The sequence below is a fragment of the Lutra lutra genome, chromosome 8 (genome assembly GCF_902655055.1).
Source record: "Lutra lutra chromosome 8, mLutLut1.2, whole genome shotgun sequence".
Taxonomy (NCBI): domain Eukaryota; kingdom Metazoa; phylum Chordata; class Mammalia; order Carnivora; family Mustelidae; genus Lutra; species Lutra lutra.
In genome coordinates, this window is record NC_062285.1 from 61337606 (window position 1) to 61409694 (window position 72089).

Below are 72089 nucleotides of genomic sequence, written 5' to 3' on the forward strand. Positions count from 1 at the left end.
AAACAAAAAACAAACAAACAAACAAAAAACAAAAAAAACCTCAACTGTTAGAAAATCAGGAGAGAACAAAGGAAGGTCCAGAAATATGGGTACACACAATAGACTACCTTTTTCTTCCTGAGCTTCATAAATAACATTTTCTGATTGAAACAGAAATTATCATCACCTAATATTCAAGGCAATGATTTTTTTTTTAAGTGAAGAAGGTAAAAGGGACTTCTAGAACTGAGGTTTTCCCAGTTTGCTCTGGGTGGTAAAATGTTGATACCCGTAGACTATGTAAGTCATATTTGTATCTTACAGTACCCAGAGCAACTGCTACAAAAACTATACAAAGAGACACACTGAGAAACACCATAACTAAAGGTGAATTTCTCAAAAACATTTAAACCACTGGAAGTCGAGAGAAACAGAGGAATGAGAACAAGAAAAAACAAAGAAGCAATCATAAAATGGCAGACTTAAGCAATAACATCAATAATTACATCAAATGTAAATGGTATATCAATAAAAAAGTTAAAGGAATAAATAAAAATCATGACCTAACTGTATACTGAATAAGAAACTCACTTCAAATTCATTGACACAGGTATAGGTTGGAAGTAAAAGGGTGTAAAAGATATACATGCAAAAAAAAAAAAAATTGAAAAGTGGGCCTAGCTATATTCGCATTAGATAAAGTAGACTTCAGAGAAAAGAAAATATTGGAGACATAAAGGTGTTCTTTGATCCTTTTATTATGTACCTGACAGGGGTGATCCAGCAGGAAAACATACTAATTCTAAATTTGCACACACACCAAATAGCAGAGCCTCAAAAGACATTACCTTCTCCATGCCTTTTATCTTTTGAAGCAAAAACCAAGCGGAGAAAGATGAATCCATAATTATAGTTGCAGACTTCTGCACCCATCTCCCAGAAGCTGATAGAACTGTTAGAAAATCAGCAAAGATAGAGAACATCTGAGCAATACACTCAACCAAAAGGTTCTAACTGAAATATATAGAATGCTCCACCTGGAAGAACACAGTACAGTTTTTGTTTTGTTTTGTTTTTCAGGCATGCAGGGAACACTTACCAAGATAGATCATGTCTTGGGTGGCATGATCCTCAGGTAGAGAAAACTGAAATCATAGGGAGGATGTTTGTTGACCATAATGGAATCAACTAGAAACCAATAGCAGAAAGGTATGGAAATTGAAGAATACACTTCTACACAATCTGTGGGTCAAAGCAAAAGTATTAAAGGAAAATTGAGTGTGTAGAACTGAATAAAAATGAAAAAATAACATCAGAATATAATATGTGTCTAAAGTGGTCCTGAGAGAAATTTGTAGCCCTCAAAAATTACATTAGAAATGAAGAAAGGTCTCAAATCAATAATTTAAGTTCCTACAGTAAAAAAGTAGAAAAAGAGGGGCACCTGGGTGGCTCAGTGGGTTAAGCCGCTGCCTTCGGCTCGGGTCATGATCTCAGGGTCCTGGGATCGGGCCCCGCATGGGGCTCTCTGCTCAGTGGGGAGACTGCTTCTTCCTCTCTCTCTCTGCCTGCCTCTCTGCCTACTTGTGATCTCTTTCTGTCAAATAAATAAATAAAATCTTTAAAAAAAAAAGTAGAAAAAGAGCAAAATAAAGCAAAAGGGAGCAGAAAGAAGTTAGTAAAAGGTAAGAGCATGTGTGAGTGAAGCCGAAAACAGGAAAACAATAGAGAAAAATCAGGGAAACAAAAAGCTAGTTCCTTGGAAAACTCCAAATTGAGAAACTTTTGGCAAGACTGATGAAAATTTTAAAAAGCATTGGGTCTCAATTGGCAGTTTTCTTCTTCTAGTCATACGTGATACAATGGTGCATCTTAAAAATGTAGGCACTCTTAAATTTAATAAAATATTTTTATAAAAAACCAACAAAACAACCTTATTCACATACTTTGGTGTATAGGATATGGGCTCCTTTTTTTTTTTTTTAAGAGTTTCTGTTCATAATAGTACAAAATGTTATGGTTTCCCTCACTGTGTGCCACTTGAACTCTAGAATAGTTTTGTGTGTGCATATGCATGCATGCATGTGGTTTGGATGGGCCAGGCCAGACCAAAGGCGGGGTTACAAAAGATGACCAAAGAAAACATGAACTCACTGCAAACTGAATTATTCCAAATCAGTGTAATTTTGGTCAAACTGCTTAGCTTCAAGACTCATAAGAAAATGTATCTATCTGTTTTGCCAAAGGGAAATTGAGGCTCCAGGAATGACAGGTTGATAGTAAAATGGCCTCCACATTGCACTTGGCCTTCCTGGTCTCTAAGTCCCCAGCCTGACTCAGGCAATGTGTAGCTCCAGCAATAAGGCTCCTACACAGCAATCTTTACACTTAGTTTGACATTCAGTTTAAGAGTTCCGAAGCTGAAGATTTTCCACCAGCCCTGGGAGGTTCCGGGAACAGGACAGAAACCCAATTCTTCCCTGTTCATGGCTCAGGCTCTGTTGACACTGGGTCACAGAGCATTTTATCAGAGTCATTTGTAAACAAGCTACTCAAGAATGATTTCTTTAGGGTCCAGTCCTTGGTATTCTCTTCTGAAAGGAAAACTTGTCTGTTCTCCAGAAAGTGATGGACATATTTGTTTTATCACTGCCAGCTTTGGCACTTAAAATTTTGGAAAACCACCAAGTTTTACTAGGTAAGACATTGTCCAAACCTGGTCTGATCTGCAGCCCAAACTTCTGGTCCCAGATGGGTAATCAGCATTTCTTTTAACTTACGCAAAAGCGGCAATTTAAGGAGGACCAAAAACCAGTTGCCATTTTTACATTTAGCTCTCTCCCTAAAGGTGTACATCTTGGCCAGCCACTGAGGGCCAGCCATTACTAAAAGGGTCTTGCTACTGCTAAGAGGGCAATGATCTTGCTGTTCAGGAAACTGAAAAGAAAATGGACTGTTTCATCAAGTAATTTACCTGTGAAGTATGTTCATCACATGGTTCCTTTTCTATTTAAATCCTGTTATGAAATAAAGTACTGTTTAGTAGAGCTTTATGACAGTATTTTGGTGACTTGCTTGGAGCCAGTGGTGTGCCATGGTTGGCCTGTGCTGGCTTGCACAGGATGCATCTCTTTATAACTCCATTTGGTGAGATCATTTCAGTAGCATGAAATTAATGGGGAATCTACACCAGGAAAATTGTCAAATACTGCAAATCAGGGGGTTTCCTTATAGTTTAGTTTTGTTTCATTGGTAAACCTAGTTGTTGAAAACGTAGCAGCACCCCACTTTTTAGTTCCTTCTGCAGTCTTCCTGTAGCACCTTCCCTCTATCATACTTATCACATACTATACTTGCTGGTTCTTTGTCTATACAACCCACCAGACTAGAGGCTCTGTAGGGCATTCTCAGCCCATCTTGCTCACTACTGGTACATCCATGCCCTGCATCATATCCAGCTACAATGTCCTCACCAGGTATTTTTGAGTGGATAGCTTCTTCTTGTCCCCCTCCTTCCATTTGATATCTGACATGGCCAATAACTAACTGTGGCCCAGAAAAAATATGGTTAAAGACACCTCTGTTCCAGGCAGTGAACACCTCTTCAGAGGCTCCAAGCCAAGCTCTGGGCAGCATCTGTGAATGGAGAGCTCAGTCCCTCCAGGGTGACATTACCCTTTTATCCCCAGCCAGCTTTTAGAAGGGTGGAAGAGGTAAAGCACTTAGAAAACTATGAAGTGTGACTCAAAAGCAAGGCTCTGAAAAACACTTCTCCCACTTATTAATGCCTGAACTTGCCCTAAGAGATAAATTATTTCTTGCCACGATCAGAGAGAGATGTAAAATATAAATGTCCTGTTAGAATGGTGTATCTGTTTTAAATTCTCAATTAAAGTAAAAGAATTCTATAAAATCTTCCCTTAAAAGCAAGCTTTGATATAGGAGCGGGTGAAGGAGCCAAAAGCTAGAGGATGTTGATTGCCTGAAATAAGGGAAGGAAAATGGCATTCGGTTTACAAAGATGGTGGCCATAAATCCCACAACCACCAGCTCTGCCCATACACTTGCCACTTGTCCCATTAAGAGATGAAACGCCCTTGAATCTGGGCTGGTCTTCAGACTTGCTCTAATCAAGAGCATGTAGTTGAAAGGATCCTATGCCAGTTCTTCAAGAGGCCTGGAAGCTTCTACTTTCACACTTGCAGGGGGAGTTGGTATTAAGAGTTTGCTGGTAGACTTTGTCATAGATAAAAATATGAAATTGTTTTGTATCATTTTTAAACATAAGTTTATATGCTATCTTTATTTCTATAACTTTTTACCAGCATATTTTTTTGAAATTTTTATTGATTCATGTAGATTGAGTTTATCACCTTCACTATGACAACTCCATTGTTTAATAGAGCACATTTTAACTGTTTCTCAAGTCACTGTCATTTGTTGCTTGTAATTTTTTCATTTTTACAAAAATCCCGCAGAACATAATTCATATCTACCTATATACATAAGCAGGTGTTTTTCTAGGTGGGCCAAATAGCACATACAACTTTTATAGAAACGGCCGAATTATTCTCCAAAACAGTATCAATTTATTCTCCCACTAGTAGAATAGACAGTACTCATCTCCTTATAATTTGATAACTCCTTAATATTGTCATTTTGATAAATGTTTTCATGATGGAGAAAATATAGTATTTCATTTTAATTAACATAAATTTTATACATATTTAGAAATATTTTTATAACCACTGTTCCATCACTGGAAATTTGCTTGTTTATATCCTTTACCCATTTTTTCCTATTATAATTGTTTTTCTATTAATCTGTATTAACAGTTTCTTATACACATTGTGCTAATGTGAGTTTAAAATGATTTGAACCTAACCTACCAAAACTGAGACAGGAATAGAAAATTTGAACAGATTAATTATCAGCAATGAAATTAAATCAGTGATAAAAAAATAATAATAATAAAAAATAAACCTCCCAGAAACCAAAAGTTCAGGACCAGATGGCTTCACAGGAGATTCTGCCAAACACTTAAAGAGTTAATACTTATTCTTCTCAAACTATTCCAAAAAATACAAGAGGAAGGAAAACTTCCAAATTCAGTCTATGAAGCCAGTATCACCTTGATACCAAAACCAGATAAAGACATCACAATAAAGGAGAACTACAGGCCAATCCCTCTGAAAAACATAGATGCAAAACTCTTCAACAAAATATTGACAAACCAAATCCAACAATTCATTATGAATCGGACATATGATCAAGTAGGATTTATTCCCAGGATGCAAGGATGGTTCAATATTTGCAAAAACATCAACATAATAAACCACATCACCATGAGAAAGGACAAAAATCATATTATCATTTCAATAGATGCAGAAAAAGCATTTGACAAAAGTACAACATCCATTCATGATGAAAATCCTCTGCAAAGTAGGTCTAGAGTGAACATACCTCAGCATGTAAGGCCTTTACATGAAAAACCCACAGCCAACATCCTCCTCAATGGAGAAAAACTTAAGAGCCTTTCCCCTAAGGTCAGGAACAAGAAAAGATTGTCCACTCTCACCACTTTTATTCAACATCATACTGGAAGTCCTAGGTAGAGCAAATCGACAAAAATAAAGAAATAAAAGGCAACCATATTGACAAGGAAGTAGTAAAACTCTCTGTATTTTCAGATGACATGATATTATGTAGAGAAAACCCAAGAAGACCACCAAAAAACTACTAGAACTGATCAATGAATTCAGTAAGGTCACACGATACAAAATGAAGCTACAGAAATCTGTTGCACTTCTATACACTAATAATGAAGCAGAAGAAAGTGAAGTTAAGAAAATTATCCCATTTACAAATGCACCCAAAACAATAAAATATCTAGGAATACATTTAACCAAAAAAGTGAAAGACCTGATTTTGAAAACTACATTTATGAAAAAAATTAAAGACAACAGAAAGAAATGGAAAGACATTCCATGCTCATGAAGAAAAAATATTGTTAAAATATCCATATTACCGGGGTGCCTGGGTGGCTCAGTGGGTTAAAGCCTCTGCCTTCGGCTCGGGTCATGATCTCAGGGTCCTGGGATCAAGCCCCGCATCGGGCTCTCTGCTCAGCAGGGAGCCTGCTCCCTCCGCTCTTTCTCTGCCTGCCTCTCTGCCTACTTGTGATCTCTCTCTCTGTCAAATAAATAAATAAAATCTTAAAAAAAAATCCATATTACCCAAAGCAATCTATAGATTTAGTGCAATCCCTATCAAGATACCAATACAGAACTAGAACAGACAATCCTAAAATTTGTAGGTAACCACAAAAGACCTTAAATAGCCAAAGCAAACTTGAAAGAGAAAAAAAAAACTGGATGTGTCACAATCCCAGACTTCAAGTTTATTACAAAGTGGTAGTAATTAAAACAGTGTGGGACTGGCATAAAAATAAAACCACATAGATCAATGGACTAGAACAGAAAATGCGGAAATAAACCCACAATTATGTGGTCAATTAATCCTTGACAAAGGAGGAATGAATATACAATGGAACAAAGACAGTCTCTTCAATAAATGGTGTTGGGAAAACCGGACAGCCACATGTAAAAGAATGAAACTGGACACTTTCCTACACTATACACAAAAATAAGCTCAAAATGAATTAAAGACCTAAATGTGAGATCTGAAACCATAAAAATCCTTGAAGAGAGCACAGGCAATAATCTGTCTGACATCCGCTATAGCGACATTTTTCTAGATATGTCTGAGGCAAAACAAAAGCAAAAATAAACTATTGGGACTACATCAAAATAGAAAGCTTCTGCACAGCAAAGGAAACAACAAAACTAAAAGGCAACCTATTGAATGGGAAAAGATATATTTGCAAATGATATATCTGATAGAGTTGGTATCCAAAATATATAATGAACTGAATCATTTCAATACCCCAAAAAATAATAATCCAAGTAAAAAAATTGGCAGAAGATATATTAGCCATGTCCCCAGAGAAGGGGACAGCAGATGGGCAGCAGACATATCAAAAGATGTTCAACATCATCCATCAGAGAAATGCAAATCAAAACCACAATGAGATATCATTTCATACCTGTCAGAATGGCTAAGATAAAAAACACAAGAAACAACAAGTGTTGATGAGGATGTAGAGAAAAGGAACCCTCTTGTACTGTTGGTGGGGAAGAAAACTGGGGCAGCCACTCTGGAAAACAGTATGGAGTTTCCTCAAAAAAGCAAAAATAGAACTACTCTACAGTTCAGGATTCACACTACTGGGTATTTACCCAAAGAATACAAAAACACTAGTTCAAAAAGGCCACATGCACTCCTATGTTTATGGCAGCATTATCTACAATTGCCAAACTATGGAAACACCCCAAATGTCCATCAACTGATGAATGGATAAAGAAGAGGTGGTGTTTATATACAATGGAATGTTATTCTGCCATAAAAAAGAATGAAATCTTGCCATTTACAGTAACATGGGTATAGCTAGAGAGTATTATGCTAAGTGAAATAAATGGGAGAAAGACAAATACCATAGGATTTTACTCATATGTGCGATTTGAGAAACAAACAAGCAAAGGGTAAGAGACAAACCAAGAAACAGACTCTTAAATATAGAGAACAAACCGATGGCTACAGAGGGGACATGAGTAGGGGGATGGGTGAAATGGAGGATGGGGAAAAAAAAAGTCCCGCATACAAACATTTCTTAAAGCTCAGAGCAATGAATCTGTATTATGATGTACATTCTAGGATTTTGTTGATTTAAAAATGCTTCAATTCTATCTGTATTTTCTTTGTTGTAACTAAAATAAGTGTTTTGACAATTAAAAGAAATGACCTTTGAACCAAGTCTTCTTATCTCAGATATCTTAGTACAGGTAGTATTTATTCATCTGATTTGATTACAGGGGATAATATATTTATAAAGAAAATATTAATAATGAGAAGATAAGAGGACAGAAAACCATGTAAGCAACACCCTTCTGAAATAAAAGGTTATTTTCTAAATAGTTTGTCTAGAGGTTTTAATAACCATCATGTAAGGAAAATCTCCCACTCCAAATAAAGTTACAATTTAGAAATGTGTGTTTGAACCTGGCACCAGACTTCTCCCTAGCAAGTGGAGAAGCTAGGACGTCAAAAAGGAATAGCCAAAATATTCCGAGGAAAAAAGATCTGGAAACTTTTTCCAACCAAATTAGCATTCAAGTATGAGGGCAAAATGAAGATAATTTTGAACATGCAAACAATCTGGAAATTTTGCTGCCCACATAATTTCTCAAAAATAAATATGAAAATATTACTCAAAAATAAAAATGTAATCCAAGAAAGGGAAAGAGATAGGACACAAGAAATAAAACAATAGAAGAAATGAACAAGTAACCAGGAGAGCATATCATTAAGACAAATAATTTCCTATAGGACAACTAATATGTATTGAAATTGTTGAGTGAAGAGTCCCAAACGTAATTTAAAAGCAATCTGGAACAATCGTTGCAGCAGCTAGGAGATGGAGAGGAAGTGGGAAGGCTGGAGAGGAGCTAATGGATGCCAAGACACTTGTATGGTTTTAAGGGAAGGCCAGAGGGAGAGCACAGCAGCCAGAAGGATATGGATCTGTGGGAAGGAGGAGCCCCCACTTTCACTGAAGTTTCCATTAAGGTCCCAATTCAACTAGCACGAATCCCAATAATTCATCAGGACTCCAGAAACTCTAGAGGGCAAGAGGAGATGCTGTATTATCCTGTCTCTTTTTCCTGACCTCTTTTTTAAAAGTAAGTTGTCCATAAAGTTTATCACCCTGATAATTGATATACCTGAAAGTAGATCAATCTAGATATGATTGAAATTAAATGGGATGATTCGCTGGATGAATGCAGGACAATCAATATGAGTGAACAAGGACTGTCTGGAGAATGGAGCTATACAGTCCTTCTACCTATAAGGTAGTCATTAGTCACACTGCCTACACTGGCTACTGTGCACTGGAGTTGGAGAAAACAGCTGGATCCTTGCTTGGCTGCAAATCACTTAGGGGTTTCATCAGCATTGTTGAAGAACTTTCATTCCAACGTATGTACTTACATGGAAGGGATGATTGGCAAACACCAGGCTCTGTTCTTGAATCAAGCTGTGCTAATGGCTATTCTGGTTGAGAGCCTCCCATTCTGCCATCTTGTTTACTCCTGAGGTAAATCTAACAACGAAGGTGCCCAATTTGAGGTCTATTGCAACCCTTGTTTAAAATGATCTTTTCCTCACATTCAAAACCTGAGAGGCCAAGACCATAAAATGCTCCTCTGAAGGGATTTAAGAGATAATATTACTATCTCAGAGGTGGAGAGCTCTGCAAGCTATCTCCATATCCGTTAGTCACAGCTAAGGAAAACATAAGGAAGCATGTATAGACAAAAAAGACCATCAACCAGTCTTATTAAACCCAACTGGGCTTAAAGCACAGGAAAACAAAGCTGCTAAGAGCTCTAAGGGCCCAGGTGAGCCAGAGTCAGGTTTTCCCACTGACAACCCCTGTCTGCCTCCTGTGAATCTTAAATGACATCCTCACCAGCAAGGTTTTCCTGGATATGGGCTTTCCAGGATGCAGGCTCTGAATGTAGGTTCTGGTACATTCTCTCAGACTTGAAAGTGTTCATTCTGTGTCAGTGTATCCCTCTTTTCTTACGGACTTCAAGGCCTTTAAAAAAAGTTCAGGATAGGGACACCTGGGTGGCTCAGTGGGTTAAAGCCTCTCCTTCAGCTCAGGTCATGATCCAGGGTCTTGGGATTGAGCCCTGCATAGGTAGCCTGCTTCCCTTCCTCTCTCTCTGCCTGCCTCTCTGCCTACTTGTGATCTCTCTCTCTGTCAAATAAATAAAAGCTTTAAAAAAAAGTTCAAGATATAATTAAAATTATCTCAAACATAAACGTGTGTGTGATGAATAGGTGTGCAATTCCCTTTCAATTATTCCTGGGTTCTTCTGGAAAACCTGTATCTGGTCTTGTTGGGCAGGAGTATAAGTACGCATGAACAGGTGTTGAAGATCTGTGAAACTGAGCATCTTCAACAACTGGGATGTTTTTATTTATCATATTTAAGGTTAGCCTCATGCAGTTAGACCTGACGTTCAGCACCAGCTTGTTTTCAACAGTATTTATGGAGGGGTAGGATCTTTGCTGTACTAACACTGAATCATCTCCCAGTGTTCTTCTCTCAGGAGCAAAATTTGGTTTCAATTGTTCCATCTTGAATCACAGCCAAAGCAGTTTAGTTCCTGAAGTTTTGAAAGAACACCACTATAAGGCATGGTGGGCCCTGGAGTATGCCTAAGGCAGGTCATTTCTTAATTAGTGAATTAAGTTAGTCAATAAATTCAAGTGAATATTTCAAGCAACGCTTACTATGTGTTTTTAAATGCTTTAAATGCATTTAAATGCATTTTTTAAAATGCTTTACAAATATTAACTCAACAGTAGTAAAGTCAAAGGCTCTAAAAAAAGAATACAAAGTGTTTCTAATAATGTAAAATCCTTATTTTTAAGGCAGAAATGGAGACAGAGGGAGGGGAGCAAGAGAGGAAACCAGAGGGAATCGAGAAACAAAGACAAGGACTAAAAGTGAAATTGTTTCCAGTGGGAAACTGAGGTAATTGCTGAAGGGAGTTAATGATGAGAGAGACAGTGTGACAAGCTGCTCATTGAAAACGAATCCCCTTCCAGTACTGGTATTTTGGAAAAGCCTTTCATAAGAGCACAACACTGGTGGCAAAAAGAAAATTTAAAAAGGCATGTTTCTACTCTGGCCTGATTCTTCAGATTGTCCCTGCTCTGGAGTCTGCCTTTTCCCTCTTGTTGAGCAATGCCAGGCCAACAACAACAAAGGGGGCGCCTGGGTGGCTCAGTCAGTTAAGCATCTGCCTTTGGCTCAGGTCGTGATCTCAGGGTCTTGGGGTCCAGCCCTGTCTTGGGCTGCCTGCCCAGCGGGGAGTGTGCTTCTCCCTCTCTTTCTCCCCTCCCTTGCTCATGCTCTCAAATAAATAAAATCTTAAAAACAAAACAAAAAAACAGCATGAATTAAGCATTACCCATGTTACTGGCACTCATCCAAAGTATATCATGTATATTTTAGTCCTTGTGTCATAGGCCACAGATAAGCCCACTCATGGCTATCCCTTTCCAGAGGATGAGGAGGTCATCAGGCAACAGATATACTCTGCATAATCAGGAGACAGAGGATGAAAAGTATAAAAATGGTTACTTCTCAGATACCTTTATAGTTCAGCCAGTCACATAGCTTAGGCTAAGAAGTTACACCTGCATGAAATTTGGAAGATTCACATTCTAGGGGATCTAGAAAAATAGAGCACAACTCTATTCCTCTGGGAAACAATGTCTTAAGGGTATCTCTGTGTCAGACATAAAAGAAGTTGGCTCCCTAGACCATCCCTAGCTTTGGTGAGAGGTAAGGAGCAGAAGATCCATTTACTGTCCATATCGTGATGGAGGTCAGGGGTGAGAGGGTCTCTAGAACCAGCAGTTGTGGAGGCAGCTTCCGATTTCCCCAGGTTCTTAGTCACGACAGAGGCACAAGCTCCCTCACTTGGTAGACAAGTTTTTTGGTAACATTTTGGGAGTCCTTCCTAGAAGCTCAGCCTAGAGACTGGTTCTTCACCTTTCAAAGTTTTATAAGCACCTAATTCCCTAACTAAATCTCTCCTAATTCCCCTAACTCCCTAACTAGCTTGAATGGGTTCTGTTATCTACCACTGAACTTTCACTGAGGTACAGGGACTGAAGGGGACTGGTTATCTGGCTTGGTTGGGTGGCAAAGGAGTGAGGATCCGTTTGCCATTTAAGAATGGAATACGGGGTGGAGGCCAACTGGGTGGCTCAGTGGGTTGGGGCCTCTGCCTTCAGCTCAGGTCATGATCTCAGGGTCCTGGGATCGAGCCCTGCATCAGGCTTTCTGCTCAGCAGGGGGCCTGCTTCCCCCTCTCTCTCTGCCTGCCTCTCTGCCTACTTGTGATCTCTCTTTCTGTCAAATGAATAGATAAAATCTTAAAAAAAAGATTCTCTCTCTCCCTTAAAAAAAAAGAATGGAATACTTAGAATTCACAACTAGCAGTGGCAAAAGAGCTACAGAAACTATCATTTACAGCCAGACACGGAAAGTGCCTGTTGAAGAAATTATTTAGGCATGTGGGGGTCTCTTCCATAGCACAGTATGAAATGTGAGTGCTGAGTGTTAAAGTCTTTTAACTACACTTCAGAACTTAAAAAGAAAATTGCAGGCTTAGTGTTGTAAATGTTTAGACAAAGACAGAGAACCAAGGAGTTTCTCAGGTTACTCTAAAAAGAAAAAACAAAAAACCACTTAAGAATGACACAGCTAGCTAGGGAGATAAAACAGATGGATAAAAACAGATATAAATAAAATGGATATATAGATAAAACAGATAAAATAGATAAAAGTCAGATGCAGAGTTTCATCATGTTGGTTGGGGCATTGAGACTTACAATGTATTTTATGTGAAATAGCACCGACGAAGAAGAGTGGAACCATGAGAATTAGGTAACATCTGGGAGGAATAGGAGGATTCTGAATTCCCCAAACTCAACTAATCATCCTTTGAGAGTCACATCAGCCTGCCCGACACTATTCTTGCTTGAAGTGTCCTCAGGTTCCACACATACCATCTTTCATTGCCCTCAGACTTTTGATTATATCCCAGCATTCCCCAGGAGACCAATTAGAAAGTCAAATCCAGGAGGAGAATGTTCATATGCCAAAAAAATTACAAAACTTTGCTAATTAATTTTCCTTATTGCTAATAACATTCCAACCCAAAACTTAGCAGCTTAAAGCAACAACAGTTTTATCTAGCTCGTGAGTCTGGTTGTCAATTTGGGCTGAGAAGGCCTGGGTGGTCCTTGTGGTCTGGGTCGGGATCAATTATTCACATCTGAGTTCACTCACACGTCTGGGATCTTAAGTGGATAGCCGAGAAATGTTCACAGGATCTCGAATTCGCCAACGGGCTAGCTTGGGTTTGTTCACAAGGTAGTAGAATGGTTTCCACTGTGAGAGAAGCTACAAAACCTCTTGAAGCCTAAATTCAGAACCTGAGAAACATCACTTTCTCTACATTCTGTTGGTTAAAGCTAATCAGAAGCCTGCTCATTTTTAAGAAGTGGAAAAGTAGATTCCACTTTTTGGCAGAAGTGGGGCAAATAATTTGTAGCCCTTTTTTCAACCTACCACATTATTTGTAATGACAACAATAAAACTAAGTAGGCCAAATAAATAAATAAATAAATAAGGAAATGGATTCTAATGGTACTTGAGTAAACCAAGTTGGGTGGGGCTGGGGTTATCGTTGTTATATCAGCTGAAAATAAGGATATGGGTGCACTTAGAGATCTGAGGTTTGTTATACTAGTTAGAGCTAGAAGGGATTTTAATTTTTTGCTTGGTTGATTATCTTAAATGTGAATTACTGGCTATACTTTGAGATGTGAAAATGAATAAGTATAACACAGAAGGATAAAATAATTGAAAAGGGATGAAAACCAGCTCAAGAATCACAACCCAGGATCCAGGAATAGCAGTTGCAATTAAAGTGACCATTTGATTAAGCTTCTGATACCCTACTATCATTCTCCAACATCTAGGTCTTCGCAGTCACACAGGTCAGTTAAATGGCATGCAGTATGGCCTCATTTTTACTATTTGTTATGGACAAAGCACTCCAGGAGATTTTACTTGACCCTCCCTACCACAAAGCTAGGTCTGGTAATTATAGGAGAGGCTATGACTTTCTACTGAAGTGATTCAAATTAGGCCTCTGCATTCGAGGTTTAAAATTCTTTGTTATACAGCGGTGTTATTTCCAACTGAGGACAGTTTGGGGAAGGAAAATGGGCACTAGAAATAAATGCATATATAAACATTATCAATAAGTCGGCTTGTTATTTTGGTATCCATGTATAAGACTTCTATTCAAAAACTCTTTAAAAAGAAAATTCTCCCTTAAAAATATACCTTTGTACATTAGAACAAAATTTGAAAGAAACTTATCTTGATTACCTAAACATTAAAAATTAATGCAAGAATTTTGTTGGAAACCAATCATCTCTCCAAGAAAAGCAAGGAAGTTAGAACTGAAAGCTTTTTTAAGATTTCTTTTGAAACACTACAGAACTATCTAGGAGTCTGAGGCTTGAAGACCATGACGTCAGAGAAGTCATCATTGATGTGAACCCAGTAGGTCTACACTTTTTCATTTGCAGCATTTGTTTCAAATTAGCAGCCTGAACTGAGCAGAAAGCATCAGATAAGAGCCTGAGAAAATAAACAGAGCTTTCAGAAGTCTTACTTGCTGGAAAACAAACAAACAAACAAAATAGAAGTCAGGACCCAGAAAAGTAAGAGGAGCCTATTACAAACTTTATGTTTCGAGGTAGGACTCCTACACACCTAAACACAGGAGCAAGGGGAGCCAGAAATAAACAGGTTTCTGCAAATGCTTGTATTCACCTTCAAGTCAGATCTATGCTTAACTGCATTGAGGTAATCTACCCCATTCTGTCTGCCAGAAAAAAATTAAATTCTCCTGGGAGGGAAAAAAAGACCTCACCCCAAATCTTCATGGTTTTTCATATTGTTTAACATTCAATTTAAAAAAAATCAGCAAGCATGTTAGCAAAAAGGAACAACAAAAGGAAAACCCCACAGATGATTTAGATATTATGGTTATCTCATTAGATTTTAGCAAGACGAAGAGTTTCTTCAAATAAGTGAAATCTATTTAAAAAAAAAAAAACCTTAAGGGAACTAGAACTATAAATTAGATAACTAAACTTAAAAACGCAAGAATTGGTTAGTCACAGCCATAGACAAGATTAGTGAACTACAAGATAGATTAATAGAAAAACTACAAAGTGAAGGATAGTGTTGCAGGACAGATTCCACAGGAAGCAGACTCTTAAGATAGAGATGAGAATTCAGGAACTTTGGGCAGGAGAGCTCTTGGGTTAAATGTCTGGAGGAAAGTGAAGGAAGTAGAATTGGGCAGAGGGAAAAATCAGATCCTATTTGGTCAGCCAACCCAACGGGAAGTGCTCAAGCTGGGAGAGCCCTTCAGAATTTCACTAAGGGAGGGTCAACAGGGCCCAGTTTTATGCCTCTGCATTGATCAGTGATTTGATGCAGGCTATTCCCAGGAAGAGGGCATGAACCTCGGGAAGGTGGCTAGCTTCAGCTGAATTGGAAAGGACCAACACTTGAGAGTTGTCAGCACCAACACACCCAGCAGCTGGGAAAATAAGCCTCTCAGTCCTAAGTGGGGAATGTGAGTGATGTAGTACAGCATCTAAAACATAAAGAGAGAAAAAAAATTTTTTTAATTTAAACAAACAGAAATATATATATATATATATAAAATATGTAATATATATGTATTATATAATGGAATATGATGGAAGGACCTACTATACATCATAATTGGAACTCAGGAAAAGAATGGGGCAGAAGCAATATTTGAGAATTTTCTAAAATTGACCAATATATCAAATCACCTAATTTAAAGTCCTCTGAACCCAGGATAAATACAAAGAAAACCACACCTAGGCCCAGCATAATCAAATCACTGAAAACAAAACAAAACAAAACAAAATAAATTTAAAGCAACCAGGGCGCCTGGGTGGCTCAGTGGGTTAAGCCGCTGCCTTCGGCTCAGGTCATGATCTCAGGGTCCTGGGATCGAGTCCCACATCGGGCTCTCTGCTCAGCAAGAAGCCTGCTTCCCTCTCTCTCTCTGCCTTCCTCTCCGTCTACTTGTGATCTCTCTCTGTCAAATAAATAAAATCTTTAAAAAAAAAAAAAATTTTAAAGCAACCAGGTTAAGAGGCATTACCTTTAAGGGAACAACAATAATTCTGAGAGTTGACTTACCAATAAAAATAACAGAATCCAGAAGACAAAGATAAACATTTTTAAAGTATTGATCATAAGTAACTGCCACACAACCTGAAGATAATATTTTTTTTAAAAATTAAAGTAAAATAAAGTTATTTTTAAGAGAAAAACTGAACCCTTTACTAAAAAAACACTAAGAGACTTTTTAAGCAGTAGAAAAATGATCCAAGATGGAAGCATAGAAATGAAGAATGAAGAGTGGGAGGAGTTAATCTAAGTAAACGCTATTTCTACAAAACACTGACAATAATGTCTTAAGGAGTTTAGCATATGTGTAGAATCAGAATACAAGAATAACATAAGGATAGGAAGGGTGAATAAAGTGTTCTCTGGTTCTTGCATTATCCAAAAAGTAGTAACAGTGACAATTCATATTAGTCTGCAATCCATCAAGAATGCATGGTGTAACATCTAGGGCAAGCTGTGTAAGAATAGTATTAGAGTATGTAATTAACAAACTAATCAAACAGAAGAGTAGAATAATAAAATATTTCATTAATCCAAAGATGTTGAAGGTGGAGAAAAACAGAACAGGTGGGTCAAAGAGAACACAAGTAGTAAGATGGTGAGTATAAACTTAAATATATTAGTAGTTATAGTAAACAGAAATAGAACAAATACTTTAAATAAAAAGACAAAAACTGTCAGACCCAATTTTAAAAACCCACAAATACATGCTGGTTATAACAGATATATAAAAACAAAGAATAAGAGTAAAAAGGATGGAAAATTATATCCCATAAAAACACTAACCAAAATATAACCAGTAAGTCTTTTTTTTTTTTAAAGATTTTTTTTATTTGAGAGAGAGTAAAAGAGAGAGAGGGAGAGGGAGAAGCAAACTCCCCACTGAGCAGGGAGTCCAAAGCGGGGCTTAATCCCAGGACCTTGGGATTTCTGGTATCATGATCTGAGCTGAAGGCAGATGCTTAGCTGACTGACCCAGCCAGGGGCCCCCAAATTGGTAACTTTTAACTAGTATCAGGATAGTACTTAAGGCAGGAAGCATTACAAAAGATAAAAAAGGTCATTTATTAATGGGAAAGGGGTTAGTAGACTATAACACATTAAATACTAAATCTGCAGTCATCTAATAATTTAGCTTCAAAACATATACAGCAAAAACTTATAGGACTAAAAGGAAATTTATATAATCCACAAACATAATAGAAGATTTTAACATATATCTCTAAGTAAATGCTATAATAATCAGATTAAAAATCTGTGAGGATATACACAATTTAAACAACATGAGTAGCAAACTTCTTCTAGTTTACATATATAGAACTCTGCACCAACAGTCTCAGAATACACTTCCTTTGCAATTATCTATAGAATAGTTACCCTACTTAGTCATTGGCCTCAAAGAATTTCAAATATTGAAGCCATACAAAGTATGCTGTCAAGATAGAGGAATTAAGCTCAAAATCAGCCACAAAAAAAGAGAAGTTAAAAATCTCCAACTACTTAGAAATTAACTATGGATCAAAGAAGGTATAAAAGCAGAAAATGAAAAATATTTTTAACTAAAGGTTAATAAAAATATGGCATATCAAAATGTATGGGAGCTGTTAAAGCTGTGCTTATAAGAAAATGTATTGTGTGAAATGTAGATATTAGCAAATTATATCTAAAGGAGGCAGAAAAGAGGAATAATAATAAAGAACAAAGATTATTAAAATATAAAGCTGGTACTTTATAGAAATACTCAACAAATCCAAAGGTGGTTGTTTGCAAAGACTAATGAAAAGAATAAACTCCTAAGAAGACTGATCAAGGAAAAGGGGAAAAACTGTAAATACAATATCAGAATTGGGGAAAAAACCATCCTAATGGATCCTACTGATATTAAAATGATAATGAAAAGTTGTAACTTTATGTCTACATATTTGAAATTTTAAATGAACTAGACCAGTTCCTTGAAAAATAGAGCTTCCAAAAACTGGCATTGAAAACTTGAATAATTTTATATGTATTAAAGATGTTTAATCTGTAATTTAAAACCATCCCACAAAGAAAATTCTAGACCCAGATAGATTTACCCGTGAATTCTTCCAAACATTTTAGGAATCAACAATTGATTTTATATAATGTTTTTCAGAGAATAGAAAAAACAGAGTATTTACTAGCTTATATTATGGGGTCATCAAAACCTGGAGATACCCTGTGCTAGACATAAAAAGATAGGGAAATTATGGATCATTATTTCTGAACAATATAGATACAAAAACCTCAAATGAAATACTAAAAAATAAAATTCTGAAACATAAAGAAAAAGAAAATGTACAATGACCAAATTGAGTTTATTCCAAGAATTTGAAGTTGGTTTATCATTCCAGATGCAATCAATGTATCTCACATGCATTAACAGAAAAAAGGAGGAAAAGGTCATGATCAACTTGAGAGATGCAAAAAAGCACTTAATAAAATGCAACACTCTTCTATGATAAACTCCAGCAAATTAGGACTCAAAAGGAAATTCATTTTCTGATAAGGAGTATTATAAAAATTGTATAGTACATGTCATACTTAATGGTAATAATTTTTAAGTGAGAAGATATATTTGAAATATGCATATCTGACAAAGGACTCATATCCAGAATATATAATGACCTCTACAACTATAAGCAAAAGGCAGGTAACTCAAGTTTTTAAAAATGGGCAAAGGATTTGAACAGGTATTTCACAATAGGGAATATTCAAATGGCTAGAACATGTGAAAAGATGGTCTGGTTCATTAGACATCAAGGAAATGCAAATTATTCACAGAATGTTACCAGTAGATATCCACCAGAAAAAAGAGCTAAAGAAGGAGGAAGAGAAGAAAGAGGAGGAGGAAAAGGAGACAGGAAGGAGGAGAAATCAGAAGAAGGATAAGCAGGGGGAAAGGAGGAGTAAGAGAAGGAAGGGAAAGAGGAGAAAAAGAAGGAGAAAGAAGTGGGACAAGAAGAACTGCAGATGTTACTCAGGATAAAGATGCCATCAGCATCTGGAACAGGTACCACAGATAAGCACGTACGTCGCTATTACCGTTTTGTCAAACTGTCTAGCAGCATCTTTTTTTTTTTAAGATTTTATTTATTTATTTGACAGAGAGAGAGAGATCACAAGTAGGCAGAGAGGCAGGCAGAGAGGTAGGGGTAAGCAGGCTCCCTGCTGAGCAGAGAGCCGGATGCGGGGCTCGATCCCAGGACCCTGAGATCATGACCCGAGCCGAAGGCAGTGGCTTAACCCACTGAGCCACCCAGGTGCCCCTAGCAGCATCTTTTAAAGCCAAATCTATGTACACCGTACAATCCAAGAATTCCACCCATAAGACCCAACAGAAAAGCATACAGATATTTGTCAAAAGACTTACACAAGAATATACTTATGCCATTTACAGCACTAGTCACAAAAGCCCCAAACTGAAAACATCACAAATGTCCACCTGCAGAAAAAATTGTGGTACATAAAAATGAGAATAAACAACCTACCACTACATACAAAATCATGGATGAATCACACAAATTTATTTTTTTTTAAGATTTTATTTATTTATTTGACACAGAGAGAGATCACAAGCAGGCAGAGAGGCAGGCAGAGAGAGAGGAGGAAGCAGGCTCCCTGCCGAGCAGAGAGCCTGATGCGGGGCTCGATCCCAGGACCCCGAGATCACGACCCAAGCCGAAGGCAGCGGCCTAACCCACTGAGCCACCCAGGCGCCCCGAATCACACAAATTTAATACCAAGCATAAGAAGCTAGATGCAAAAGAAGTCATAAATAGAATTCAAGGAGCAGGAAAGCTAATCTATGGTGATAGTTGCCAGGATAGTGGTTGTCTTTGGAGGGGTAGGCAGACAGAGGAGGAGGGCTTCTGGGGTCCTGGGAGTGTCCTATTTTTTTTTCATCTGATTGCTGATTCCAGTTTATGAAAATTCAGTGAACTCAACACATTATTATTGCTCTTTTATATATCCATGTTATTCATAAATAAAATTTAAAATTGTGTTTCCTTGTAAAAATATATAAAAATTACTAATTTATACATATTCACAGACTTTAGTGTTTTACATTACCTATCTTCAACATCATGTCTATCTTTTCTAGAATTTATCTTTTTAAATATGGTGTTTCAAGAAATGTAATGGCTACAATTTTCTCAAATTTACATTTTATGGTTACTAGGTTTTAAATTATTGATGCCTTTAAATAAACCTGTTTTGTAGATTTTGTCTACCAGAGAAGATCTCTCTCTATGAAGGTACCTGGAAAGCTCAGCAAATGTGCCTAAACTGGGCATACTCTTAATTCAACAGTTTGGAGCCCAGATATCTTCTCAGAAAATAGCTTTTTGCCTGCCCTCAGGATATAATTCTTTGGTAAATATGTTTACAGGACAATACTTATCAATTAAGTTTATGATTTTGAAAGTTTTGCCAGATACTGAAAAATAATTTGTAAAATATGATTAGTCAATCTCAGATCATTGTAGTTGTCCTGGGTTCAGTCACTGGGGATTGTCCCCTGCCCCTCCTTCTCCTGAGGTGGTGTCTAAGTTGGGGTTCATGTACCATGATGGCATCCGGGGAGACATGTAGTCCTTCGTCACCTGTCCACAGTCATCTGCCCAGTCACAGCCATGGCCATGGTCCCGCTGCTCCTTGCTGGCAGCTTCTAAACAATCACATTCTTAGTGACTTTCTAGATATACCATCCTTTGTTGTCTTTTAATGATATCCCCTGGCAACTGATCTAACAACTTCAGATCTGCCAGTTTGCTCATAGCTATTTTTTGTGCTTTCTTGAGGGTATGGAAAAATTCTGCTCTCCTTCCAACTCCTTGATCTTCTAAAATGGTTTGCAGGAGACTTGAAGGGGCTGCCTGAGACCCCTCGAGCCCTGCTCTCCATGTTTCTGTCTCTAAGCATGAGATGCTGCTGCTGAATGAACACTTCCCAGAGTTCTAGAAAGGAAGCAGAGCACCTGTCCCCTTCACTCAAGGCTTCTCATATTTTGAAGAATTGTTCTAGTATCTACCCACTCCCGCATCTTGGAGGTAACTATAAGGCAGAAAGGCAGGGTGCAGCTCACCTGTTTAGAGATCCTCACCATCATCCTGCTTTCTACTTCTACTCGAGGTTTCCCCCTAACTCCTTCTAAAACTCCATCCCTGCAGGGAGCAGAAGGGCTAATAAACAGACTTGGCAGTTTTGATAGGATAGGACATTTGACACTTAAAAACCAAGGACTTAAGGCATTTATCTTCTGGGTCTGCTGGCCTGATTTCTTCTCTGGACAACAGGAGCCTCTAGTCTAGTCCCAAGAGGGGCAGGTCACAGGATAAACAAATAACTAAATAACAAAAACCACATGGGTGAATATGATCCCCCCCATAGTAGGCAGCCATTCCCTTTACAGTATCTGTTCAGGACAGCAAAGTCTTCTTAGCTCAACACTTGGTATAAACTCCACATGTGCACATGCAAAGCCTGAAATCTTTCTGCCCAACAGTGAGAGCCCTGTTAAAAGGAAAATTTGGCTTTGGGACAAGAATAGCAGATTGCACACAGGAGAGAAAAAAAGAACTGGATGATGAATAGGCCATCAGACAGTAGCAGAATTTTTAAAAAATGATTCCTTAATATGGAATAGTGTTTCAACCAGTGTCCCTAGACTCATGGGGGTCTGTAAGTATATTTTTAATGGCCCACACATTCCCTACAGAAATTCTTTAAGTCTACATATTCTTTTTGATGATAATCTTTAAAAATATTATCAACACATTAGTAATCATCTAGACAACCACTTTACCCTCAAAGAATACTATCATGCAATTTTAGACCCTGCACCTGCATTTGTAGTAGCTGAGAGGAATCACTTTTAGTGACCACATATAAGTTTTAAGGCATTGGAAGCATGTTTGCCTGATGTTGTATCAGCAGTCAGACCTTAGGTATCCTAATATCAAAACAGAAATGACTATCCCTTACTCTCAATCATACTCAAGTTGAATTATTTTACCAGTTATGAACATGCAAGTTTTCTTTTGAAAGATAGTTTTCTACTAAAAGATTTTCCCAAAGCATGCAATCTCAATCTCACATATTAGTTAATAAATGAGATTGATCTGACAACTTGAAATGACCTCTTGCAACCAAGTAATAAATGGACTATTTTAATGATTAAGACTAGGGTAAAAACTAGTGGTTGAGGACTTAATGCATAGATGAGGAATTTCTGCTAAATGAAGGCCCAATGATGTCACTGTGTACCTTATGAGAAAAGGTTCTCATAACTCAGATGAAGAAAAGGGAAGGGAGGCTTGAGTCATCCCTTGGCACGAGAGAGTGTAGGTACAGCAAACTCAGAAGACCCAAACGACACTACATCTACATTTCAAATTGCAACTCAGCCAAAGAAAACAACGATCCATCCCACTGAAATAATATTAATTTTTATTATTATGGTTTTTATAGATTTGTTGGTTTTTAGCATATAAATTTTGTCCTTACATTTATATAGGAATTATGGACCATGTGGAGTTTATAACTAGTTCTCTTTTTTTCCACATATAAGAAACATGAGAACAAAAACAATCTGAGTTCCCATCAATAAACCTTCACACACACACACACACACACACACACACACACACACACACACGGGAGTCCAGGTCCAATGTTCCTACTTGTAAACTCTTCCAAACATTAAAGAAGACATAACAGTACTTTTTTTAAAAAGATTTTATTTATTTTATTTGACAGACAGAGATCACAAGTAGGCAAAGAGGCAGGCAGAGAGAGAGGAGGAAGCAGGCTCCCTGCTGAGCAGAGAGCCGGATATGGGGCTCGATCCCAGGACCCTGGGATCATGACCTGAGCAGAAAGCAGAGGCTTTAACCCACTGAGCCACCCAGGTGCCCCCATAACAGTACTTTTATACAAACTCTTCCAGAGAAGAGAAAAAGAGTATGCATCCCAACTAATTTTCTGAGGCCAGAATAATCTTGACACCAAAGACTGTCCAGAATATTGCAATAAAAAACGGCACATCAATCTCGCTCATGAACAAAGATGGAAAACTTCTTCATAAAAGGAGACTTTTCACTGGAGTTTGAGAATCATTGATATATAGAAGAATGAGACATTAATAGTAGAACAGCACTATGTAGCATTTATCATTAACATAAGCATTTTTAGTGAGAAAAAATTATTTCAAAAGTCAACAGCAGCATTTTTCTAGTGAACATATTATTTTTTTACTTGACAAAACACCCTGATAGGACATGGTTCTGGAAGGTGGAGGTGTGACACAAAGAGAAAGCTAGTTGCTGTGAAAAATAAAGAAAAATAGTTGGAGCTCCTTTGGCAGCTCAGGAAAGAGAACATGAAGCATCTAGACTAAAAAGGAAGGAAGGTGAAGAAGGTGAAGCTGAAAGAGGAAGAGCTCAGGAACAGAACATTTGAGACACAGCAGGGACACATTCCTGGCAAATGGGCATGTCCAATGGACTGCTGAAAGCAGAGGTGTGTGATAGTCCCTGGTAAGTTTCAGCTCTGTGTTACAAGCTGCCTCAAAGCTATCCTCAAAGCCTCAGAGAAAATTCTTCTTGACTTGCCTTGTGATGGAGATACATTGGGGAAATCTAGGACAAGACGCTGTGTTCTATCTTTGGACCAATAGGTAGATTAAAGGGAAGTGGCAGAGGAGGTGAGAAAAAAAGTGAAAGTTCAATGAGCAAGAGCTGCTAGAATCTATAGGAATGTACATGAATGGGGGGAGAGCACTGAAGATAGGCTCTTTGGCCATTTTAATTTTAATATCAAGAAGAAGATGTCTTGAGAGGGAGGGAAGATGGAGGAAGAGTAGGGGACCCTCGATTCATCTGATCTCTTGAATTCAGTTGGGTATCTATCAAATCATTCTGAACACTTGTGAATTCAACCTGAGATTTAAGAAAGAATTGCTGCAATTCGGCAAAGAGAAAAGTGATCACTTTTTGTAAGATAGGAAATGTGGAGAAGTGAATCTGAGGGAATATATAGGAAGATAAACTACAGGGGGGGCGGGGAGGGAGCTTCCATAAACTGGCTGCTGGAAAGTGATAGAGCAATGGAGTGCAAAATCAGAACTTTTAGAATTCTGCTCCTATGAGGGACTCTCTGGCTGAAGGGTGTTCAGGTGGTGAAGCAGGGCAGAATCCTAGGTGGGACAGTGTGGTCTCAGGATCCCCAAGGTCACAGAAAGTATGGGGGTAGCTGAGTGCAGCAGAATTCCTAAGCATTGGAGCAGGAAGCTGGCTTCAATTAGTGAACCTTCAATTAGCTGAACCTCTCAGCTAGGTGTTGCCATAAACTGCCAACCAAGACAAGATTGAAGACTGTTCTCTAAGCAGGGGCCCAATAAGCAACATGACCTCCCTCCTTCTCCTGGTGAGAAGCTCCACAGGTGTGTGCAGGATCAGGCAAACACTCCTGGAGCAGGGGCCCAGCAAACAGTAGAGCCTAGTGAGACATCCCCTCCTTCCTTAGGGAGGATTGGAGTGGGTGTGTGGAGTTTGGCACAAACAAAAGAGATTGATTGCTTTTCCCTGAGGGTGCACTGAAGAGTGGTGGCGGCAATTGTTCAGCTCCAGGGCTGGAGATGGGGCTGCACCATTTTTATTCCTTTTTCCTCCCCTAAAGTGATAAGAAAAACCTTCAGGGAACAAAAGCCACATAGAGCAAGCCAAAGGAGCTTACACTGAGCCTGGTCCCCTGCCAAGGGGAGGTGCAACTCCATCCAGGCAAAGACACCTGAGAATCAGGGCAACAGGCCCCTCCCCCAGAAGACCAGCAGAATCATCAGGCTGATACCAAGTTTACAGAGCACACAGACTGGAAAACTCCTGAACTAGGGGAAAATTGTATATAGAATTCAAGATTTTTTCTCATGAGTCTTTAGTCTTTCAATTTAAAATTTTCTTTTTCTTTTTCCCCCCTTTTCAAGTAGTTTATCAAGTCTTTTTTTAAGTCTTTTTAAATTTTTAGTCATTTTTACATTTTATATTTTTACATTTATATTTTATAGATATATTCTTCATTTGGGCTTCCTTTCATTGTATTCAATTTTATTTTTGTGAATATATATATATATATACATATTTTTCTTTCTTTACAATTTTGGGATCTAGTGTCTGTTAGATTTTTTTTTTATTTAATTTAATTTTTTTTTAAGATTTCATTTATTCATTTGACAGAGCAAGACCACAAGTAGGCAGAGAGGCAGGCAGAGAGAGAGGGGGAAGCAGGCTCCCCACTGAGCAGAGAGTCCCACACAGGGCTCAATCCCAGAACCCTGAGATCATGACCTGAGCTGAAGGCAGAGGCTTACCTCACTGAGCCACCCAGGCGCCCTAAGTGTCTGTTAGATTATATTCTCTCTCTGCCTCAACCCTGGTTTGTTTTGTTTTTGTTTTCCTTTTTGGTTTCTGATCTCTTTGGATGCGTCTAGGGTATGCCTCATGGGGTTGTGGTAGATATCCTTGATTATGTTCTCTCATTCATCCATTTTTCTCTGGACAAAATGACTAGAAGGAGAAATTCACAACAAAGAAAGAAACAGGAGTAATACTCTCTGACAAAGATTTAATCAATATGGATATAAACAAAATGTCATACCTAGAATTCAGAATAATGATTATAAAGTTACTAGCTGGACTTGAAAAAAACATAGACACTAGAGAATTCCTTAGTGCAGAAATAAAATCTAATCAGGCCAAAGTTAAAAATGCTTTAACTGAGGGTGCCTGGGTGGCTCAGTCTGTTAGCGTCTGCCTTCAGCTTGGGTCATGATCCTCGGGTCCTGGGATTGAGTCTCGCATCTGGCTCTGTGCTCAGCGGGGAGTCTGCTTCTCCCTCTCCCTCTAACTTCCCCTCTGCTTGTGCTCTCTCTCCCTCATGCTCTCTCTCAAATAAATTTTTAAAAATCTTTTTTAAAATGCTTTAACTGAGATGCAGTCTAAAATGGATGCTCTAGGAGCACCTGGGTAGCTCAGTGGGTTAAGCCTCTGCCTTTGGCTCAGGTCATGATCCCAGTGTCCTGGGATCTCTGCTCAGCAGGGAGCCTGTCCCCCCCACCCCACCTGCCTCTCTGCCTACTTGTGATCTCTGTCTGTCAAATAAATAAATAAAATCTTTTTTAAAAATCAAAATAAAATGGATGCTTTAATGGCTAGGGTAAACGAGGCAAAAAAAGAGAGTCAGTGATATAGAAAACAAAATGATGGAAAGGAAGGAAGCTGAGGAAAAGAAAGAAAAACAACCAATGGAGCATGAGGGCAGGCTTTGAGAAATCAGCAAGACCATAAAGCAAAACAATATTAGAATTATTGGGGTCCCAGAGGAAGAAGGGAGAGAGAGAGAAAGAGAGGGAGAAGGTATAGTTGAGGAAATCATAGCTGAGGGCTTCCCTAAACTGGGGAAGGAAACAGGCATTCAAGTCCACAGAAAATCCCCCTCAAGATCAATAAGAATAGATCAACACTGCCAACATATACTAGTGAAGCTTTCAAACTTCAGATCTAAAGAGAAAATCCTGAATGTAACTTGAGACAAGAGCTCGACAGCTTTCCACAGAGATAGGCTGGCCAGAAAGAGCTGGCATGATATATTCAGAGTATTATGAGAATAACATACTGCCAAGAAAACTTTATCCAGCAATGCTGTCATTCAGAATGAAAAGGGAGATAAAGAGCTTCCAGGACAAACAGAAACTAAAAGAATTTGGGATCACTAAACCAGACCTGCAAGAACTGTTAAAGGGGATCCTGTAAGCAAAGAGAGAGCCCAAGAGTCACACAGACCAGATAGAAACAGAGATAATATACAGAAACGGGGACTTTACAGGTAATACCATGACACTAAATTCATATCTTTTATTAGTGACCCTGAAAGTAAATAGGCTAAATGCTCCAAACAAAAGACACAGGGTATCAGATTGGATAAAAAACCAAGACCCATCCATATGCTATCTATAAGAGACTCATTTTAGACCCAGAGACACCTCCAGATTGAAAGTGAGGGGGTGGAGAACCACTTATCATGCTAATGAACATTAAAAGAAAGCTGGGTATCAATGCTTATATCAGACAAATTAGATTTTAAACCAAAGACTGTAGTAAGGGATGAAGAGGGACACTATAGCATACTTAAAGGGTCTATCCAACAAGAAGATCTAATAATTATAAATACTTTTGCTCCTAACTTGGGATCAGCCAATTATATAAACCAATTAATAACAAAATAAAAGAAACATATTGATAATAATACAATAACAGCAGGGGACTTCAATAACCCACTCACCACAATGGACAGATCATCTAAGCAAAAGATTAAAAAGGAAACAAGGACTTTGAATGACCCACTGGACCAGATGGCCTTCACAGATATATACAGGTCATTCCATCCTAAAACAACAGAATACACATTCTTCTTGAGTGGAACATTCTCCAGATTAGCTTACACACTGGGTCACAAATCAGGTGTCAACCAGTACCAAAAGACTGAGATTATTCCCTGCATTTCTTCAGATCACAATGCTTTGAAATTCAAACTCAATCACAGGAGGAAATTTGGAAGGAATGAAATACTTGGAGGTTAAAGAATATCCTACTAAGGAAAGAATGGGTCAACCAGGAAATTAAAAAAGAATTTTAAAAACTCATGGAAACAAATGAAAATGAAAACACAACTATTAAAAAACTTTGGGATGCAGCAAAAATGGTCCCAAGAGAGCTGTGCATATCAATACAAGCCTTTCTCAAGAAACTAGGAAAGTATCAAACACACAAGATAACCTTACACCTAAGGAGCTAGAGAAAGAATAGCAAATAGAGCCTACCCCAAACTGAGATGAGAAATAATAAAGATTGGAGTAGAAATCAATGAAAAAGAAACCAAAAGAACATTAGAACAGATCAATGAAACTAGAAGCTGGTTCTTTGAAATAATTAATAAGATCAATAAATCCCTAGCCAGACTTATCAAAAAGAAAAGAGAAAGGACCCAAATTGATAGAATCATAACTGAAAGAGGAGGAATCATGACCAACACCAAGGAAATACAAACAATTTTAATATCCTATTATGAGCAACCATATGACAACAAATTAGGCAATCTGAAAGAAATAGATGCATTCCTAAAAACTTATAAACTACCAAAACCAAAACAGGAAGAAATAGAAAACCTGAACCCATAACCAGAAAGGAAATTGAAGCAGTAATCAAAACTCTCCCAACAAGAGTCCAGAACCAGATGACTTTCCAGGGGAATTCTACCAAACATTTAAAGAAGAACTAATACCTATTCTTCTGAGACTGTTTCAAAATAGAAATGGAAGGAAAACTTCCAAACTCTTCATATGAGGCCAGCATTATCTTGATCCCAAAACCAGACAAAGACCACACCAACAAGGAGAATTGCAGACCAACATCCTTGATGAACATGGATATCAAAAATTTCACCAAGATACTAACCAATAGGATCCAATAGTACATTAAAAAGATTATCCACCACAACCAAGTAGAATTTATTCCTGGTCTGCAAGAGTGGTTCAACATCTGCAAATCAATCAGTATGATATATCACATTAATAAAAGAAAGGACAAGAACTGTATGATCCTCTCAATGATGCAGAAAAAGCATTTGACAAAATACAGCATCCTTTCTTGATTAAAACTCTGCACAGTGTAGGGGTAGAGGGTACATACCTCATTATCATAAAGGCTACCTACCAAAAAGCCCACAGCAAATATCATTCTCAATGGGGAAAAACTGAGAGCTTTTTCCCTAAGGTCAGGAATACAACAGGGATGCCCATTCTCACCACTGTTGTTCAACATAGCACTGGAAGTCCTAGACTCAGCAATCAGACAAGAAAAATAAATAAAAGGCATTCAAAATTGGCAAAGGAGAAGTCAAACTCTCACTTTTCTCATATGACATGATACTTTATGTGGAAAACCTAAAAGACTCTACCCCAAAATTGCTAGAACTCATACAGGAATTCAGCAGTTCCTGCAGGATATAAAATCAATGCATAAAAATCACAGAAATAGGAGGGTATGTGCTATGGTGAGTGCTGTGAAATGTGTAAACCTGGCAATTCACAGACCTGTACCCTTGGGGCTAATAATACATTATGTGTTTACTAAAAAATAAAAAAATTATTAAAAAATCACAGAAATAGTGCATTTCTATCTATAGTGCATATCTATTCTATCTATATATCTATAGTGCATATCTATTCTATCACAGAAATAGTGCATTTCTATACACTAATAATGATACAGAAGAAAGAGAAATTAAGGAATTGAGCTATTACAATTGCACCAAGAACCATAAGATACCTAGGAATAAACCTAACCAGAGAGGTAAAGGATCTAAAAAATACTCTAAAAACTACTGAACACTTATGAAAGAAATTGAGGAAGACACAAAGAAATAGAAAAATATTCCATGCTCCTGGATTGGAAGAATAAATATTGTTAAAATATTTATACTACTGAGAGCCATCTACACATTCAAAGCAACCCCTATCCAAATACCATCAACATTTTTCACAGAGCTGGGACAATTAATCCTAAAATTGTACAGAACCAGAAAAGACCACAAATGGCCAAAGGAAGGTTGAAAAAGAAAACCAAAGTTGGTGGCATCACATTGTCAGACTTCAAGCTCTATTACAAAGCTGTAATCATCAAGACAGTATGGTACTGGCACAAAAACAGACACATAGATCAATGGAACAGAATACAGAACCTAAAAATGGACCCTGAATTCTATGGTCAATTAATCTTCAACAAAACAAGAAAGAGTATCTAATGGAAAAAGGAGAGTCTCTTCAACGAAGGGTGTTGGGAAAATTAGACAGCCACATGCAGAAGAATGAAATTGGACCATTTTCTTACACCATTCACAAAGATAAACTCAAAATGGATGAAAGACCTCAATGTGAAACAGGAATCCATCAAAATCCTAGAGAAGAACACAGGCAGCAACCTTTCAGCCTTGTCCACAACAGCTTCTTGCAAAACAAGACAAGTGTCCAAGGCAAGGGAAACAAAAGCAAATATGAACTATTGGGACTTGATCAAAGTAAAAAGCTCTGTAGAGCAAAGGAACAGCCAACAAAACTAAAAGCCAACCTACAGAATGGGAGAAGATATTTGCAAAGGACATATCAGGTAAAGGGCTAGTATCTAAGACACATGATAAAATGCTCCACATCACTCAACCTCAGGGAAATACAAATCAAAACCACGATGAGATGCTACCTCACACCAGTCAGAATGCTAAAATTGACAAGTTGGGAAACAATCTATGTTGGTGAGGATACAGAGAAAGGGAAACCCTTCTACACTGTTAGTGGGAATGCAAGCTGGTGCAGTCACTCTGGAAAATGGTATGGAGTTTCCTCAAGAAGTTAAAAATATAGCTACCCTGTGACCCAGCAATTGACCTACTAGGTATTTACTCCAAAGATACAAAGGTAGTGATCTGAAGGGGCACCTGCCCCCTCAATGTTTATAGCAGCAATGCCCACAATAGCCAAATTGTGGAAGGAGCTAAGATGTCCATTGACAGATGAATGGATAAAAAAGATGTGGTATAGAGAGTCCGGAGGACGGGAGTGAAGATGGTGGCCTCCCGGTCTCCGGCCTGGAGGAGCCGAGAGGCCGGGGCCCCACTCCTCAGTGCGCCCTCAGAGAACAGCGCCCAATGACTCCCGCCACCCTGGCCTCCGGCCGTGCTCCGAGCTGACCGAGCCTGCGACCGGTTCAAGAATGCCAGTTGGCTTTTGAGTGGATAATTGTTGCAGTGAGAGCAGTGACATTGGAAACAATTATTGTCTGCTTGAATTACCTAAAGCACCACCATGAAAAGAAATACCTGTGATTTGCTTTCTCGGAGCAAAAGTGATTCTGATGGATTCCTGTCTCACGCAAAGGAAACAAAAGCCAAAATAAACTTTTGGGACTTCATCAAAATCAAAAGCTTCTGCACAGCAAAGGAAACAGTCAACAAAACAAAGAGGCAACACACAGAATGGGAGAAGATATTTGCAAATGACAGTACAGACAAAAGGTTGATATCCAGGATCTATAAAGAACTCCTCAAACTCAACACACACAAAACAGACAATCATATCAAAAAATGGGCAGAAGATATGAACAGACACTTCTCCAGTGAAGACATACAAATGGCTATCAGACACATGAAAAAATGTTCATCATCATTAGCCATCAGGGAGATTCAAACTAAAACCACATTGAGATATCACCTTACACCAGTTAGAATGGCCAAAATTAGCAAGACAGGAAACAACATGTGTTGGAGGGGATGTGGAGAAAGGGGAACCCTCTTCCACTGTTGGTGGGAATGCAAGTTGGTGCAGCCTCTTTGGAGAACAGTGTGGAGATTCCTCAAGAAATTAAAAATAGAACTTCCCTAGGACCCTGCCATTGCACTACTGGGTATTTACCCCAAAGATACAGATGTAGTGAAAAGAAGGGCCATCTGTACCCCAATGTTTATAGCAGCAATGGCCACGGTCGCCAAACTGTGGAAAGAACCAAGATGCCCTTCAACGGACAAATGGATAAGGAAGATGTGGTCCATATACACTATGGAGTATTATGCCTCCATCAGAAAGGATGAGTAACCAACTTTTATAGCAACATGGACGGGACTGGAAGAGATTATGCTGAGTGAAATAAGTCAAGCAGAGAGAGTCAATTATCATATGGTTTCACTTATTTGTGGAGCATAACAAATAACATGGAGGACATGGAGAGTTAGGAGAAGGGAGTTGGGGGAAATTGGAAGGGGAGGTGAACCATGAGAGACTATGGACTCTGAAAAACGATCTGAAGGGTTTGAAGAGGTGGGGAGGTGGGAGGTTGGGGGAACCAGGTGGTGGGTATTAGAGAGGGCATGGACTGCATGGAGCACTGGGTGTGGTGCAAAAACAATGAATACTGTTATGCTGAAAATAAATTAAAAAATGATTAAAAAAAAAAAAGATGTGGTATATATACAATGGAATATTACACAGCCATCAGAAAGGATGAATACTTACCATTTACGTTGTCATGGATCAAAATGGAGGCTATTATGCTAAGTAAAATTAGTCAATAAAAGAAATACAATTATCATATGGTTTCACTCATATGTGGAATATAAGAAACAAAAAAAGAATCATAGGGAAGGGAAAACTGAAAGGGAAGTAATCAGAAAGGGAGACAAACCATGAGAGACTCTTACCTATAGGAAACAAACAGAGGTTGCGAGGGGTATGGGGTAACTGGGTAGTGGGCATTAACGAAGCATGTGATATGATGAGCAGGGGGTGTTATAATTAACTGATCAATTACTGAACTCTACATCTGAAACTAAGGATATACTATATGTTGGCTAACTGAATTTAAATAAAAAGAAAAAACAAGATGACTCTTTGGGATGATGACATTTGAGCTAAGTGTATATGAGAATAATACCAACATTTATTGAGTTCTTAATATGGACTGGGCAGTTTTTCTGTATTAACATATTTAATTGTTACAATAATTGTATAACTTAAGACCCTTATTTCCATTTTACAGATGAGGGTTGAGTAACTTGTCAAAGATCACACAACTCTTACATGTAAAGTTGGGATTTGAACCCAGCGGGGAGGGGATTTAACAGAGCCTGTGTTTTCACCTGCCAAATCATACCATCTCTTATAAATGACACACCTGCATTTTTTTCTCTCTTAAATGTTCATTCATACAATAATGCAGAGGAACAAATAGAGAAATGAAAAATCCACCTTTCTGTTGTTTTTATAAGGTCCTGAGTTATATCTCAACTAATAATGTCTTAGACCAGAACCTTCTTGTTTGCACAGACTGCCTTCTGGTGGGTCTTCCTTCCTCCTTCCCTAGCTCCCTCAAATCTTTCTCACATTGATTATTCAAAGTATGTTTCTTCACACAGCAATTCATTTAAAACAAAAACTCTTCAGATCAGTGTCTGGCCTGAATAGGTACTCCCTATCTCAGCCAAAACTTTAACAATCAGAGTACGTAAGACCAGAATCGGCCTTATAGAATGTCACCTTTTTGAAGCTTATTTCTGGGTCCATTTGTGCCCATTTTGCTCTTTCTCTTCCAACAGCTGGGCAGTTGACATTACTAGAGAAAGTCATACTATTCTGCCAATCTGTGTTCTCCAGGCTCTGCTGAGTCCTCACTTCTGCCCTTTGCTTTTTTATTTTTTTAACCTTTGTTCAGCATCTTCCCTATATTCAGTTACCACTGTAAACCCTCACCATGCACTCCTCCTCCTCTCATTATTAGCAGGTGGTGATGCATCTTAACTTATCTAGAACACTGGAGCAAGCAGGCTTAAGCTGCTACAACTTCTACACCATCTTCTCACACCTCCTACTGTTCTTGTATTCTGCATTTCGGGTGCTAACAAACTATCCACCCAGCCGGTGTGTAGAAAGGGAATCATCCTTGCTCCCTCACCAATCCTCAACTAATCGATTACCCACATTTTCCCAATATATCCCGGATACTTCTCAGATTTGTCATTGCTTCATCATTCCTTCTAACATGACCCAGGGTGTTCTTATCATCTTTCAGAAAATGATTACAATGGTTTTCTCTGGGTCTCACTGGACCCATTTCTTTTCCCTCTTGAAACTGATCACTCCCACATATAGACTTGTTGATGGATATCAGACCCAACTTCTACCACATCATACTGTTAACCTCCCTGTATTCTTATGTAAAGGATGAAATGTAAGCTAACCTCCTTCTTTTCTTCCTCTAGTATTTAATTGGCAATAGTATCATTGGGTTTATGCATTTTAAAGGCACTCACGTTTCCAGCCATCTGGAATCAAGACAAGGTAAAGAGGGCTCGCAACTTGAAGCTCTTTTGCAATCCCTGATTGGCAGGCTCACTTTTATGGCTCTCAGCCCTCCGCTTCAGAATGAGAGAGAAAAGGGCCACAAAAATGGAAAAGTTTTTTTTTTTTTTTTTAATTTTTGGAAATCAGGATCCAGCCATGGTGGAATAGATATGGTGCCCTGGGCTCCTTATCTAATTACTTGCACAGCTAGCCCACAACAAACACAGGCTAATTAGACACACTTAAGTAAAAACATGGCATATGATAAAAGAAAATTTACAACTTATTTTCTTTTTGCAGACACCATGCAATATTCAAGTTAATATTGCTTTTGTGGTGTTGTCATATGTTCTGGCACCTTTCGGGTTAGGATGTCTCTTTGTTCCCGAGCCGGTTTGCACATGCCTATGCAGTCTCAGGTTGTGCTAGATGCACGCTATTGGAGTTAACACCACATATTTTTTGAATTTGTCATGTCTGAAAGCAGGAGCTTCCTCCTGGTGGAATGAGGCAGGTACTTGCTTGTTTCTGTTCACATCTTCCTTCCCAAAAGGCTTAGCAACTCAAGGAAACTGACAGCTCATTATTTCAGAACTTGGAAGAAGTGTTGGGGTTGGCATGCACGAGCCTGTCTTCCCCATGAAGGCTGCCTCCCTGATCCTCAATTCAGTGTCATTTAATTACACAAACTTTCATTAATTGACTTTGGTATAAAGGACCAGGCTGGGCACCCCAAGGAGGAAAAGAAGCATGACACAATTTCTGCTATCAGAAGTCTTGTTGTTGGGCTCCTGGGTGGCTCAGTTGGTTAAGTATCTGCCTTCCGTTTGGGTCATAATCCCAGGGTCCTGGGATTGAGCCCGGTGTTGGGTTCCCTGCTCAGCCAGGAGTCTGCTTCTCCCTCTCCTGCTCCCCCTGCCTGTGGTCTTTCTCTGTCAAATAAATAAACAAAATCTTAAAAAAAAAAAAAATAAAAGAAGAAGTCTTGTTGTAGGGGCATTAGCCAAATACCTGTACTATATGGTATGGCAAAGTGTCCTGAAAGATGCTCAAAGTACTATGTGGGAGGGACAGGAAAAGAGAGAACACCCTAGTGCCCATGGCATGTGCACGTTTCTACAGACAGTGCAGCTCTGCCCTTTCCTGGCTGAGCAGGGAACTCAACTCAAAACCTTTTCTTTGTATCCTATGTCCAAAAGTCAGATTGAGGACTAAACATATTTTATGTGAATTTCCATAGTATGCTACCCAAAAGATAGTAGGAACTTAGTGAAAGTTCGTTTCTTTTGCTTTGTTGGTATCTTTGAGATGGATTCTCCCCTAAATGGGTGTGAGATTTACAGGCAGAGAGTGGGACATGGAGATAGGTGTTTTAGACCCAGAAAAGATCATGAGAGGATGCCGAGGCGGGGGGGGAATGAATATTGTAAAGAAAAGGGTGAATGCTCTCCAATTTTCCTAGTGGGAAGTAAAATGATTGACTTGGAAAGGTAAGGTAGGGCCATACTGAAGGGGTGGTAATGTCTGGAGAGCCAGGGTGGCGCAGTGATTAGGCCTTGCCTTTCGAAGACTGGATGTTTAGGTCCCAGTCCTGGGTCTGCCATGTCCTTGAGTGACCCAGAGTAGAGTACCAGCTCTCAGCACCTCCATTCCTTCATCTATAGAATGGAGTTAATACAAGTGCCTTTTCCATATTCCTGTTCTTTGGATTCAAAGGGTTAAAATTTGTGAAATAATCAGAAATGTGTCTGGCACATAGTAAATACCAAATAAGCACTAACTAGCTCTTACTATTAGTAGGCTGAAATATTCACAGTGAAGTGTCATAGCCAGAAGGCATGCTACAAGTGCTAACCATGCAGAGGAAATTTAATCTGTTTTTATAAGATAAATGGGCCTTTCTGATCCAAGAAATGGCTCTGCCTTTTTACCCGATTGAGATGATATAGAGGTTTCTTAACAGATCATAAAGAACAGGTATGAACTGTTTCCTAGGGCCTCCTATTCTTTAGCTGATACCTGTAAGTCCCTTAACTCCATGAAGTTCCCTAATTCTGCCCCAGTAGGGAGATGGACAACTGCCACCCTAGAACTTCCTGCCAATAGAAGACATTGCCCCTTCTTGTTTGCTGGTGATGGAGGGTCAATTGTATCATGCTGAACAGAAAGATGACTAAGGGACCAGAGGCCAGCTTGAGTAATAATTGATCAGGTTGGAGAGAACAGAAACTATGGGAACTCTGGAATCAGGGGGTAGAGATTAGTCTGGACAAACACCAGCTCCTGTTCCCTGTGTGGCTGTGCTCCAGACGCTGAATGGAGGAGTCACCCAGAGAGGGACGTTCTGGAGGCCTGGGAGACCCCTGCACCTCCTTCCCCCAGAATTTATCTTTAGCTGGCAGGCATATTTGTGGGGTAAGAACATGTATTGCCTCTTGAGTAAGAGACAGGTGGTTGGAATTAATACTTTTGCTTTCAGAATACACACTAAGTGAAAAATTCAATCCACATGGCTTTGAGAAGAGAAATTATATCCGAAAACCAGGACATAATCCCTCAGCAAAGGGAAGAAATTAGGAGGGGAATCACATGTGCATGCCTCTGTGTGTGTGTGTGTGTGTGTGTGTGTACACTGTAACCAGGTGATGTGGATGAGGGTAAATTCCAAACGTTCAGAATAGGCATCAAGTACCAGACTTATTGGGGAAACGTGTAATCCAGGGAAGTTTGGAGACCCCTGCCCTCTTTATGGTACAAGCTTAAAAGTGGACTTATTAGTGAAGGGAAGAAACAGTTTCTCAGTCTCTGGTGCTAAGCCACCTGAACTTAAATGCAGGCTGACTGGGGGAGTACCGAGAAATGTTAGCTCCCCAGGACCTGGAAACCTTGAGGGTCCATGGGAATCCATAACCCCTCCCACTATGGGAAAGAGACCACTTGTCCAGAGGCCACGATGTCCTTCCCAAATAGGGTCCAGGTACAGCCCTGCCCTGAATTTTGGATATAATTTCTCTTCTCAAAACATGTGGATTGAATTTTTCACTTAATAGATTTTCTAGGAAACAGGGGCCTTCAGTTCCAGCCAGCTCATGGCTAACAATCTACAGGGGGTTCCTGGGCCATTCCACAAGCCCCTTTCCTGGAGCCCCCACACTGGGGAACCACAAATTTTTATCAGGAAGGGAGAGTCTGAGTTGTGCTCTCATTCCAGCAATGGAAGAGGAGATTGAGGAGGAGAAGCCATGACTGTCACAGCAGCATTCAGACATTCATACAAGCTACAACCATTTTGCTGTGAATATTCAAGATGGTGAAGAGTCCAAAAACCACATCCTCACATCCTCAGAAAACAGTTAAATATACTTTAAATATACTTTAGAATGACTAAGAGGGACCAAGCTCAAGTTTAATGGATTTGTTTAGCGTAATTCCAGATAACAGACCTGCTAATAATGAGGAGATTTGACCTCCCATAGAAGCAAATGAAGACATAAAGCAAGCTGCCCAGCAGCAGATAAAGCCTTCAGAAGAGTGAGCTCAGAAGAGTGATTCAACAAATGATGTCAACTCACTTGTGACTCTGAAAATCCACCCATCTTTGTTCTCCATATATCCTCCAAGCCCCATATAAGATTAGCATTCTGCTTGGAATGACTGTGCCTGATCGGGATATCTCTCCCAGATCAAGCTAGCACAAAGTTCAGTTTTATCATTTTGTTTGAGATATTGAGTGATGGTTTGTCATCCTCTGACAACCTAGTAGATGTTTTTAAGTCACTAAATTTGGGTAGTAAGGCATTAAGCAGCAAAAAGCTAACTTACATGCTTTGGCAAATAACAGATCAATCACAAGTAATTTTGTCTTTCATCTTCAAAGAAGAAGGACCCTGACTCATTTAACATGGTATTTGGAGAGGGTATAGATTTTCAACCATTAATTGAAATGCTGGCTTGTAAAAGTGCTTGAGAACCAAAGTTATCATGATTGTGAATTCAGATTAATTTGTGATTTGGTACATTTTATTGTGTCACTCCTATTAAAGTCCAGAATTACAGATGTCTTAAATATTTCTGAGTCTTTTCTCCTTGGCTTTAATGCATTCAGGGGGCTTGAACTTTTCTCTTAAAAACACTGAAGATGCTGGTTTTGATCTTGTGAAGGCATATACTCTCACATAATTGCAGAATGGATTCTGAGAAACTGGTATCGGGAAGGCACATTTTAAAAGCTCTGATTTATTTTTATGATGAAAGAAAGAGGAATTATTAAGAAATTCTTGGAAATGGGCTGTGCCTGGGTTTTTTTTTTCCCTGCCACATTTTACAGGCTTTCATGTGAAGCTCTCTTAGTGCATCATTGGTCAAAACAAGCTCCATGGTATCTTGTGCTAATTTTCCTAAAAAACAGCATCCTTAAAAAAATTCTGAGTTTTATCACAAGTTGGTCAACAATCAGATGATCAGTAAGCCCTACAAAGGAGCCATATGGCAAGAAATAGTCTGAGAAATAAAATTGTTTTCTCCAAAGACAATTGTATTCAGTACACATTTTTTTTAAGCCAGTTTGATGAAGAATGGAAATCTAGGTGGGGGGAAAGGAATGGAAAGATATGATAAGCCCAAGAGTATGAACTGAGAGTAGTAAACTGGGGGAAGCTTAGCAAGGCCTATTTGTTTGGATTCTTCTTAGTGTTCCTGTCTTGGACATAAGGATGCTCCTTTCCTTTGAGTATAGGGAGGGCACCTCTCACGTGAGGATCTTATGACCTGCCTCAAGGATGAAGGGTGGAGGGAAGATCAGAGAAAAACTCAAACTCCTTTACCTTAAAATATTCAATGTGTCAGAATGCCATATTTCGGGGTACCGTGCTCTAAACCCTGTTACTATCTACTACCTCTAACTTGGAAATGGCTATAAAATCCCAGAAGTAAACAATACCTCTAAAAGTTGTCTCATCTATTCCTTTTGCCAGTCAGTTGTCTCAGAAGATGCGGTAAATGAGGATAGGAAACTTGTGTTTTAAAAACTTCTTTGTTGAAAGAGTTCACAGAAGAGAAAGTTAAAAATTATAGGGCTGCTCTAAAAAGGAAGAGTAGATGAGAGAAAATACATCTTTTGGGTAAGAAACAATAAACAGAGTTCCTATAAGTGTCTAAACACATAGTATTCACAAAAGTAAGAAAGCATATACAAGTGTGATCTTGAAATCACCTGAACATCAAGAAACCCATCTTCCAAAGGCATTTGTCCCAGTTATTACAGAAGTAAGATGATAGAAAGGATTCCAGTATATGACCCATCTATTGATGTCTTTAGGTTTTCTCCTAGTTGATCACATAATTTTAGTGACACTGTAATCACACAAAGAACTCTGCCCAGGGATCCAGATGCATAAGTCCATTGTAAATTATAATCTGAATCATATCTATTTTCTCAAGTTGCCACTGAGGCTGTCACATGTTTTAGAGGCTTATCTGTTTTTGTATTTTTGTTTTCTATGTTCGTGTCCAATCTGGAGCTCATGCTATTTCTTAAAAAACCATATCAACCATATCTATTTGACCACACCAACTTCTACTCTAACACAACAGCTTTTTCACATGTATTATACTAATATTACAGAGAAAATTGATTCCAACCCCTTCAAAGTTCAACAATTGATCTCGAAATTCACTACAAGAAAAAAGAACAAAATATACAATATTAGAGCCACTGCACCTACCTCAAAAAGCAGTTCTCTACCTTCATATCCATTGTACTAAAATGTTGTTCAAAATTAATTCAAATTTAATTCAAAATTAAAATGTTATGTGGTTTACTATGATGCTGAATTACTAAATGTAGTTTTATATAACTGGTTATTATAATGCCTCCTTCATAATATTTTCTAAAGAAATATCCATTGATCATTACATAGCATTAAGAAATATAATTGAGAAGTAAAAATGAATTTTGTGGTTTATTCTATAAACAGCTGGATGATCAATTCTTTTTCAGAAAACTAAGTTCAAACCTAGTTCTGTGAGATGACAATCAGATTAAACTGCTTCTGAGAAAATCTCTTCCAGAATATAGCATATTGTGGTATGAATAGTGATACTTTCTAACTTCTAGGTTAGTATTTATTTTGTCTGTGGATATAGAGAGTGTCTTAAAAGTAGAGAAAGAAGAGGTGCAGTGACTATTACTTGGGAATTTTAGGGGTTTTTAAATACTGTAGTAATCTTTTTTTTTTTTATTTGAGAGAGAGGGAGAAAACTAGATGAGGTGGGTCAGAGGGAGAAGCAGGCTCCCCACTGAGTGGAGAACCCACTGTAGGACTCAATCCTGGGACTCCAGGATCGTAACCCAAGCTGAAAGCAGTCACTTAACCAACTGAGCCACCCAGGCACCCTAGGAGAATCATTCTTAAAGGATACCCCATATTATAAGATCAAGAATATAAAAAAGCAGATTTAGACTAAATGGAGTTGAATTTCACATCATAAGAGTTATAATTTCTACACAGTATATTATATATTTTATGTACTTATGGTGTATTATATTATCATGTGCTTTTTAATGCTAATAAGGACCAAAAATCTGGTAGAGGCTTATGTAATCGGAATTTTCTGGTGGTTTCTTATTGATCAATTCAGCATATTCAAAGTGCTTTATCAAAGCCCTCAAATACCTTATCAAAGCCATAGAGCTAATATTACCATAGCAAGTTAGAATTACAAAGGATTTTCTCATTTTTTCCTTCACAATAGCTACACAATGTTTTATCAAAAAGCCCATTTCATAGAGGAAAGATCTGATTCTCAGAGGGTTCTTGCTTGCCCACAGTCATTCAGCCAGTGACTGGAATCATTAAAACCACACTCCAGTCTTCTGGCTTCAAACCTATTCTTTCCACTTTGTCACATATCTGTATCTTATCTTTACCCTTCAACCTTCCATAAGCATTCTATTTCCATATACAAATTCTATGAAAACAGGACATGAGAAACACAATCTCTGTGAGTGCTTTCTGTCCTTCAGCAATTACAGAGCTCAATGGGCCTTCACAATTTAATTACTTGTTAATTAATTATATAAGTAGGCATTTTGAGGATATGGGAATTCATAGATATTTACAAAATGCATCATATTAATTAAACACAAGCCTAAACAATAATCAGGAAATTCCCTTGGTGTGAGAGAAAGAAATTTTGCACACTTCTCTGTCTCAAATTCAGTATAAACATGTGCATACATCTGTTGTTTATATCCTCTTGAATATTCTTAGTAAAATTACATGTTTTAAAGAATCGTATAATGAAATGACAATACCTTTGCATTTGTCTAGTGTCTTATAGTTTGTAAAGCTCTTCCAAGCATATTATTTCATCTTCCCACCAAGCTGTGGGGTAAGCAGATAGCAACTATTCCCATTTTTCAGACATAAACCTGAAATTCAGAGAGGTTAAGATTCCCTTGAGTTAGAAAAGTCTTAGGTGCAGGAGGCAGCTCACCTCAGAACGTTAGAGCTTAAAGGACCTTCCTTAGATACTATGTAGGACAGTACTTCCAGTATGTTCTCCGTACCACATACTGATCTTGCTCTATAAAAAGTGGTTCACTGCTCCAATAACTTTAAGAAACACTGCATATTATATTCCTTGCTTGAGAATTACAATATATATTGGCTTAAAAAGATTCTAAGAAGGATTGTAGTATTTTTGTAAGGTTAATTTTTTCCAACTCTGTGTTTCCCAAATTGATTTAATCAAGGAACCCTATTGGAAAACAAGAACTGAACATGCTCCTTCTCATATAATACTACTGCAGTGAATGTTAAAGAGTAGGCAAATTATCCAGGCAGAAGCAAAACAATAAAATCTAGATATAGAGGAAGCAGGCTGGGAACAAGCAGTGTCTGAGAAAGGGAAAACTGAGTAGTTGTAATCATGGTAGACATTATGCATTCTTTTTTTAATGCCTCCAATCCTGCAATAAGTAAGGATTTTTAAAGGTAAGACAAAAACCCAGAAGCAACCATGGGCACATTAGTGAGACTTGTTAGAGGATTAGAATTTCAGATCTACTGGGGCCTTAAAGGTCTTGGACACTTAGTCAGGACTTGAATTCCATCTACAACATCCCAACAGCCTCTGCTGAACACCTCAGTGATTGGAGGACATCTCACCTCCTCTAGGGGGAGGCCATTTTATTTGGCAACACCAACTGTAGGAATTCTCTGACTGTATGCCGCTTAAGAGGAGGGTGCATTTCTGTCTTGTTTAAAATACATTCCTTGGGGCACCTGGGTGGCTCAGCCGGTTAAAGCCTCTGCCTTCAGCTCAGGTCATGATCCCAGGGTCCTGGGATCGAGCCCCGCTTCGGGCTTTCTGCTCAGCAGGGAGCCTGCTTTCTCCTCTCTCTTTCTGCCTGCCTCTCTGCCTACTTGTGATCTCTGTCTGTCAAATATATAAAAAATAAAATCTTTAAAATAAAATAAAATAAAATAAAATACATCCCTTGTATCTAGCAAGACAGAATTCATCACTAAGTGTTGGGTTTTTTTGTCGTTGTTGTTTTGTTTTATTGAATGGTTGACTGGTGCTGACATGAACTATTCCTTCTTGTAATGTTTGCCTTGGTTTTTAACTCTCTTCTCTGGGCAAAAGTGAAATTACCTTCCCAGAAGGTATATGGCTAGGCAAGGCACCTAGGAAATAAAACAAAATCTAGGTACCTTTTAAGAAAGTGATATGTGATTCAAATACCATAAATTCACCCTTTTAAGGTGTACAATTCAATAGTTTTGAGCATACTCACAAAGTTGTGAAAACACCGCTACTAATTTCAGAAGATATTATCACCTCCCCCCAAATCTCATACTCGTTGCCAATTATTCTTCATTCCCTCTTCCCCCTCAAACCCTGGCAACAGCTTTCTGCCCTAGGATTTTGCCTATTTTGGACATTCCATATAAATGGAATCATATAATATATGGCCTTTTGTGTCTGACTTCTTTGCTTAGTATATTTTTAAGGCCCATCCACATTTTGGCATGTATCAATAATTCATTCCATTTATGGTAATTCATTACATGTATATACCACATTCTGTTTATCTCTTCATCAGTTAATGGACATTAAGTTTGTCTCCACTTTTTGGCTATTATGAGTAATGCTGATATGAGCATTCATGTACAAATTTTGTGTGGACATATGTTTTCCATTTTCTTGGGAAGGTAAATAGGATTGGAATTGAATGGATGTATAATAACACAGTGTTTAAGCTTCTGAGGAACTGGCCAACTATTTAACAAAGCAGCTGCATTATTTTATGATCCCATCAGCAGTGTACAAGAGTTCAAATTTCTCTAAATCCTCATCAACACTTGTTGCTTCCCATTCTAGTCTGTTTGTTTTTTTAAAAAATATTATAGCCATGCCAGTGGGTACAAAGTAGTATCTCATAGGATTTAGATATGCATTTATCTGATGAGTAATGATGTTGAACATCTTTTCATGTGCTTATTGGCAAACTGTGTATCTTCTTTGGGGAAATGCCTGTTCAAATCCTTTACCTATTTTTAAAAGTTGGGTTGCCTTTTTATTAAGTTGTAAAAGTTCTTTATATATTTTAGATACAAGTCTCCTATCACATATGTAATCTGCAATTCTATGACTAATCTTTTTACTTTCTTGATGATATTCTTTAAAAGACAAATATTTTTAATTTTTATGAAGTCCAGTTTATCAGTTTTCCTCCGATTGCTCCTGCTTTGGATATCATATGTAAGAAACCATTGTCTAATCCAAGCCATGAAAATTCACTCTTATGTTTTCTTTTCAAAATGTTATAACTTTTTTGCCTTAAATTTAAGTATATGACCCATTTTGAGTTAATTTTTACATATGGTATGAGGTAGGTATTCAACTTCATTCTTCCACATGTACATATTCAGTTGTCCCAATATCATGTGTTAAAATTACCACCCTTTCCCCACTGAATTGTCTTGATATCCTTGTCAAAAATTAATTGACCATAAATATAAGAATTTATTTGTGGAATCTCAAGTCTATTCCATTGATCTAGATGTCTCTCCTTATGCAAATACCACACTGTCTTCATTATTGTGGCTTTGCAGTAATTTTAAAATTGAGAGCTTTTAAAACTTTGTTCTTTTTCAAAATTGTTTTAAATATTCTTGGTCCCTTGCATTTCCATATGAATTTTACAAACAATTGTCAATTTCTACAAAACAAAAACATGGCTGGGAGTGGATAGAAATTACATTGAATCTGTAGATCGGTTTGGAGAGTATTGTTATTTTAACAGTGTTAAGTATTTTGATCCACGAAGATGTAATTCTATTTATTTCCATTTATTTAGGTCTTCTTTAATTTCTTTCAACACTGTTTTGTAGTTTTCAGTATATAAGTCCTGTACTTCTTTTGTTAAATTGTAAATATTTTATTCTTTTTGTCTTCTTAATTTTTAGATTGCTATTGTCACTGAATAGAAATAAATTTTTTACACTGATCGTGTATACTGTAACCTTACTGAAATTGTTTATTAGCTTCAATAGCTATCTTACGGATTTACTAGCACTTTATATATACAAGAAAAATGTCATCTGTGAATAGAAATAGTTTTATTTCTTCCTTTCTAACCTGGATGCTTTTATTTCTTTTTGTTGAATAATTGCCCTCACTAGAACATTCAGTACAATGTTTAATAGAAGGAATGAGAGCAGATGCCAGAGTGGCTCAGTTGGTTAAGCAGCTCCCTACAGCCCAGGTCATGATCCCAGCATCCTGGGATCCAGTCCCACATCGGGCTCCTTGCTCAGTGGGGAGCCTGCTTTTCCTTCTGCCTCTGCCTGCCGCTCTGCCTGCCTGCTCTCTCTCTCTCTGACAAATAAATAAAATCTTAAAAAAAAATCTTAAGAAAAAAAATAGAAGGAGTGAGAGCATAACATGAAAATGGAGGTGGGATTAAATGGGTGATGCGTATTAAGGAGTGCATTATGATGAGCACCGGGTGTTGAATCACTATATCACACATCTGAAACTAATATTACATTGTGTGTTAAGTAACTGGAATTTAAATACAAACTTTAAAAAAAGAAACAAACAAAAAGAAGTTCCTTTATTTCTTTTTTTTTAAACATTTTTTTTATGTATTTGTCAGAAAAAGAAAGAGATCACAAGCAGCGGGGAAGCAAGCATAGGAAGAAGCAGGCTCCCCACTAAGAAAGGAGCCCGATGCAGGACTTGATCCCCAGACCTCGGAATCATGACCTGAGCCAAGGACAGACGCTTAACTGATTGAGCCACCTAGGTGTCTCAAGAAGTTCCTTTCTGTTTCTAGTTTGTTGGACTGTTTTTATCATGACTGAGTACTGGATTTTGTTGAATGCTTTTTCTGCACTTACTAAGATGATCATGTGCTGTCTGTCCTGTTTTCTATTAATATGGTGTATTACATTGATCAATTTTCATATGTTGAACCATTCCTCCATTCCTGGGATCAGTTTCACTTGGCCGTGCTGTATAATCCATTTTATACATTTGATTTGCTAGTATTCTGTTGAGAATTGTTGTGCCTATATTCAAAAGAAATATCGATCTATTGTTTTCTTTTCTTGGGATAACTTTGTCAGGTTTTGGCATGAGGATAATATTGGCCTGATAGAATGAGTTGAGTTTTCCCTCCATGTCTAGTTTTTGGAAGAATTTGTGGAAGTTTGTTATTAATTTTCTTTAAACATTTGGTAGAATTCACTGGGCCCGCATGTTTCTTCTTGGGAATGTTTTTGCTAACTAATTCAATTTCTTTAATTAATAAAGGTCTATTCAAATTTTCTATTTCTCTTTAATCATTTTGTGTTCTAGGAATTCATCAGTTTCATCTGTTAACTAAATTATAGGCATATAATTTTTCCCTTATAATCATTTTTATTTCTATAAGGTTGGTATGTCCCTGTTTTGATCCTGGTTTATAAAGAGTCTTATCTCTTTTTATCTTGGTAAGTCTAGCCAAAGGTTTATCCATTTGGTTGATCTTTTCAAAGAAGCAACTTTTGGTTTTATTGATTTTGTTTCCTTTCTCTATTGTTTTTCTATTTCATGTACTTCAGTTCTGAACTTTATTTTTTCCTTCTACTAGTTGTGGGTTTAGTTTAGTCTTCTTTTTTTGGTTTCTTATAGTCACAGGTTAGGGTTTATAAAATGGCATCAACAATTATACTTTTCCCCTCTTCTCACTGCTTTAGCAATCCCCTGTAAATTTTAGTACATTGTTTGTATTTTCACTCATCTCAAAGTATGTTCTAATTTTTTGGTAATGTCAGCTTTAACTCATTAGCTGTTTAGTAGTATATTATCTAACTTACACATTATTTGTGAATTTCCTGAATTTATTTTTGTTATTAATTTCTAATTTCATTGCACTGTGGTCAGAGAACATACTTCATATGATTTTAATTTATTTGAATTTATTCAGACTTATTTCCCTTTAGTGAACTCCATTGTATTACATTAAACTTCCTAGAAGTATAGATATTTAATGTTTGTTGAGTTAAATTAACAAAAAATTGTCCCCAGGGGTGCCTAGGTGGCTCAGTGGGTTAAAGCCTCTGCCTTCGGCTCAGGTCATGATCCCGGGGTCCTGGGATGGAGCCCCATATCGGGCTCTCTGCTCAGCAGGGAGCCTGCTTCCCCTTCTCTCTCTCTGCCTACTTGTGATCTCTGTCTGTCAAATAAATAAGTAAAATCTTTAAAAAAAATTGTCTCTGGATATCAGGTCTAACATAGTATCTTATATGAACATGGCAACCAAAAAATACTTTGAAAGATATGAAGATCTATGCTACAGACCCATGTTACCCAAACTTAACTTATGATCAGAATCTCCTAGGGAATGTTTTTGAACTTGTGATCATACTAATGGGGTCTACTCTGTGTGACTCCACCCTCAGACCTGTAGAATTAGAGCTTACCTCTACATCTGCCACCAACAAATCAAGCATCTACCCATTTCCAGTAACACCACCACGTTTTCCATTTCATAAATATTGTCCTTAAAAGATCTGGAGTTATTTTTATTTCTAAATTGCACCAAATGATTTGTTAAATATGTAAAACTTATAGAATGTGACTCAAATCTGTCACTGACACAGATTGAATGGAGAATATTCTGGGCTGAAGCATACCATCATAACATAAAAGAAGTATTTATGTAGACCTTAAGAAAATTTTGAACAATACATAAAAGTGTTTCTTCCACAAATGAAAAGTAAGGGTGTTACCACTGCTTTTACTGTGTAGTACATAGAGAAAAAAATGACGGGAATATTTTGAAGGAAAGTGAATACTGTTTGGGACATACTTGTTAAATGAAGTAAATAGAGCCCAAATTCTCTAGGCAAATCCTAATTTCAAATATTCTTTCCATCGTCTCCTATACCTTTGAAATGCCCTCAAGCTCCCAACATTTTAAAGTTTGATTATTACTCCTAGACTGTGTCTCAATTAATATGTTTCAGGGCATCTCTCCTGCTCCTCTGTTTAAAAAACAATGATCACTTTATTCAGACAATCTATTTTCCATCTTGAGAGAAAACACTGATTCTGCTTTCTTTCATTTTTAACCTTTTCTTTCATTTTAACTTTTCTTTCATTTTCTTTCATATTTCAGAAAAGGCTTAAATATATGTAAATAAAATAAAGGAAATGATAACAGAATATAAAAAAAATTTACAGTCACTAGAAACAATTTTGTTTCCTCTGTTCCTAGCTCTAAGATGATAGGTATGAGATTATTCCCAAAAAGGAAATATGACAGTAGGCTTCTCAGTATTTCAAAAAAGCCATCCTCAATATTTTTCTGTCCTAACTCAGATTCATATATGAGACACTTTCATGAGCATAGACACTGGTGTAATTGTTTCTGAGTTGAGTCTGAACATTAAGCATAATTTTCCTCCATCATTTATAGATATCACTACTGATAATATCATATTTATGTGTCCAAAATCCAGTTGAGAATTATTGCACTAGAAAGGAAAGACTGTTAGGATTTAGTGCAAACCTAATATGTGACAGCCTCTTCCACATGTTACCCTATTTGAATTCAAACATCTATAACTTCCAATCACCATTAACCGTAAAAGAGCTAAATTAGGTTTTATGCTACATTAAGTCCAGGATAATGTAACGTATTTGTCTCTAATAAGAAGAGTAGATACATGAAACACAAGTTTTACTTAACAGCTGAGTTCTATGTTTTGCCAAGGGACTCCTTTCTGGCAGCATCCTTAAAACTCTGTCATTTTTTTGTTGTTTTTAATTTTTAATTTTGAAATAACATAGACTTGACAGACAATCTCACAGAACTATGACAAAGAACTCCTTGGTACCCATCACCAAATTTTGCTATTTAGGCATGACTCTTTGTCTCACTTGTTGTATCATTCTCTCTCTCTCTTTCTCTTTGTCCCGAAATACTTCAGATTATATTTTCTAAAAATATGAGGAAATTTAACATAATATAGTACTATTTACTAATTTTTAGTTATTATTCATATTTCTCCATTTGTCCCAATAATTTCCTCTATAGCATTTTTCTCTTGGTCCAGGATCTACTTCGGGATCCACTCTGCACTTAGTTTTTATAACTCTTTAGCCTCTTTTAATGTGGAATGAATCCTTAGCCTATCTTTGACTTTCATAACATTCACATTTTTAGTTTTTTTTTTTTTTTTTTTTTTCTTTTTGAACGGGCAAGGAAGATGAAAATGTTTAGTTCTCCTTGGTAACTTTTTAACATTGATTGATTCTACTTCTTTATTAAGTGCTTTATATTCCTAAGATCTCTCATCTACAGTAGAATACAATACCAAGCAAAAGAAATGTTTAAAAACTGGTCACATTTATCAATTTTTTAGAAGTGCAGTGGTTTTAAGAATCAGGTTTACAAAAAGTTCTGCCTAAGGCTACATTGATTGGTGTTTGCTTTGTTGCCTGGAGACTAAACATATTGATCCAGTTTTCATTGTCTTATAATTAATGCCGAAGAAAGATGAAACTGAGTAGGAATCAAAATATTACATAAACTCAAAGTATCCATATTTCAAGGTCATTTGTTACTACATACTGATTGGAAGGAAAATTCATAGGACTAAAAAGAACAAGAAAAAGAATCATCCTGTCTTATAAAATACTTTAAAGAAGCCAAAAGAAGGTCAAAATGTTGAGCTAGCTTCTCAGTCTAACAGTACAAGCTCAATATAAATATTTATTGGATGGATGAAAGAATAATGAAAACTACTCAGAGAGAGCGACAAGGCTAAGTGCTTTTAAATAAGACAAACAGAAATCTTGTACCTGTGGCAGATACTGTAAGTATCCTTGTCCTGGAGGTCACATGCAACTTTGGGGGACAATTTCCATACATACTGGTGACTTCCTCCCCAAGACCCTGAGTCTTACTGGTTAAGAGCTTCTGTGTCTGCATTCAGGGCAAGCCAGAAAAACAGGGAAGTCAACACCCCAGGGGCAAGCCCCAGCCAATGGGGGATGGGAGTTGGTAGATAAATATGCCCACTCCCTTGCTTTCAGTAGGACCAAGACAAGGTGCCTTCTACAGAGTCATCCACGGGATCAGCCTCAGTCATCCAGTGATAACCTATTCATTAACACACACCTTTTACTGATTTTCCTCCTGTCCCTCTCTGACTTGTCAAGTTTGGGATCATTCTTCAAATAAATCACTGCAACCAAATCCTTGTCTCAGCGCCAAAAGTGGTCTGTGGCAGCAGAGGGTAAGATGTGCTTAAGAACCGCATCACACAACTACCCAGCTGGTACAGAATATCCCATTCACATATGTGTTAGTGTTCTCCAGAGAAATAGAGCCAGTAGGATATGTATAAGAGACTTAGTACAGAAATTGGCTCACATAGCTATGGAGGCAAGAAGTCCCATGATTTGCCCTCTGCAAGCGGAAGAGCCCGGAAAGACAGTGTTATAATTTGTCCCAGTCCGAGGGCTTGAGAGCCAGGAGAGCAGATGGTGTAATTCTCTGTCTGAGACTGAAGGCCTAGAAGGGGGCCAGGGGACTCTGTATAAGTCCCAGCGTCTGTAGGACAGGAAACCAGGAGTTCTGAATGTCCAAAAGCAGGAGAAGATAGATGTCCTAGCTCAAGAAGAGAGAGAAAGCATTCACCCTTCCTCCACCTTTTTGTTCTCTTCCTGTTCAGTGGGTTGGAGGATGCTCACCCACCTCCACACTGGTGAGGGCAGAGCTTTACTCAGTCTACTCATTCAAATATCAATCTCTTCCAGAAACTCTCACTGACACTCCCCAAACATCCTGGCATAAGATGATGGCTCTGTTGCTAAAAATTTCACTGAGGGTAACTTGGGGAGAAAGCCTTCACTAGTTCAACATTTTCCTCATTTGAAGAGTGTGTAGAAAGTAATGCATATAAGACAACAGGATTGGCTGGTTATACCAAGATCCACTGATCCCCTAGAGAAGAACAAGTGTAGTCAGTAGGAAAGCAAGCACAGCCTAGACTAAACTCTGGATCTGAGAGTTAATGTTGCAGAGCTTCAGAGAAGATGATTCAGCCAAGACAGGTTTGTTAGACTAAGATTAGGGCCCTGATTGAGAAAACCTGGGACCCTAAACATCTGACAGGATATTTGACTGAACAGCCTTAGGATAAAGAAAAGAGCAATACTGGTCTTCAAAGTCTCCTTAACCCTCAGAGTCTGCATAGGTGGCCGGCCCTTCCCTGTTAAAAATCGGAAGCACTTCCAAGCAAGAAGATACTGCAGCATTCTCTCCCACACAAAGGAAAAGATGCCCCTATAAGAAGCTACCTCTACTTCATTTTCTGGCTTCCAGGCCAATAAACAGGGCTAAATTCCAACATAACACATCTGGGGACATGTTGGGCTTGATAAAGAAGGAAACAGTTTACTCCCCCCAAAGCTGCAAACATTAGTTAGCCTGTCCCAGCAGGATAAAGGGGAGTGCCCACTGGATTAGCTTTGTATGGTCTTGATCTAGGAAGTCAGAACATAAACTGATTTGACTTAAGAGTACTATCTTGGGGTATAAAATTTACCACCCTGTCAAGGACACTAGGAGAGAGAGGAGACTCATTACTAAGATGACTCTCAGAATTCAGGAGAAAGCAATAAGGTAGATTCTTTGCAAGATAATACTTGTCTTTAAATTCAAACCCTACCTTTCCTCAGTTATTCCAAACCAACAGTGGCAAGCCTCATCATGACCCAAATAAGAATGCACAGTCCCTGCCGTGGGAGGAAAGGGACCTGGCTGATGTGTATCAAATGAGCCAGGATAACATACATGGGACTAGACCTTGAGGGTATTGGACGGAGGGGTCGGAGGATATGTGGGATAGGGGAGAGCTGACTGATATAGGGGCACTCTCCCATGACTCAGGATCTAAATCTTGGCAAGGACACCTAGTGCCAGGCTCAATTACACTGCTTGAATTTCTTACCAGTAAAATGAGGTAGAGATGCCAGAACTTCCTTGGCAGAGCTTGAGAAAGCTTCCAGAAGAATCCGAGAGTGGACACGTAAGAATGAATTGATGTGAGAAGACCAGAGAACTCGCTAGCTTACAATATTTCCTGAGAGTGCCCAAGGGGCACTTCCTTCATCAAAACAAGGTAGACTGTACCAGGTAAGAAAGCCTCACCATTGTTGAGAGACCCAGAACATATGTAGGCCAGGGCTGTTATTATTTTACCGGGCTCCCTGGTGGCAGCAAGATGAGAATATTCTGGAATATCAGAGATCTAGTGGAAGAATATAACCATCAGGGGCAAGATAGACATAATTTCCATAGTGGAAAGCAACATCAGAATGTCAGCTGAGGCCTTGACGTGCAGAGATCTATGGCGATGGCTAAACAAGCATGAAGTGAGACAGATGGGCAGTGACTGAGAGTACTGCTTGACTTCTGTAACCAAAAGAGATCAAAAGTAGATGAACAGGAAGCTTATGCAACCTGTAGTCATGGAAAATCATAAACTCTCACCCAGTTTGCTGACCCAAGTCAATGCTCAGATCCAGAGCCCTTGGTCCCTTTGAGGAATGATGCTGCAATGCCACCATTTAAGTATATACAATAATTACTCCCCAATACTTTCCCAAAGAGACATTTGGAAGGTAATGCCCAGATCTTTCTAGAGCTATTATCTATAAAAAACAGAGCTGACACTAATAAGGGGCAGAATGCCATGTTGTCTCCCTGTTAGAGTGAGGCACATGGAGGCCAGATGACAAAGGCCCAAGCCCCAGACAGTGGATCCAATGAACCCACGAACTCATCTTGTTCTTGGTCTCTGAATACCTGGTCCCTGAATACACAATCAAAATGGACGTCATGCTCGTCCCCTGTACTGATGACATTGGGCTAGAAGACATGATGAGCAGGAATTGGCAAGTGTTTTTTTTTTTTTTTATGCCTGGGAAAGATATATTCATGTCAGAGGGTGGGAAGGATTATTAATCCCCCAAACACCGAGGGACATTTTATATCCTCTCACCAAAACAGATCTTCGTCCTGTCAGCAGCAGAAACTGGCGAGGGACCTCCAGGAAGGAGACAGACAAACCACACAGTGGCAAGTTGATTATGTCAAATCCTTCCACTCTGGAGCTGGGGAAGCACTTCTTTTTGAGATTGGTCATTTATTCGAGGACTAAGTTTGCCTTCCCAGGACACGGTCCCTCTGCCAGTGCCATTATCTGAAGGCACAAAAAATGTCCGAGGTGCCAGCAACGGAGCCAATATAATATCTCCTTCATGTCAAATAACTCATTTTATGGTGAAGAAGGCAGGACACAACAATGAGCATGGGCCCACTGATTCTATAAAATCGCACCTTCACCTGGAAGCTGATGGAACTGCTAATGGAACATTGCATGGCCTCTGGCTTAAAGATAACATCTTTCTGGATTGTGTGGTATTCATGTTTCAAAATGTAGTATGTATGTTGATCCAAAGGCTATTATGTTATACAGTCCTCACTAGCTAGAAAATAGGTGTGGAAACCAAGGGAATTTTTTTTTTTTTCCTTAACCATCAATTCCAGGGACCTACTTGGGAAATACATGCTTCTGGTCCATGAAACACTACACTCTAATGAATTACAGGTCCTGGTTCCTAGTGAAAGTGGGAATGAGAGGCCTCAACCAAAGCACATAGTAAAGTTCCCATCAAACCTAAAATTACATTTACCCCTTGCTTCCTTTGGGTTCCTCCTATGGGCAGACCAGTAGTGGGGAAAAAAAGAGTAATATACTATAAAGAGTAATGGACTCCAATCATCATAAGAGACTAAGGTTGCTGCTGCAGAAAACAAGGGCGGGCAGGTAGGAGTATTCCCTCGGGCACTTGGTGCTTCCCTGCATAATGATATCTAGAGCAGCATGGAAAGACAAGGACACAGTAACAAGGACTCAGACCCCTCAGGGATGAAGGTGTGAATCACTCCATTGAGCAACCTCCCTAGGCCAGCAAAGTTCTGGCCAAAGGTGAATGAATCTAAAATGGTGGTAGAGGAGGATGATAATGATTATCATGATGGTCCTGGGGGCAAATTGCAGCTGATAGAATCATATGAATTTAATGTGGAACACGAGCAGCTCTAGAAGATACACCCACAACCCCTTAGCCCACCTCAAAGTGAGATGCAGCTTCATTGTGACAATCCCTGTACAGGCTAATGACTCCCTGGCTTGACCATCTGGATCTTGCTGGGGCAGGACCATCTTTTTGTGGCCCCGGGAGTGGACTCTGCCTGTGCACAGGGCAGGCTGAAAGTACCAGGGTGTTCATGTTCCTAGGAGCAGTCACCATCTGATCAGGAGTGGGAGTTTCTGGATAAATACCCCAGCTTCCTCAGCCTTTGATGGAACAACTGGAACACGTGTTCTACACGTTGAGCTTGAGCCCTGGCCGTCCATGGTGGGGACTCACTCATTAACACATCTTCTAGGTTTTCCTCTCTTCCCTGTCTCACTCTCTCACTATGCTTCCTGGCATCACCTCTCAAACTGTTTGTGCCCAAATGCTTGCCTCAGGCTCCACTTTTGGTGGAACCTAAACTAAGATAGTATCCGAGTAAAATGAAATAGCAGAATTTGTAGAGTCAGTAATTAGGATCAGAAATAACCAGTATACTCTAGTTGAAAGTTTTACTGAAAGTATTCCCAGGTTTTAAACATATTTATTTATAAAACATAAAATTAGAGGCAAAAGAGCTATGCCAGAGTTTCTATTTGGGAGACAACAAATTAAAAAAAAAACAAAACAATGAAATCCTTGACACATTAGATAAAATGTTAACACCATTCTTTTAAATACATAAATAAATTTACAAGAAATTTTTGAGAAAGACACAGGAACTGAAAATAAGATGAAATCTGAAAACCTGAATAATAAAGAGGTAAAACTGACTCTGGGATGAGAAAACCTAAGAGATTGATAGCAGAAACAAATGCAAAACTTCTCTGAAGTGAACAACTCGCAATCCTGGCCATACAAGCCCCACAGATACAGCCTTGTCAAAAATGAATTCATTAAGTCAATATTTAAAAACCTCAAGCATAACAAGTCATCATGAAGAGGGAGAGCTCAGGAAAGTTCAAATCATTGTTAGGTAAAGACTACACAGTATCTATGTTTAAAAGAAATAGGAGATGAATCAAAATCAAAGCCTGGTCCAAGATACCATAATAATATTAGACACCTGAAATAGAACTTACAGAAAAAAGCAATGTAAGAATGGATAAAATATTCAGAGGCTAGATTAAACAAGAGACTAGCTATGGCTGACAAGAGGGTTCATGACCTAGAATATAAATCTAAGGACCTTAAAAAAGAAGCCACCAGAGAGAAATAAAAAAGTTAGAAAACAGAAAAGAGAACTTAAGAGATAAAAAAGTGATCATGAGAAGATATAAGATATGTCCAAGAGAGGGCAGGGAGGTTTGAGAAGAGGAAATATTGTGAGATATTTTCAGAAAGTGATAAAGACAGAAATCACCAGATTCAGAAGGGATCATGAATACAAAATAAAATAAATCCAAACCTAGGCAATTGCATAAAATTCACAAAGGATCAAAAAGCCAATCTGAGGGTAATAAAGGAGTATTTGTAAAACAATTAGACTGACAACAGACTTCTCAAAGCAATATTAGAAAGCAGAATGGGAGCCAGTAATTTTATTCATATTCTTAGTTAAGCATCTGCCCTGAGCTCAGGTTATGATCCTGGAATCCTGGGATCAAATCCTGCATCAGGCTCCTTGCTCACGGAGGAGCCTAGTTCTCCCCCTCCCTCTGATGCTCCCCTTGCTTATGTTCTCTCTCTATCTCGCAAATAAATAAATAAAATCTTTTTTTAAAAAAAACTGTATATTCTGAACCTATTTATTGAATACCTCACATGAGCCAGGATTTGTAGAAAACACGGGGAACAAATAGAGACTCTGGCTATGGTCCTTACCTTCGGGGAGCCCATGCAATGGAATACCACCTTACATCCTCATGATTAATTAAAGACATTCTCTTTCTGCTCATATAGACGGATCACTTCAGGAAAACAAGGCAGAGTAATTGAAGGGGGAAGAAGACCCAATTTTTGAACAAATTGCTCTCTCCATTCTACTTCTAATTTGCAAGGGAAAGCATTGCACCCCTTTAGGAAGGATCCTGGCAAGCCCCCTAGGCTTCCCCAGTTCTCCTTCAGACACCTTTAACCAGAGATGACTTCAAATCTCTGATGCCCATTTTTCCCATGATATCCCCTGTGGACGGCTGCCCTGGATGCTGGTGACTTTTCCAGCTGTTAATGGATGATGCAACAGGTTCAGCCATCTTCCTTCTTCAAAGGCCCAGATCTCTTGCATACCTTTCCCAACCATCTCACCATAGGACCAAAAGCACTTCAAATTAAAAGAAAGGGAAGAGGGGAACAGAGTGCCTGCAAATACAATATGCTTGGAATAAAAACATTGGCCACTAGTGTTCGGTTAGGAAAAGCAAACTCATCCCATCAGTGCCAAATAAAGACATTTTGATAAGCACTGTTGCCATCTGTTGAGCCGTCTTTATTCAAATTGTTTTTCATTATACAGAAGGGTGACCTTAGAGCACCAGAGCCCTAGACACACCATTTCAGTTATTTCAATCCCTTCACCCTTTGGCACTCCCACAGCCCCCACTCCCCAGCACAAGCACGCGAACACGCTGCTTCGGAAGGAATTTCTATGCTAGAGAAGTCTTTCCGCATTATGCTATCATTTCTGCTAAAATAAAAATGAAATCACCTAGGATTTCGAATCAGTTTGCAAAATACTGAAATCAAAAATATATCTAAAGAAGAACATGAACAAATTCAGAAAAGTAAAAGAACATCAGAGCTTTTCCTCTATTTGGATTTCACTTCCTATGGCTAGAAGCCTGAGATTATATTGCTAATAGCCCTTTTATGCTCTTTAACTTCAAGATATTCGTCTTACACCTTCCCCCAGTGTGTACGTGTGTGTGTGTGTGTGTGTGTGTGTATACCTGGTCCATGCCTAACTATTAGACCAGTATACTCGTATTTCATAATTTCATGGTCCTTTTAATGAGCATTTACAGGTCTACTGAAGTACCAAGAGACAAACAATAGTAACAGCAAGATTCATTCCACAGTACATTCTTAGTTGGTGAAATACACGTAAGGAGGGAATTCTAATTGCTTCCTGGTAAAATCAAGAAAGTGCCAGCATCAAGACTTGCAGAATGGGTGTCAACAGCTAGGAAAAAGCTTCTGGAGCCCATAAAGGACTATTATATTAAGAAAGGCTGAATTCTCATGAACTGCTTGTGGGAGTGTAAACGGATACATCCATTTTGGAAACTGTTGGCATTCTGTGTCAAAATATACAGCATTTGCACTCCTAGATCTATGCCAATGTGTACAAGCACATGTGTACCATGAGATGAATACAAGACTATTTACTACAACATTGTTTATAATGGAATAAAATGGAAACCATCCAATTGTCCATTAACTAAACAATGCATAAATGAAATATAAAAAATGAGGTATAGTCATATAATGAATCTTAGCAATAAAAGTGAAAAAACCATGTTACATAAAACAAGGATGTATATTACAGGGTCATGTTGAGCAAAGAAAGTTAGAAATGGAGGAATACATATGGAATATTTCCATTTATATATTTATATGTATAAATATATATTCACCACAAACAGGTGAAATGAATCAATCATGATAAACTATGAAATGAGCAGCGATGGAGCAGGGACAGTGCCTGGGATCTTAGAAGTACCTGGTGCTTTTTGGGTGATTGACAATGTTCTTTTTCTTGACTGGCTAGTGGTTTAATGGATATTTGCTCTGCGATCATTCATTCAGCTGCACATTTATGTAATAGGCATGGCTTCTTCAATAAAACATTTTAAATGATATAATGATACATCCCAGTACTTCTGATGTGCAAAGAAGGCATTATGTGAAAAATACCAACAATTCTGAGTCAGAAAGGATTCAGAAGAGTTGGACTCTGAATTTGAAGTTTTCAGAGTATCTCAAGGAATTTATTTGGCTTATGTGTTCCTCTTTACATAAACACAAGAAGGATGTATGATTAAATTCTCTATGTAAATAATGCTTAAAGAGCTCTTTCAATAAACATCAATTTAAAATTCTAAGTAATAAGAAAGCGTAGTAGCACTGTTTGACAGTTTTTTCCCTTCATGGTACATTAAATAGTGGTACATTTTACAATCAGTGGCTACTTAGGGTGAAATATACTATAAAGATGATTTTCTAGAAATTGAATGTAACCAATCACAAGGATTTGAACACAGTGAAATTAGGGAGTTGGCCCAAGTGTAAAGAAATGTCTAAGCAGTGGCCACGTACCTGGGAAGCTGAGTCAATGCTAGCTGTAAGTAATGTAATCCCAGCACGTCTTCACTTGTATGGTGATTAAGGAAAATGACAGTTAAGCATAAAGTCCAAGCAGAGAGAATAAAAGTTTAGAAGACAGATTAAATGAGAGCTGCATAGCTGCTGTTGGTTTTTCATTTCAAGTTAGCCTGGGGGAGTTGTTCACCCCAAGTCTACCAGTTTGGGCTACTTGCAAGTACTAGTTATGAGGATCAACCAAATAATTCCATATTCCTCTTTCCTACTAGTATTTTGTTTCTACATCATTTGTGCCCCTGTATTCTCTTCCCTACTTGACCATAAGGAGGCATGGTCCTATTTCTCTTTCTCTATTTCTTCTACGGCACCCAGCGAGTGCTGAAGATAATGGCAGGCAGTCAATAAATATCCCCCCAGGAAACACTTCCGCACTGCATCGTCCAAATTCAAGTAAGCGTGATCCAAATGGTTTTTGCCAAAGATGTCAAAAGGAAGCTAAAGAACTCCTATTTTTTTTAAATTCACCTTCATTGACCCTAAGCACCATAATTCTATTCCTGTAACACCTAGCTGAAACCTATCTGCCCAGTTCATCCCATAGGCATGGCAGAGGTGAAGATGTAGCTTTAATGCATAGTTATAGACTCTTGGCCTCAAGTGCTAACATAAGATAGGACTCCCAGTCTGTTAGAAAGTCCCCACATTTGGCCAAAATTAGCAAGACAGGAAACAATGTGTGTTGGAGAGGATGTGGAGAAAGGGAAACCCTCTTACACTGTTGGTGGGAATGCAAGTTGGTGCAGCCACTTTGGAGAACAGTGTGGAGATTCCTCAAGAAATTAAAAATAGAGCTTCCCTATGACTCTGCAATTGCACTACTGGGTATTTACCCCAAAGATACAGATGTAGTGAAAAGAAGGGCCATCTGTACCCCAATGTTTATAGCAGCAATGGCCATGGTCGCCAAACTGTGGAAAGAACTAAGATGCCCTTCAATGGATGAATGGATAAGGAAGATGTGGTCCATATACACTATGGAGTATTATGCCTCCATCAGAAAGGATGAATACCCAACTTTTGTAGCAACATGGACAAGACTGGAGGAGACTATGCTGAGTGAAATAAGTCAAGCAGAGAGAGTCAATTATCATATGGTTTCACTTATTTGTGGAGCATAACAAATAACATGGAGGACATGGGGAGATGGAGAGGAGAAGGGAGTTGAGGGAAATTGGAAGGGGAGGTGAACCATGAGAGACTATGGACTCTGAAAAACAATCTGAGGGTTTTGAAGGGGCAGGGGTGTGAGGTTGGGGGAGCCAGGTGGCGGGTATTATGGAGGGCACTGTATTGCATGGAGAACTGGGTGTGGTGCATAAACAATGAATTCTGTTACACTGAAAAGAAATAAATTTAAAAAAAAGAAAGAAAGAAAGAAAGTCTCTACCACCACACCAGAGTTTCTGGGCATTTCCAGTAGGTGGCTCACCTCCGCTCAGTAACAAATCCAGTCTTCTTGATTGCTATTGCCTCTCTTTTTCCTACCCGGGTGCATCTTCCAGCCAACCTTAAGCTTGCTGCGGGCTCCGACTCGTCTCACAGGAGACCTATGTTTCAGAGGGTTCTCTTGGAAAGGAGACAGATTCTGTTAAAGAACTATAAAGGACAAGGTGCCTATGCGCTAAAGTCTCAGAATTCAGAGAAACAGCCCTTTCAAATCTTACTCTGTGCATCCCCTTCACACCCCCTTCACAATAGAATCCTTCCGCTGCAGGCTGGGCTGAGACGAATCCCAAAAATACGCTCAGAGATGTCATGAAATTGCCTCTCCCTTTGGACTTGATAGGGTCCCTGGCGGGGGGGGGGGGGGGGGGGGGAGGATCTCTTCGGAACTTTCAACAAAGATTTTCTTTAGTACTACCGAACTGTTGCCTAAATTATGTACAGGCCGCGTTTAGGCAACAGGCTTGAGCCATGGAAACCTGAGGAAGGTAAAAGCCACCACGGTGACCACGGGGCTGAGTGGGAACAGGCCCGTCAGGCGACCCACCTGAAAATAGCCACAAGCCCTAGCTGACCAGTGGGCTGCTAACAACCGGGCACAGGTACCAAGAAAGGAAAATCCCATGCGTTCCCATGCCTCCTCACTTCCCCCCCTTACCTACAGCATCCCACACCCACCCACCCACCCCATTCCCCCCACCTCCCTATCCCCCCCCCCCACTGCCTCCTAGCAGACAGTCGCTCCTTTGCTCCCTTGTAGCGTTTCCAATAAACTTCTCTCTCCTTTGTTCTGACTTGGGTGAATTCTCTCACCACCCGCACTACTGGCCTCCACCCCATCGGGTCGCCCCACAAATGAGTTGAACCAGTAGTCCTTAAATATACAGCTGGATGGGGGCACTTGACTTTAAACGAGCAATTTCAATTTGAGGGTTCTGCTTGACAACAAAAACGACTTTTGTTTCTATGTATTTGGAGGACTGGCAGGTTACCTGTTGCGGGCGGGCGGGGGGGGGGGGGGGGGGGGGGGCGGGGGTGGCGGAGCCGCCTGTGAATGAATGAATGAGCGCCTACTCAAGCTGAGTCGGAACTGGCCCCTGATTAGAGAATGGGAACGGGAAGGCCATTTTCTGGGACAGCTGAGAGCATCCCGACTGGGCTGCTACTGCTGCTCTTGCTAAGTCACTTGGGGGTCTTTTGCTTGGGTTTTGCTAGTGCTTCCTAGTTTATGCTTCCTGTGTAAAAGCCCACTCGTTGGGATCTGCACGTAGTTTCTTTTCTGCAAAAAAGTCAGTGCTTATTCAGAGTTTTACGCCATTCCTTACTGCATCTATCTTCTTTGCCGGACCTCTCCAGAGGCCTCCTCAGCCCCCATAGAAAAATACTTCGCTCGGGAAACCATCACGTACTTTGGCAGGCACGCCCAGGCACGACAGAACTCAGGAGTGGACACGGTTTATGCCGGAGCTATGATCCTCTCCTCAGTGAGTCAAGACACAATAGAGAAGGGTATTTCCGGTAGGTGGTTATTTCAACTAGCTGGTCTCCTATCAACTATTATATTAAAAAAATACACTTCAGCGACATCATTCTGTGTTAGAAATGCAATAAAGAGTCAAAGGCATCACAAATGTCAGAGAAGTAAGTAGTATAAGTAGGAGTTTCTCTGATAATCTAGGAATTATAGTATGACACTATAGCTTTGTGCCTCACTTCTGGCAAAGTGTACTTTTAAGGAAAAGAAATTAATATCTGCCGTTGGCAATATTCCATGATAGAGACTTGCAGTGGATAAACACTATTATTTATGTGGCTTTGAAGTTGCTCATACTTAAATTCACATTGTGTGTTAAATACAGTTTTTGAGTTGAGCACATCAGGAGTTAGACGAATGTAGACTGTGTTGACATCACGGAAAGCTCAAGAAGGAGGATTGAAGCAGTGTTCACAGAGTTGTGTACATAAAGCCGCATGCACCATCCATAACGTTTAATATTCTTTACTGTTCTAGAATGATAGTCAATCACCATGTGTTTTAGTGGGTTAAAGCATTATAGCAGATTATACAATAAATCTACCAGCATCATTAGTCAAGAAATTAAGCAGGAATTAGATATGGTACGTATACAAAACAGGGCTGTTCTGAAATTTGGCCCTAAGAGCCTAGAGTTTTTTATTTTGTTTTTAAATTGCATTTTCTAAGCCTCAAAGTCAAATGCGTTGACCCTCTACTCCCCTCTACTGGAAGTGATTGGTACTTTTAGAACAAGAATGGCCTTAAGTATGGTTAAAAAATCCCCTTGCTGAGGTGTAATAAATTATTTTGAGAATTCCAATATTCTCCTCTTGCTTTCAACTGTAATTTCCTGATGCTTGTTATCTTAATTTCATAATTTCTTCATAAACCCTGGGAAGGCACTGAACAATTCATCTCTGACTTAAAATTCTTACTAAAACTACATATCGAAGAAAAGAAAAATTTTTTAACTCTGATTAGATGGGTACACTAAGAACTTTGGTTACTATACTAGCTCAACGAGATACCATATTATGATCCATTTGTTTTAACAGACTTTACTTAAGGAACTCAAACAGCTTTGTAGATGTATCTAACTAAGCATGCCATTTCCCTTCTCCCTCCTTGACCTCTGCCTGCCACTTTCCCATTCTGCCCTCATCCCCTGATCCTACCTCTGCCACCTGCAAGGTCAGTTTCTATGCACCTTTCTAGCCAGCGACCACACTTAAATCACTTTTAAATCAAGTTGAAAGCACAGGTTAACATCTTTACTAAAGGCCTTAGAGAGTAGAGAAAAAAACTCTGCACCAAACCACATACAGGTTGCTTGGGTCTACAAATTGTAACCTTCTTAGGGCATTTCAGGTAATTTTATGAAAATGTTCTATAAAGAAAAGATGATGGGCGCCTGGGTGGCTCAGTGGGTTGAGCCGCTGCCTTCGGCTCAGGTCATGATCCCGGGTCCTGGGTTCGAGCCCCACATCGGGCTTTCTGCTCAGCAGGGAGCCTGCTTCCTCCTCTCTCTCTGCCTGCCTCTCTGCTTACTTGTGATTTCTCTCTGTCAAATAAATAAATAAAATCTTTAAAAAAAAAAAAAAAGAAAAAAAGAAAAGATGATGCAGGACTAAGACCTCCATTTTTATCTCTTCATTTCAAAAAGCCCTTTGCGGCCATCCATGGCCTACAACTGCCATCCCAGACCTGTGAGTCAGAACTAACGCAGAGCTTTGCTCAATCATCAACTCCTCTTTTATGGCACATTTGGTATCTTTCTGACCTTGTGCTGTGCATAGCCTCCTTCCTTCCGACCAGACCAGCGGGGTCGTTAAGCAGGAGGCCATAGCAGTGCAGACTCAGAATCCTACACAATGAGCTGCTCCTTTTGCCAGCATATCCAGCAGGATGTCTATGCAAAAGTATGCCCCTGGGCGCCAGTGTGACTCAGCTAAGTGTCTGGCTTCAGCTCAAGCCACGATCCTGGGGTAGAGCCCTGAAGTCGGGGCTCCCTGCTCAGCAGAGAGTCTGCTTCTCCCTCTCCCTCTGCCTCTCCCCCTGACTCATGTTTTCTCTCTATTTCAAATAAATAAATAAAATATAAAAAAACAAAAACAAAAACAAAAGTAGCCCTCTTCTAATCCTCCTCCCCACCCAGATCTCTGGCTTTGACTAACATCGTATGTACAGCGCCTTCATTACTAAAAGCTTTTTTTTTTTTTTTTTAAAGATTAGGCTATATGATATAGAATTAAATTCATGAGATTAACCTACCTGGGAGGCTTTAGTGGAATTAGCTTTATTACTTAATAGTCACATATTTTTTTGACTGATCTCAAATTATCTTGTATAAACTCTTAATGCTTTGGATGATCAGGGTGGCTCAAAGACTTTGACATGTTCCCTATAAAAGACGATCAGGATTCTGGAAAAGGGTTGTGTGTGCTACATTCATATTTAAAATGTCCCACAAAAAGGCAACAAACAGTTTAATGTTAAGATGCCGCTTAAAGCAACTCTGAAAATTTCAAGACTTTATAACTATTCCTTGCCCCTAGTTAGAAAAACATTAATTTTTGATGATTTCTATTAGAGGCTAGAATAAGCAACTTTCAAAAAAAAATTGAGACCCTTTTATTTATTTATTTATTTATTTTTTGAGGCTATAGTTTCTTATTCTCATGCCGAAAATCCATGTCTGGTCCATGGCAAAGCCTTTATGTAATTAAAAAGTGTTTCTTTGTGGGCACGGCTGCCATTTCTTAGCAGCAACCCCTGAGCAGTAAGCACGTAAAGGTCACCCATTCCTCTGAAGAACTGCTCCTAAACTAATTCACTTCACGGAAATCCATTCTCCACATTACAGTCAGAACGGCCTCTCTAAAATGCAACTTGGTCTTATCAGTCCCTGTTGAATTCCTTCAGTGGCTACCTCTTGTCCATACCTACCTTGTTCACCTAAATTTTTAGCCCCTGGGGGTATTTCTCACACATACTAATGTTGGATGGATGCAGGGATGGGAAGATGGACAGAAGAATGGATGGATGGGCAGAAGGACGGATGGAGAAGTGAAACAGAAGGCGGATGCGATTAGACGATCTCCAGCTTCACACAGAATTGGCTACAGCCGTTGGGGAGCCTTTCCCAACTCCCCGCTGGAAACAGTATAAAGAAAGAGAAAGATGAAAACTCACAACACCATGAACTAATATTTAGAAGCAATCCACTTGTGTTCAGGAAAATATACCCAAGTTTTCTTCCTAACAGGATTAGACTTCACATCATGAAAGAGTCTGCTTGAGACAAGCAGACACATCCTTACCAAATCAAAGTCCACGAACAAGGTATTCAATCAAGTTCAGTGGGAAGAGTTGCAGGGAGAAAGAGAAAGATAAGTGCTGACTTGGATTAGTTAGCCTAAAACCAGCAGGCTAACTAAACTATATATTAATAAATCCAAGAGTTGGTTCTCCAAAAGACTGATAAAATAATGATAACTTGATGGTACTGATCATGAAATTGGAAACAAGCTAAGTGTCCATCAACATCAGAATGAATAAATAAATCATGTTTGCTGCATACAGTTGAATACTAGAGAGCAATAAAACTGTGAAGTCTATAGCTGCATACCGAGACACACATGAATCTCAAAAATACAATGTTAGGGGCGCTTGGGTGGCTCAGTGGGTTAAATCCTCTGCCTTCAGCTCAGGTCATGATCCCAGGGTCCTAGGATCGAGCCCCACATCATCGGGCTCTCTGCTTAGCAGGGAGCCTGCTTCCCCCCACCTCTCTCTGCTGCCTCTCTGCCTATTTGTGATCTCTCTCTGTCAAATAAATAAATAAAATCTTTAAAAAAAAATACAATGTTAGGGGCTTCTGGGTAGCTCAGCTGGTTAAGCAGCTGCGTTCGGCTCAGGTCATGATCCCAGGGTCCTAGGATTGAGCCCCGCATCGGAATCCCTGCTCAGTAGAGAGCCTGCTTCTCCCTCCCCTCTGCCTGCCGCTCTACCTACTTGTGCTATAAATAAATAAATAAAATCTTAAAAAAAAAAAACCCACAATGTTAGGCAAAGGACTCCAGCCCCCCCCCGCAAAAAAAGGAATGTATATTATATGCTTCTATATGCAAGAACCTCAAAAACAGGCAAAATAATCTGTGGCATTAATAATCAGAATATTGATTACCTTTGGGAAGAACAGTTAATTTTCATTGCTGTGTGTATCTCTATAGGTAGGTTCTTGAAATGCCAGTAGTATTCTATGTCTTGGCCTAGGTGGTTACATGGGTATGTTCAGTTTGCTTTAATTCATCAAGTGATATGCTTTGATCTATGTACTTCTCAATATATATGTTATATTTCCATTAAAACATGTTTTAAGGTAATCAAAAACAGAAAAGCTTTTAAGGACAAAATATATTTAATGAAGAGAAAAATGTCAAAATATTAGTAAATAGCTAATATCCTTAATATATGCATAACATTATGCTAAGTACTTTGTAACATATTTACCACACAGCAGACCAATGAGATACCCCCTTCTTAGCCATATTCTACAACTGAGGCAAATTATTCTTGGGATAGATGAGTAACAGCTGGAAGTCACATGGCTCAAAGCCCATGTCCTCAAACACTGTTAAACATTGCTTCAGAATAATCCAATTCCCAAGACACAAACAAGTTCATAGTTAACCACACGCTGTGCAAATTGTTCTAGAGATGGTTTTCAAACTTTTGGATTTCACAAACCATGAAAGCTAAAGGAAAATTTGGAAAGACCAACATGGAATTACCAGCTTTCTATTTTTCATAGCAAAAACATTCTTTTCTATTAGCACTTGTCATCACAGTCATTTTGCAAGAAAATAAATTCTATCATTGATAATATAACATTCTATGTCAACTACACTTCAATTAAAAAAAAAACTCTAACACCGAGAACATAAAGAATACATAATTTCAGGATTAAGGACTATCCTTTTTTTTTTTTAAAATATTTTATTTATTTATTTGACTGACAGAGATCACAAGTAGGCAGAGAAGCAGGCAGAGAGAAAGGCGGAAGCAGGCCCCCTGCCGAGCAGAGAGCCGGATGCGGGGCTTGATCCCAGGACCCTGGGATCATGACCTGAGCGGAAGGCAGAGGCTTTAACCCACTGAGCCACCCAGGCGCCCCCAAGGACTATCCTTTAAATTAAATCAAATTGGGTTTTTTAAACCCATTATATTTTCCTTATTTATCTCATACCAGGGACTTCTGAGAACTTTTCCATGGATCAGCATTTGGAATACACTGTTGTTTACTGGGGGTTGAGGATGGAGGGATATCCCAACACATTTTATGATAACTTCAAGGCAGAAAAAATGACCAATATAACAAATAAAAGCAGACACATGTTCTAAATGAAACAATTAAAAGACAGAATTCAGGCGTAGGTTAAAATAATAATAAACATTTGTTATTTCAGGAATTTCAGGTTTATTTCAAGAATGTAAAATAGTTTCATCCCAGAAATTCAATCAATATAATTAGTCAATAATATGTTTGCATCAGCCAACCATTGCTACAATAATGCTGAATAACAGACCATTATAAAATTCCAGCAGCGTGCAGTAATAAGCTTGTTTGTGTGTCAGTGGGATGGCTGAGAGTTGGCTGACCTAGGCTAGCCTCAGCTAGAGCTCCGCTGGTAATGTCCCTTATCTTCTTTGGACCAGTGGACTAGCAAAAGCATATGCTAGTCTTAATATAATCATCTCAGTAAATACAAAATATACATTTGAAGGAAAAAGTCCACCTCTTTTAGCAAACTAACTTAAGAAAGGTATTTTTCCTGTTACAATAAAGAAAACCTATCTTGATTTTAGCCATTATCACAGTCAGTTCTAAGAAAGTCGATCATTACATTTTCATTAAGATCAAAAACAATTAAAAAAATACAAGTTATCCCTTATTCAACACTGAAAATGCCAACCAACTCAATAAGAAAAGTAAAGGAAAAAGAGATATAGTCCACATTCCTTTTTGACTCTGGGATTGGATTGTTCCAGAATTTAGAAGTTTTCAGATTTTACAAAAGTTAATTTACTATGTACCATGTAATAACAGAAGGAGATGCAGATTTCTATAATCAAAATATTTTTATATTAAAATGTATGAATATTAACAGAAAATAGAGACTACAAGCTGCCTTACATCCCTGCCAGTCAGGCTTTAGTTTCAAACTTACAAACTTGCCATTTTCAAGGTGAATTGTGGATAAGAGATTGCAAACTATGATTAAAGAAGAAATCTGGGGCGCCTGGGTGGCTCAGTGGGTTAAGCCTCTGCCTTCGGCTCAGGTCATGATCTCAGAGTCCTGGGATCGAGCCCCGCATCGGGCTCTCTGCTCGGCAGGGAGCCTGCTTCCTCCTCTCTCTCTGCCTGCCTCTCTGCCTGCTTGTGATCTTTCTCTGTCAAATAAATAAAAAAAATAAAATCTTTAAAAAAAAAGAAAAAGAAGAAGAAGAAATCCAATTTTGATTACCAGTAGATTGCCTGCCTACAAAACTCCAGAGAATTAACTGGAAAATTGTAATAGGAACTTATAAAAGTTATCAGTTATTAAAGACATAAAGTGCTTTTCTGTATCCCAACAAAACTCAAAAAACATAGTTTTTGTGATAGAAACAAGACCTTACAAAGCAATGAGCTCAAAAGAAGAGTATAGTTATTTTTTGAAGCAAACTTCATGACTTACCAAAGAACATTAAATAAACAAAAAATAATTGTAAACAAATCCAATTTAATTTGATGGGAAGATATTATATGCTGGAGTTGTCAATTTTTTCAGATTAAATTATTAAAATGTATATGTTTTTAATGATATTCTCATTGCCTACTAGGGAATTTTTTTGGAATTTCATAAAAATAATTACGAATCTCATCTGGAAAATAAACGAATAAATAACTAGATTTCAAAAAGAAAGGAATAGTGGAGGGACTTCCATCAACGTATAATATTAGTTCACTAGAATCTCTACTACAAAGCTATAATAATAAAAACCATAGCAATAATGCAGAAATAAAATGATAGAAATACAAATTTCTTTGCAGTTCACAATAGAGTACTTTTGAAATGCTCAAAATCCACCACAAATATAATGGATAAGCTTGAGGATAGTTTTAATTTTGTGACTTTTACCAAGAATATTCACTTTGTCGACCTAAGTTACAATAGGTTATTAGTCCTTTCAACACTGTAATTTTTATCTTTATCTTAACTCAAATTACAGTCACACCAAATTTCCTTTTTAATTTTTTCTCCTGAGAAATTTTCCAATTTTTTTTTTAAGATTTTATTTATTTATTTGACAGAGATCACAAGTAGGCAGAGAGGCAGGCAGAGAGAGAGGAGGAAGCAGGCTCACTGCTGAGCAGAGAGCCCGATGCAGGGCTTGATCCCAGGACCCTGGGGTCATGACCCGAGCCAAAAGCAGAGGCTTTAACCCACTGAGCCACCCAGGCATCCAAAATTTCCAATTTTATGATATTTTCAAAAAGTATTGGAACCAATGTCTACATAACAAAATGGAAACCTCGTGCCATTTTTTGCACTTTTATTCTAGATTTGTCCCATCTAAAATGTGCTGACAATAATAAAGCAAGCAGAAAAGAAAAAATACCTCCTTATATGAGTTTTATTTCTGGTGATACAGTCCCTTCAAGAGTAAAAATAAAGTACTACGAATTTCTATTACAGATTTTGGAAAAAATCAATTGGACTTAAGTTCATGACCACTTGCCTGCCCTGTGGCCTTCATAACGGCTCATTTGTCAGTGGTTAAACCTCTGTTATAAGTAAGGTTTGTTATTTACTCTCGGTTTACCTTTTAAGGATTTCGCTCTTGATATAAAGTCACAATTCAGCTACTAGAAGAACTTTACCATTTTGTGTCACTGATTGACAAAACTCCATTTCCATCTTTGTTCCAAATAGTCGAAAAGTTAGAGAAACCACATAACAGAGTGGGACATTGGCAACGCTTGTAAGAAATTCACATGTCTTTTGAGATCACAAGTTCTTCTCCACTCAACATTTTGCTGCAGGCAAGGTACCAAAGTCCTGCAGGTGAAACTGCCAGAAAATAGCGTCTCCTAGATCCCTACATGCAGTCCACTCACTGAAGTAAGTGGAGATTGTCCAACATTTCACACAACTTTAAAAACAACGCATACTCAATTTTCCATCTGTGCTACAAAACATTATTTGTATGATGAAAATAAGTGACATCATGCAAAAGGAATAAAATTTGTGAAACAAGATGGTTTTCTTTCGAGTAGGGCTTGTTTGTGTTGGAACTAGAATTCAAAATACCCTGATAATGTTGGGCCATGGACCAAGTAATGAAAGAAACTAAATCCAGATAAATTCTGGCAAGTCAGTTAAAAACTGAACTAGTGTAGGACAAAGAGGATATGTTTTATGGTGGGAATGTGGGGAAAGGGGCAGCTGGATATGAGTCAGGGGTAATCTCAGCATGAGTCAGCAGCAACATGACCTCATAAGGTGGCAGACACATGGTCTGATCCCAGCAAGGACACGGTCTCAGGCCCTAGATCTCCCTCATTATAAGGGATGGAGGTCAACCCAAATGTGTGCAGAAGAAATGAAACAGGATGGAAACCTGACCTCAAACTATATCATCTGAGAAAAATCCAGTAAACAAGTGATCTCGTAGACAAGTCCAAATGGGAATATGAGCACCGCCCTCCCACGTATGGCGGCTCTGTCTGCGTGCTACAGAGGCTGACAGGGAGACTGATGGCGACTCAGTGTAAGGAAATACTTTATCATTTTCAAAGTAGCCCAATGACGGAAACATTGCCTTAGGAGTTTCATACCACTAGAGAAGCACAAACACAGCTGGGGGAAAATATCCCATGACAGGACTTTTGCAGGCATCAACGGGGAGTTTGGACTAAATGACATGTAACATCTCTCCCAAGCCAGATTCTAGGATTCCTTTACTCTAAAACAAGTATTTAAAAGCAGCAGAGGGGCGCCTGGGTGGCTCAATCGGTTAAGCATCTGACTCTTGATCTCAGCTCAGGTCTCGATCTCAGGGTCTTGAGCCCCACATTGGGCTCCACGCTGGGCCTGGAGCCTACTAAAAAAAAAAAAAAGGCAGCAGAACATGAAGGCACATCTGATATCCTAACGCCATTCAGTCACCCTGATTAATGGAAATCCTTTATTAATCATAGCATAACATAGCATAGACAGAAAGCTAGCCAGCAATGAAACCGGACAGGGTTCGAATATTGGCTTTACTACTTGCTGACTGAGTAGATGTGGATTAATTCTCTAGGAGCCTCAGTTTCCTATAAAATGGGGATAAAACATGAACCTTGCAGGTAGTGTACACAAGGCATTTAGTTCCAAAGAGATTCTCAATCCACAGGTGATGATGTCAGTGTTACCATAGAGAAAGTCTGGAAATGACACTCCAGTTCCAATAATGCAATACTGATTTAGCACAACTGGATAAAGTTCACTGCCTTAAATTTAAAAAAAAAAAAACAAAAAAACAAAAAACCAAGGACAATAACAAAAAACACTGACCAAATCAAGTAAAGGTTACAAAAGAATTAAAATAATAAGCTCATCTTTAAGGAACTGTACCAAACTTCTTTCTTCACAAGTGTAGAATCCTTCTAACATTTGCATCTTTCAAAATTGCTTAAACACCTGTTTGTTTAAATCCTACAGAGCAGAGTGTAAAATGATATCCTTCAGCTAGAAATAAACACAGCTCAACCAGTGGTGTTCAGAACCATGAGGGGTGGGTGGGCTGAGAAACAACAAAATGGTCTGAGGGCAGCTTTTTTTTCCCACTCATTTCAGTCTCAACTAAGGGGAAGCCTGATTTCTCAGTAGGAGATACACTGTTTTACTTTCTGTAAGTATTATATTATTTTTTTTTAAATGAAGTTCCTGGTGAAGAAATGTTTAAGAAAATCAAAATTTTTTTTTTTTTAAGTTTAATTTTGCTTTTGTTTCCCTTGCCAAAGGAGACATATCTAGAATAATAATATAATCCACTAATTCCACTATTGGGTATTTACCCAAAGAAAATGAAAACACTAATTTTAAAACATGTATGTACCCCTATTTTTATTACAGCTTTATCTATAATAGCCAAGGTATGGAAGCAACCCACGTGTCCATCAATAGATAATGGATAAAGAAGATGTGATCTATATATACAATGTGGTCTATATATATAATGGAATATTACTCAGCCATAAAAAAGAATGAAATCTTGCCTTTTGCAACAACACAGATGGATCCAGAGAGTATAATATTAAGTGAAATCAGTCAGAGACAGATAAATGTCATATGATTTCACCAATATGTGGAATTTAAGAAACAAAACAAGCAAAGAAAAAAAGAGACAGGGGCACCTGGGTGGCTCAGTGGGTTAAAGCCTCTGCCTTCAGCTCAGGTCATAATCTCAGGATCTTGGGATCAAGCCCTGCACATCCGGCTCCCTGCTCAGCAGGGAGCCAGCCTGCTTTCCCCTCTTTCTCTGCCTGCCTCTCTGCCTACTTGTGATCTCTGTCTGTCAAATAAATAAATAAAATCTTTAAAAAAAAAGAGAGAGAGACAAACAAAAAGACCCATTAATACAGAGAACAAACTGATGGCTACCAGAGGAGAGGGGGGTATAGGGATGAAGGAAATAGGTGAAGGGGATTAAGAGTACACTTATCGTGATGAGCACTAATGTATAGAATAAATATTATGTTGTACATCTAAACTAATATAATATAAAACTCTGTTGATTATGCTTGAATTAAAAATTTTTAATAAAAATTTTTTTCAATTAAAAAATCTGAAATGTTGCTACTTGAGATAAGAAAAAGAGGAGGTGTGATTGGGGCGCCTGGGTGGCTCAGTGGGTTAAAGCCTCTGCCTTCGGCTCAGGTCATGATCCCAGGGTCCTGGGATCGAGCCCCACATCGGGCTCTCTGCTTCAGCGGGGAGCCTGCTTTCTCTCCTCTCTGCCTGCCTCTCTGCCTAATTGTGATCTCTGTCTGGTCAAATAAATAAATAAAATCTTTAAAAAAAAAAGAAAAAAGAGAAGGTGTGAGCATAATTTTTATTATTTGTGTTTACAGAACTCTGGTTAAAGTATCCATCTTG

At 38.6% G+C, this 72089-nt stretch overlaps 2 long non-coding RNA genes across 2 annotated transcripts in view; both read right to left on the minus strand.

Moving 5' to 3' along the window:
* Positions 1-729: 729 nt before the first annotated feature.
* Positions 730-59481, minus strand: LOC125107451 (uncharacterized). The gene is made up of 3 exons (XR_007129560.1): positions 59371-59481; positions 1079-1221; positions 730-931 (listed from the first exon to the last, which is right to left on the minus strand). It is a non-coding gene; the product is annotated as an uncharacterized LOC125107451 (long non-coding RNA).
* A 12557-nt stretch (positions 59482-72038) lies between these two features.
* The window catches only part of LOC125107831 (uncharacterized), a 6301-nt gene continuing 6250 nt past the window's right edge, over positions 72039-72089 (minus strand). Inside the window, exon 3 of the long non-coding RNA XR_007129665.1 lies at positions 72039-72089. This exon is cut by the window's right edge and continues 2359 nt beyond it. This is a non-coding gene — a long non-coding RNA (uncharacterized LOC125107831).